Source organism: Quercus suber, unplaced genomic scaffold (genome assembly GCF_002906115.3).
Source record: "Quercus suber isolate HL8 unplaced genomic scaffold, Cork oak 2.0 scaffold_672, whole genome shotgun sequence".
Lineage (NCBI taxonomy): Eukaryota > Viridiplantae > Streptophyta > Magnoliopsida > Fagales > Fagaceae > Quercus > Quercus suber.
Window position 1 is genome coordinate 72,839 of NW_027070113.1, and position 65,076 is coordinate 137,914.

Consider the following 65,076-nt stretch of genomic DNA (forward strand, 5'->3'; position numbering starts at 1 on the left):
AATTTTTTGAGTGGAAGTTGTAGTTTTAGAATACAACTAAAATTTATAGTCAAACTTTGTTGGATTAAGAATGGATGAGCATGTACTGATTTATGAACTTCCCAATATTTGTCTCGTATTACACTTCTGTCTATCATAATATGTATAAAATTAATTATTAAAAGTCAAGAAAGCCAATCATCATCATTCTAGTCTACCCAAAATATGAATTAGAAAGAAGAATATTACTAATGCAAAGGCAGGCTCACCTAACTCAATAGACCAATAAGCCTTAAACTAATTTGCTTTCAATGTCAAACATTATTCTAGTTACCCTACCTAGACAAAAAGGCCTCCATGCGGTCCTGTATCTCAAACATTGTCAATGTCAATGTTTACATATATCACAAAAATTAGCCGAAGTTGTAGTAAGAGGCTTCAACACGTATTAAAAATGAAAATTTGTTCCCTTAAAGGAGAGCAAATGGGGAACATACTTGGTGAAAATTCTACAACTTTTGAAACCTATATAGAACAAAAGTTAGGGAACCTTTGATAAGTTGATTTCTTTTATGTGGTTTTGATGTGGCTGTTAGATTGCAAAATGAAAACTGGTGTCTGGGCTTCTGTTGAGATTTAGAATAATGTTAGGAACACACTTAACCCAAATTCACAATGTGCTTAAGTGCTACTTTGTGATAGGTATACTTAAATTATGTTTTCAGTATGTGTCCATGGAGGTCCGTATGTTAGTGGGTGTGTCTGTAGGCGGATGTAAGAGAACAAAAGGTGACGCGAGATCCATAGGGAGGCAAGGACTGAAAAATTTATTCATTTTGTCTGTACTTTATCAGTGTGCATAGTGCACGTGCAATGTGTTGGCATCTGGAAGTTCAAATTAGCTGGAGACCAATTCATATTGCAATCATGGCTTTCAAAGCATTCCAATTTTCAGTTTCTCGCCCTTGTACGTATGAACATGAAATGTCTTCTTTTTGGAGTGTACGATAAACATTGCTGCCCTTTTAAAGTGTCTAATTTGAAACTAAACTTAAAAAACAAAAACATGCATTTTAATAAAAGCATTATAAGACACAACTAATTATGGTGCTACACTAAGCCGCCTGCTGTTTCAGCACAAAACATTTTTCAGAACCGGTTTTTCTCATTTTCTCGTGTTTAGAGTGATTGAAAAAAACCGAAACCATTTTACATTGACCAAGAAAACCACTCTCTTCGACTACATTTGTCTCTATGTAAAATATTTTTCAGAAAACGAAAACTTTGAAATCCCATACAACAAAATCTTAAATTTCTTTAACAAAATGCAACTTGTCCCCGTGAAATCTATCTAAACTAATAAACCATATAAAAGTTTGTGGGCTTTAAACTTGGCTAGGACCCTAGGTCTGAAAATTTTTGCAATATCATAGTGGAAGGGGATGTAAAAGTTGGTCTATTTCTGTTGTTATTAGTAATACTTCTGATTTAAGTTTGTATTTTGTTAGTTGTGAGTTTTGCTGGGTTAGGATTTAGGAGTTCTTTTGGCTTAGCAGCTCATTTTGTTGTTAACCTTTCTATTGCTGTTAAACAGTGGCGACTCCAAGAATTTTTTTCAAGGTGTTCCTCAACAAACATAAATTACACAATTTAATGAAAAAGAAATTTTATATATTGACAATAATAACAATAAAAAAAAAAACACGCAAATATATAAAGTTTACAATTGCTTTCTATAAACTATAATTTGTTTTATTGTTGCTTCATTAATTATAAAATTATTAATTGTTGTTTAGCCTAACATAATTTAATTTGTTTGTTTTTTTTATAATGTATTGGTTAATTAAATTATTAATTATTGTTTATTAGTTGTTTCATTATTTTTTTTTTAATTAACTATTAGCACACACCCCATGTGCATTATCCATTATGCACTAGCACACACCCCATATGCATTATCCACTGTGCACTAGCACACACCTCATGTGCATTATCCACTGCCCGCCTCTCATGCCTTTACTTCCCACCCGACCCCATGCCTCCATCCACCCCTCCCCCCACTCAACAGACAAGCCCCAATTATAAGAGCCAATTAGATTATAAATTCACAATCACAAATCACAATAGACAATACACTCAAAGACAAACTCAGTAACTCACCAACACCAACACCAACACCAACGGATAAAGTCAAAACAGGGGCAAATATTAATGAATTTACAATAAAGGCATAAAGCGAAGTAAATAAGCAATTACAGTTCAATAAAGCTAAGCAATTTCACAAAAAAAAAAAAAAAAAGAAAAAAAAAAAAGAGAATCAACCAATCAAATAAAGTCTTTAGTCTTTTTTTTAGTTTTTTTCTTATCTTTTCTCTCTTTTCTTTTTATTCTTGTTTTCTATTTTGTGATTCCTCTCCTTCGATTCTTGCCCCTTTTCCCCTTTTTTGGGCACGACAGGAGTCTCCTTATATAGTGCCTGCCGTGACCAGATTTTACTATTTTAGCCCTTAATCACTTTTTTCTGGTCTGGGTATACTTGCCGACCATCATTGGTCTGTCTATGTGCCACTCTCCCTTTTTAGACAAAGGAGAGCTGTTTTATTTATTAGTTTGCCATGGTATCCTTTCTTGCCGTAGTGTGGGTGTTCTCTCTCTCTCTCCCTCATGCCATGAATCTAGCGGTTTCCACTCAATCTTGTTTCTTTTGGGTGGTATGTCATCCCAACAAGACGTATCCCCCCAAAAGAGCTTGGGCAGGAACCGTAGAATAGGTTTTTTCCCCTCTCCCCACCACCAAACCATGCTCTCTTACCTCTAACCTATGACCCTACCATATCCTATATTGGCTGGGTACAGGCTGGTGGTGCCTGGACCTTGCGCGTGCTTCTCTTTCATGTATGTCCAAAATTTGCCTACTGCTCATGCGTTCGCCACGGTCTGGAGGCTTGCCTGCACAGTCTGCCTCTCTTCTTTGGCCTTTTATGTGGATTGTCCTACGATTTCCCGCTCCCTTTAGGGGCTGGGTTTTATTTGATACTGGGCTATATATTTCTTTCAGCCTATTCCTTGATTGCCATCATGTCCTGCCATATTACTCTGTCATTCCTACTGTAATGACTTGATCCTGTTGGGCCTCTTTAGGCCTGCCGTTTATTCTTTCCTCAGTGGCTTAGCATGGCCATGGGTTTTCTTACTTATGAGCTCCTGTGTCCTTTTTGTTTTCTCTTGAGCGTCATCGGCCCATTTGCTTTTCTTGGACTTCCTCGGCCCTTTTCCTAATTCTGTGTTCTCATGGGCTTTTACTAACTTCATTGGACTTCCTTGGCCCAATTACTTCATACTCATCTTTGGGTTTTGTGGGCCTACCATCAATCCTCCACTCTCTTTTCTTGCATTGCTTTGGGCCTGCCGCGATCCATTCTCACTTTTCTACATCATACACTGTTTATGAGTTTGCTATTTGCTATTTCCCTCTTTTCGAGCTCCTTTGAGTCCATTTGCTTTCTCAAGACCCATTTATTTATTTTATGGGCTTGTAATCTATTATTCCGGCCGCTTGGGTTTAATGGTTCTTTTTTCTATCTATTTGTCAACTTCTTTTCGGTCTGTGTTGCTGGGCTCCCTTTTCCTTTTTGGCTTCCAAAATGACCATCAACACTACCATCTGTTGGGTTTGCCATATATTGTTTTTTTCTTCTTTAGATTGGGTTTGCTTTCCCATCTGTTGTTTAGGGTTGATGTTGGGTTTTGGGCAGTGGGCTTGCTCTGTTATAATTTTTTTTTTTTTTCAAATTTCAGTTCAAGATTTTTTTTGGGCTTTTTTTTTTTTGCTTGAAAGTAGAACAGATAAATTATTATTTTTTTTATTTGAGGATGTTTTTGATTTTGCTTAAGGGTGTTCCTATTTTTTTTAAGGGTAAACAAATAAAAAAAATTAAATTATTATATATAAATATTTTTTTTCCAGTTCAGGGTGTCCCTAGGAACACCCTAGACTTGACATGGCACCGCCACTGCTGTTAAAGCTAGTTTCTTTTGTAATAATTGTAATCTGTCTCTTACGGTTTTGGAAGCTTGCAGGTGCGATTGTTGTATTGCTTTTTAGTTATTAATGAAATTGCAGTTTATCTAATATATATATATATATATATATATATATATATATATATATATATATATATATATATATATAAAATAAAGGAGGTATCGGACATTAATTGAGATAATTTTTTTTTCGCTATTCTTCTAAGCTCTTACTTTCTTCAATACCACCTTAATGCCCTTTAAGAACTGGTTCACATAATCACAAGGCTGCGACTCCGCGTTACAAAGCTCAGCATGTTGCCATTAGTGTTGTTAACTTACATGAATTTATTTCTTATTTATTTTTCTTTTATAACTTACATAGTTTCATTTTCTTTTACTTATTAATTAATGCTTTTTCATTAGACTTACTTTTTTCCTCAGTATTTACAATTCTCTCATTTAATTATAAGTAATATTTCAATCACAAATTATTTTATAACATTTTTACAAAATGTTAATGTGGCCGGCCTTTTATTGGTTTCATCTAAATCCACCGTTAATATCATATTTTTATTTACCAATAATCACTCACCAAATCAGCAGTTTGTAAAATTTTTTGTAAAATAGTTTGTATCTTTAACATTATTCTATAATTATTTTCTTCCCAGCCCTTTGTCTTTTCGAATTAATTGATAATAAATGACCATTTAGTTTTTTTTCCTCTTTTTTTTTTTTTTTTTATATAACCTTTCAATTTATTTTGAAAGTCATATTTTTTTAAGTCCAGAGCCTTGCAGTTGTGGATACATAGTCTATTTTTTTCCACGTGAGATAAATGATAGAGTTCTATACTCCTATCTAATCCTTGGTAATTTTCCTTTTACGGGCCTCAATTTGCATGAGCATTCTGTGCATCTGGACACACATTTGTCGACCATGATGTTTTAGTGCTCTCTCTCTCTCATATCATTTGAGACAACCTTTTAAAAAGATAACCTTTCTTGAGGTTTTTTATGAGACTTCATTGCACTAATGAGCAGACATATCATTATTAACCTTGTCTTTTAGTTGGGGGCTTGGAGAAACTGAACAATAACTTTATTCCAAAGGGACAAAATGACTGATTGCCTTTGGCTAAAAGAAAAACCTATGCATAGTGAATGATCTAAGTCTTAACTCAAGGTCAGGAGCTTTGATATGCACTGTTATGCACCAGGAGTGTGAAGTATCTTAAGTATCTTCAACAGAAAAGGTCAGATATGTACTCAGATGGAGTCCTTTTGTAGTGTTCTAATTAAAGACATACAAGCATATATGTCATGCTCTAACCAAACTTTGATCACTGAAACTTTAATCAATTGGTCCCTGCAATATTTATCCTGAATGTTGGGGACTTTAATTTATTAATTTGGCTACCTAGGATTGCTCTATAAAAAGAGATTGCAGTTGCAATATTCAAATGCTTGAGTGTGTCGCTAATTAGCTTTGGGGTGGAGTGACACAACTCACTGTCTGACATTAAAATATTTAATAGACTTACTCATTTACCAAAAATATAGACTAACACTAAAATTCCACCATCAATCTAGTAACATTACCTTAAACTGTACATACTAATTATACATAAATCGGTGCAATATTTAACTTTAATCCAATCCTTTTTTGTCACCAAGCTAAATTGATAGTTGCAGTTGTATGATGTGTATGATCCAACAACTTGCTAATTAAGGCAATGCTGGGTTTTGTGCCTCTCCAGATTTCATTCTCTTTCAAGCTTCAAGTTTTCAACCAGTGAAATAGTTATGGCACCCCTCTGATTTTAAACCTTTTGTTTCTTGCCCTAGAATTGTACAAATAGAATTCAAATCCACCATAACTTTGTGTCTACCGCCTCTCCAATTTAGGATTATTTTCAACCCATATAAAAATTATCTTTTTATTTTAGAAAAATATATAAATTATCTAACTCAACTATACATTTCATGAAATTTTTTATAAAGAATACCATATTCCATAAATAAATAAAAAATCTTTTCAATAGATTTTCGTAATGAATGAGTCTTAAATCTTAATTAGTTATTTGAAAAATATATTAATGATGGTACCATTCTTCCAACATCTCTCATCCAATGGATGAGAGTCGGTGCTCTTCCTCGGTTTTGCAGATAGGCAACTTAGATGAGGTATTGGAAGAGTGAATGGACAAGGGCAAGTGGACAAAGACCTTTAAATGAAAAGACACCATCTCCAAAATTAAAGTACATGATTTTCCCTCCACCGGCCCATTATCACGAATTAATATGGGTACAAATCCTGAGATTCTCATTTTTTATAAATGTCACTATACCAATTATTGCACGACTCCGAAAAGTGGAGAAAATAAAAGATGAGAAACCACTCTTACATAAATCACAGTTCACACCCAGTCCAATGTATAGGAGAAAAACTCTAAAAACTCTAATATTTTCAGCAGTTTTGAATTTTGTGAATTCTAACTGTAGTATCAAACAAGTTTAGTTTAACACCACACCGGTGCTCTTTGATTAAGTGATTTCCATTTGTAGGCCTTCCATTTCTCCACTTTGAACAAGTGGTCCATTAAGATCCTTTGCATCATCAATAAACATCAACCAAATCGTTGTATTACAATAATGAAAATTGCTTTAAGAAGCAAAAAAGAAAAAAAGAGAGTATATGAATAACTTTTAATAAATACTAGTTTGGGTTGCACATGCAAGACACGTGTTATCCCTTTAGTGAGAAAATTAAGATAGATTTCTTTTTGGGGAAGAAGTATGAAGTCATATACTTAAATTTAAAACAATTATTTACTATAACAATTTCTTAGAACTTATTTACTAAATGTAATATCTACTCACTAAAAAATGCCACCAAGAATGATAACGAATGTCATAATCTTTTCACAATATTTAATTTTTTTGCAATGAATGATGATATAGGCTACAATTTGAAGCTCTTCATCAAGTTAAAAACTTGCAACCATCTACAATTAAGTTTTTGTTATTTATACTTCCTTCTTTATCATTTTTTTTATGAGCTTAACTACGATGTTTAGCTTACTTATTTTTAATGAACACCCTTTTATGTAGGAAAAGAAATTAAAAACGAACAAGATAACAAAAGACATATGTCATCAAAGTTATTATTATATAAAATTATAAGTATAGAAGATTTAAACCTAATAAGTTAGTTTTCTCTAAGTAACAAATAGAATACCATATATCACCATTCTAACTTTCCAAGCATAACTACCACTCTACCACATTAAATTCAAAATACAAGAAGAAATTTTTTGGGACATTAAAATTTAGTGTGAGTATTTTAGACATTACACAATGGAATATTTTAGAAATTATAAGATTTTGTTAAGATTTAACTAAGAGAGTAACAATAGGGGTATATGCTCATTTACAAAATAAAAAGGAGGAAATTGTTCAACTTTAGTTTTTTTGGGGGGGGGGGGGAATGAAACTACCAAAAACATAGAGGAAGTGCTTCTTCGTCAATTTTGTGTGTGTGTGTGTGTGTGTGTAAAACAATGTGTCTTATTTTTATTTTTTAATTATAACTTGACACTATATGTTGTAAAAAAAAGGCAACCTAAAATAGCTGTGCATAAAATAATGAATTTTAGCTCAACAAATTGACTAAACAAAAAAAGAAATCTAGGAACACAACAAAATGTCACGATATTTTTACAATACCTTTATTTTTAACTATGGTGAGTCCTAGTATGATATTTTATTATTTTGTTTTAGAGTAATGCTACGTTCAAAATATTTTTAGAATAAATCCTATGTGTTAAATTGTTATTGGCTTTAAACTGGGCTAACCATTTTAAACCGTGCATTTAAAACAAAAACAAAACAAAACAAACAAACAGACAAAAAGCCAATTGAAGAAAATTATGACTAAAACAGTGAAATTTGGCTACTAAACCAAAAAAGAAGCCTAGGAATAAAAAAAAAATGTCACAATATTTTCATAATACTTTTTATTTCTAGTTGTGGTAGGTCCCGGTTTGATATTTTATTATTTTATTTTTGACGTTCACAATATTTTTACAACAAATCTTAAGTTACAAATTATTATTGATTTTAAAATTGTGCACTAAANACCAATCAAATAAAGTCTTTAGTCTTAAAGAGAGAGAGAGACTCTCATTAGACTCATTTCGCTTTCAGACTTTCAGTCTTCAGATAAAAGAGAGAGAGAGACAGAGAGAAGTAGAGAGAAAACCCATTAGAGAAAAGAGAGAGTCAGAGAGAAAAAAAGATGAAATACCTTGAGGTTGAGGAGTAAGAAGGCCTGAGGTTGAGGAGCGACGTCGTTGGCTGGGCAGCATGTCGAGCCGATTGGCGAGGTTCGCAAGGAAGGAATCTCTGATCTGATCTATGCTATTCCAATTTCCGATTTGACTGGCGAGGTGATGGTTGATCTCCGATTCGACTAATGATGACCGATGAGCTTTGTTGCTCGATTTTGAGGCGGAGGTGCCGTCCATGTGTCATTGATGATTGATGAGGTTTTTTTCTTTAGGTTAGGTTTTTTCGTTTCTGATTTTAGTTTTTGCTTTACTTGATGAACCGATGGAAGGGCATATTGGTTTATTTATTTATTTATATTTTTTTAAGAATTTATGGGTTTGCTAGTTGCTACCTGTAGGGGCCTTTTTTGTTATGTTGGGCTGGGCTACCTCCTGCGATGATAGGCCCAAGTATTCTGAGTAAGGAGTTGAGACCGGTCCAATTGCAACTCAATTTGGGCCGGCTTGTGCACAAACTATGCATCGTCTACCAGGAGTGTGCTTATGGTAGGCAGAGCTGTTTCAGATGAGTCATGGCAGGTAGATATAATAATAACAACAAAATAGAACACTCTGGCCATTTAATAGAAAATAACCAAATAATCCTTATTCACGAAACATAATCACAATAATAACAATGACTTTTACAAAGAAAGTAAAGGGAACAAACGGTAATATGGGTTAATCAAAAGAGAAAGAAATCAAATCAAGTCTGGTCCATAGGAGCAAAACCAAAGAGGGAAGAACGCCTCCTCTCGACGCAGTTAATCTCCCAGGGAAATTTTGCCATGGAAATTAATGGCTTTGAGGGAAACGGACCTGAATGGTTGGTGCCCAAAGGAATCATTTTACTTTTTGACAAAGAGCAGGATTTCGAGAGGAAGAGAGGGAAAATCGACCTACTGGTACATGCCTGCTGGTCTAACTCTCTCTCTTTTTTCCCTTTCTTCTTTCTTTGTTTTTTTAGTTTTTTTCTTATCTTTTCTCTCTTTTCTTTTTATTCTTGTTTTCTATTTTGTGATTCCTCTCTTCGATTCTTGCCCCTTTTCCCCTTTTGCACTAAAAAAAAAAAACGCAACATAAGAAAATTGTGCACTAAACCTTGAATTTTGGCTCATCTAATTTGACTAAACTAAAAAAGAAGTCTAAGAATATAACAAAATATTATAACATTTTCACAATGCCTTTATTTTTAGGAACCGATATGATATTTTATTATTTTATTTTATAGAAATGCTACATCCATCACATTTTCACAATAAATTCTAAATGACAAGTTGTTTATAGTTTTAAACCGGGTCTACTACTGATATTACTTTTTTATCCATTAAAAATACCTTACCAAGTAAAATTTGTTGTGAATTAATTGTGATTTTATTTTGATTTATAAGGAACTGAGATCTTGGCGATTATGAAAATATTATAACAACAAGGAGATGTTATAACATTTTTGCAATACATTTATTTTTGGCTGTGTTTGGTCTCAATATTTTATTTTAACCTATAAAATATTTACACCTCAATAATTATGAAAATATTGTAAGAATTTATTGTGTCAGTACTATGTATGCATGCATAAATATTTAAAAGTAAAAACAAAAAAGCACAAACAAAATCAGGCATACTGTGGGAAAAAAAAAAAGAGCTCAAGCAAAACGGTGAGTTTTGCCTCACCAAATTGAATAAACCAAAGTTAAGGCAGATTGAGCTATTGTCTCTTTTTATATAGTTAGTAAATTACAGAGGATTAGGAAATTGAGGAAAAAAGAAAATGTTTGAAATCATGTTTGTATTGTAACTATCGAAAAAAGAAAAAGAAAGGAAAATGTGGAGCGGACACATAAAATGATTTTCACCATATTATAGGTCAAAACCTCTTTAGTCTTATCAATTCTTCACATGTTAAGTAAGACTTGTCAATCATGTTTGCAAAATCTACCTTTGTAATGGAGTAGGTAATCTAAAAGTATCTCCTAAACTCATTACATGGATTGGGCACATAAAATGATTTTCACCTTATTATAGGTCAAATTTTGAAGCTGAATAGATTGTGAGAGTTGTCTATTACAGTGATGTGTTGGCTAGAAAGGAAAAGCCAACTAGAGTTGCAATATAGTTAAAGTAAAAATACTCTTAATACTAATCATTTTAAATGTGATACACCCAATTATCAAAAAAAAAGAAAAAAAAGAAAAAAGAAAAAAAAAGTGATACACCTAAAATTAGTCACTACTTCACATTGGAATTAGGTGAGGACAATGTTGATAATGAGAAGAATAAATGGCTATTGATTATTGAGTTACACATCATAAATAGTGGGTCAGCTAAGCTATTTAGAGAGTACAATTCAATATGACATCCAACCTTAAAATGTAATACTGTATCATTTAGCGCATCATATATGACGGAGTAAGTCAAACACATAACCCAATCAATTGAGACTTATAGATAAAAAAAGAGATATAATACCTAAAGAATCTCGTCTATATTCAACTTACTTCAAAGAAGGATGCTACTTGATTGTTAAGCGAAAATCTTGATCTACAAGAATTATTGATTCGGGCAAGCAAATTAAATAAGGATTTTTAACAGAATACCTAACGAGAGGTCTCATTCAAGCTTGCTTGAAGAGAGTTCTACATCACACAAAAGAGGTACCTTCATATTTACTAAAATAATTCTCTAAAACTCTGTGCAATAAGACAAGAATTTTAAGTTTAGCATTTTTTTTTATAATTAAATATCAATAAATAAATATCATTTGAAAATAGAATCTAGTCTTCTTTTTTTTTTTTTTTTTTTGCATGATTGTGATTAATTTTATTATTTTTCTTTCTATTGTACTACTTAATTATCTTCTAAGGATTGGGTCTGTAAAACTTGCGGAGAGAATAATTTGCAAGGGAGAAAGATGGGTTGTGTAAACGTGGGTCTGTAGCTATGATTGGGCCCAAATGGACACCTGTGGGCCAGTAAATACAGTATGGCTAAGCCCACTTATGGCCCAACAACCAATTAGGCCTCAAATATGAAGCTACAATTTTTCACAACCATGAACATGTTATTTCCAACAATTTGCATCTTTTTGTTGATACACAGTCTCATTTGAAAAACTTCAATACACATGCTCACATTTCATCCAAACTCCAAGCCATGGCAAGAATATGTTCCAACCAATTTACACTCACATACCACCTCTTCTACATTATTCAAAACCTCTCTCTCTCTCATCCAATAAAATGATTAATTGCCTTAATTTGGTTTAAAGAAAAACCTATGCATAGTGAATAATCTAACTCAAGGTCAGGAGCTTTGATATGCACTGTTATGCACCATGAGTGTGAAGTATGTTCAACAGCCAAAGTCAGATAGGTACTCAGGATGAGTACGCTTGTAGCGTTCTAATTAACGGCACGTAATATGTTAAATGTCATAAAAGACTTGAGCATGTCTTTCTCATCATTAATTAGTTTTGAAGTGGAATAACATTGCTCACCGTTGGACACTAAAATATTTAAGAGCATTCGCAGCAGTGGTTGTAAAATTTTAGCTATTTAGCTACACAAAAAGTCACTTTATTTATTTTACCTACACACATGCTGCAGCAGTGAATCTATTTTAACTTTCAACACAATAAAATAATATACACGTCACAATAAAATAATATAAACACTACAATAAAATAATATATCCTACTACCAAAAAACAACCACACACCAACCACAACCACTGTCAGCCACATCCACACCCACAACCACCACCACCACCACTACCACCACCAGCAGTTCACAGCAGACACCAAAAAAAAAAAAACCCAAATCTCCAATTTTTTTCTTCAACCTAGACCAAACAAAATAAAAAATCACGAGAAACCCACCCGATCGGCGAGCAAGCACTGCGATCGGCGTCAACAATCACGGTTGATCGGCGGCAACACCCACACCCACCACCACGAAACCCACCCGAGCCACCTACTGATGCCGACGAACCCAGCCACCCACCAATGCCGATCTACCCACACAACCACAACCACCACCACACCACAGCCCATAGCCCACAGCAGAGGAAAAAAAAAAAAAAACCAAGTAAGGCGCGAATGGGTTGGCGGGGTGGATCGAGGCCGAGGTCTGCGGCGTGGATCGACGATGAGGTCTGCGGTGTGGATCGGCAATGAGGTCTGCGGCGTGGATCGGCGGCATGGAGGTGGGCTGGTAGCGGTGAGATGAAGTTGAGAGAGAGCTGAGAGAGGCGAGAGTTGACAGAGAGAGAGAGAATGGGGCAATATTTTAATGCGGCCTGAATAAAAAATTAATTTTTTTTTTTTAGCTCCAAGCTACAGTGCACATCTATTTATAGATGTACACTGTAGCGAATCAGCTAAAAATTTTAGCTTTTGCTCTACTGCTGGAGCATCATTTTAACAAAAGTGTAAGTAAAATATAGCATTATAGCTTTTTACCTACACTGCTACAAATGCTCTAATGGGCTTACTCATTTACCAAAAAAACATAAACTAACACTATATTTTTTACCGTCAAACCCACCATCAATTTTGTAAAGTTACCTTAGACTGTGCATACTAATATATAAATCTGTGCAATATCTAACTTTAATCCCAATCCTTCTTTGTCACCAAGTTAAATTGATAGTTTCAGTTGTATGATGTCTACTGATTCAACAACTTTCTAAGGTAGTGCTGGGCTTTGTGCCTCTAGATTTCATTCTCTTTCCAGTTTGAAGCTTTCAACCAGTTAAATAGTGATGGCACACCTCAAATTTTATACTTTTTGTTTGTTGCCCCAGAATTGTACAAATAGAAATCAAATCCACTGTAACTTTGTGTCTACCGCCTCTCCAATTTAGGATTATTTTCAACCCATACAAAAATTATCTAACTCAAGTCTACATTCCATGAAATTTTTTTATAAACAATACCATATTCCAAAAAATTAAGTGTATCTTTTCAATAGATTTTTGTAATGAATGAATCTAAAATCTTAATTAGTTATGGGTACAAGTCTTGAGATTCTCATTTTTTATAAATGTCACGGTACCAATTATGCTTATGCTAGAACTCCGTAAAAATGGAAAAAATCATAGAAGAAATGATCATAAACCTCTTATATAAACCCCATATCACACCCAATCCAATGTATGGATGAAAAACTCTAGAAAGTCCATTATTTTTAGTATTTTTCAATTTTGTAAGTTCTAATTTTAGTTTTAGAGAAGTTTAGGCTAGTACTACACTGGTGCTTTTCGATTGAGTGATTTCATTTCTCTACTTTGGACAAGTGGCCCAATAAGATCAGGGACGAAGCCAGGAGTTCCATTGAGGGGGGCTGAAGTATGAACAAATATATTTTTTTTCTTGAAAATCCAAACAAAAGAATCAAAATTTTAAGCTATTAAGTTAAAAAATAATGATTTCAACCCAATTATAACAATCATTAACCATAAATTTATAATTTGAAATGGTTTGGGCAAAGGCTAAAGCACCACTTCCTTATAAATAAAAAATTTCATTATGATATTAACTAATTGTGTTTGTGTGCATCAACCATTGAGCAATGTGTGGTGTGTCATATCTTGAGCGGGTGTGGCATTTTTAATCTTACAATCTAAGCATACCACTGGCTATGATTGGGCCCAAATGGACACCTGTGGGCCAGTCAATACAGTATGCATAAGCCCAACAACCAATTAGGCCGCAAACATGATGCTACAATTTCTCACAACCATTAACATGTTATCTCCAACAATTTGCATCTTTTTGTTAACACACGCACAGTCTTATTTGAAAAACTTCATTACACATGCTCGTCTTTCATCCAAACTCCAAGCCATGGCACCAATATGTTCCAACCAATTTACACTCACATACCACCTCTTCTACATTATACAAAACCAGAATCCTTCCATTCCATATTGCAAACACTTTAAATGAAGGCAAGCAACCTAAACAATCCTCAGCAGGCAAAATCAAACGCCTTGTTCTGACCCAAGAAGGTAGAACAAAACTAAACACCTACCCGGACCGAGAATTCTATGCTTATCCAAGGTTTGTGACCCATGTTGATGATGGATTTATATCTACATTGACCAATATCTATAAAGAAAGGTTGAGACCAAGTTGGGAAATTCTTGACCTCATGAGTTCATGGATTAGTCATCTACCTAAGGAAGTGACATACAAAAAAGTGGTGGGACATGGACTAAATGCACAGGAGCTTGCAAAGAACTCTCAGCTGGACTATTTTTTTGTGAAGGATCTCAATCAGGATCAAAAGCTTGAATTGGAAAGTTGTAGCTTTGATGCAGTGCTATGCACTGTGAGTGTACAGTATCTTCAACAGCCAGAGAAGGTAAGATCATTAGAACAAAGAAGTCTTTTTGTAGTGTCTTAATTATAGGCATACAAGCATGCCATGCACTGAAAAAACTTTGATCACTCTGAAACTTTAATCAAATTGCTCTCTCCTGAAATGGGGACATCGTTTAGAAGAGAAAGATTTTCACTTTTTACAGTTGAGCTCTTGGTAAGCTAACACCAAAAATTCTGTGGTCATACACTTGTAAAACTACCTTAAACTGTACATACTAATATATGTTTTAGTGTAATGAAGTTGGATGATTGATTATTCCTTCAATGTCACTAAATTATATTGAAACTTTTAGTTCTATGATGTGGACATTGATCTTACAGCTTGCTAGGTTGAACTGGGCTTTGTGCCTCTTGAATTCTGGTGGAGTTTGTTCTTCAACCAATTAATAGTAATGTTAGAGCCCCGATTTTAATTTTTTGGTTTGTTTCTGTAGCATTGCCTAGATCTTCCAAGGCTAGCATATAAGCTTCAGTAGTTTCACTCAGCAAGGAAATGCTGACCGCACTGGCTGCACAAATCACAATACTAATTTTCTGTAAGAAAAAAAAAAAATCACCATACTAATTTACTAAGAAGATTTCCTTCAGGTAAACTCCAGAACTGGAGGGATTTCTTTTCTCCAGTTTCTCAGTTTCTAAATCCTAATCTACAGCTTATCTGTGCACTCCCAATCCCCTTCCCCAAATGAAAATTATTTTCCATCTTTGGAGCCTCACCAAATTACTTCTCCCTTGCTTTTGAACAACATTTTTTTTATTATACATCTCTTTCCAGTCCCCAAAAATGTTGGTCTTCTAATTAAAACAACAAATGCCAGTTTCTGGTTGTTAATCTTTCAACATGGAATAGTAATCATACTTGTAACTTGTGGCAGAAGCTGAGTTCATGGCTTACATGTTTGTTGCCTTTGAAGCCTCTTCCAACTCAAGGAGGAAATTTCTCACTTTAGTTGTTGAGTTTTTGTCTTTGACTATCAAAGGGTGAAATAAGTCTGGCTTCAAACATTAATGTCATTCACTGAAATGTATCATTCTTTTATTGTCTTGTCTCCTTTGTTTTGGATTACAGTATAGGTTGGTTGTCTTTCATGTATTCGTTATGAAGCTTTACCGTCAAGTGTAGTTATAAGTAGCAATGGCAGAAGTGCAAAGAGTGGTATGGTGGTGTGTAAAGTGTTAAGTATCAATAAAACTTATTTTTCAAAAAGAACTCCTTTGTGTATTCTGCTTGAGTGTAGTGGGACTAATTACAAAAGATGCTCTCTTCCTTAGTGTAAAATTTATTTATTCTGACAAGATTTGAGCAGAAAAAAACTCAACATAATGTACTGCAATGTTCTAGTTAATGTAACAGTTCTTTCATAATCACCCTCCCCCCACCCCCCAAAACCAAAGAACATGCAACCAGTGTTACAATCGTACAAAAATTCTCTTGTCTGACATGATCTTCTAACAAAAGGTTTTGGTCTATACACTCATCCGCATGCTTGCAAACATCAACCCTGAAAAGCAATCACATATTGAAAATTACAACTGAAACCAAAGAGAGACATGGTTAATAGATTAAACTGGTGAAAGGGTATTCAGCAGCCAACTCAGAACTAAAATTGAAGAAGAAGAAAACTATTGACTAACATCATTGCAAATTGCAGGTATTTGCAGAGGTGTTTCGGGTGCTAAGGCCAGGAGGGGCATTCATTGTGAGCTTTAGCAATCGATTGTTCTACGAGAAAGCCATAAGTGCATGGAGAGATGGGACTGGATATGGCAGGGTCCAACTAGTAGTGCAGTACTTCCAATGTGTGGAAGGATTCACTCAACCAGAAATTATTCGAAAGTTACCAGCTACTGGTGGTGCTCAAGAGGACAAATCACCATTCAGTTGGATCAGGAAGCTCCTGGGATTGTTGTCTGGATCTGACCCTTTCTATGCAGTGATAGCTTATAAGAACTTCAGACCAACATATGAATGAACATGTGCTTAGCTTTTTTATATAGAACATCTGCATTGGTGCATATACTATATGTTTGTGCCTTTAGCCATGTATACGTGTGTCACTCACTCTCCAAAATTTTTGAATTATTTATTTCTTTTGAGTCTAATTAATATACTGACATGCCTTTTGGAATTAAAAAAAAGTAATGGCTTTTGCTCTAGCGATATAGCTATCTTAAAATTAAATCTAAAAGTAGTTTAATATATACAAGTGCATCAAATTATTTTTTAGTAATTTTCAACTCCTGAATTGGTCATGATGCATCTGAGCATTTTGAAATGCACACAAATATGATGTGTTTTGATAAATTTGATTGTAGACCTCCCTAAAATCACTAAATCAGCCCCTCCCTTTTCTTTTTGGGGGTTCAGTCGGATCTCTGCAATGTGCTACTAAAAAAATTAAAAACAAAAATGGATGAACGAACAATTATAATGTTTAGGAGCATTAAAGGGTTTTGTTATTGTTTTTTTATTATGTTTTTTATAGTGAAAAATCCATGTGCTAGAAACAAAGTTGTGTCAGTAAGCATATATAAATTTTGAGGGGAAAAAAAATCCCAAAAGGCATAAGGAAAATCTTCTTTTCTCTAATGAGGAACTTGTAAAGGCGAAAACCAGGGCCCAGAGGGAAGCTAGTCGCCACAATAAACGTTTTAGTAACGTTTCATTTCCGTATTGTTACAAAAGATATTGGTACTTGGTAGAAGCTACAGTTTTTTTTTTTTTTTTTTTTTTTTTTTTTTGAGTTTATAACATGGAGCATATTATCTTAGAAGTTTATATATTTAAGGCTAAATTATAAATTACACACTTTTAACTTTATTCAAAATTCTACATAGCTATTCTCTCAAAAAAAAAAAAAATAAATAAATAAAATCTTCATAGCTATGATCTTTTTTTTTTTTTTTTTGAGGAACCACCCTCACAGAAGGAGGGGGGAGGATATCATTGACAAATTTCAGAAACATACACACCTTCCACCGCTGGAGGAACATCCTCCATCCAGGATTGGAAGTGGATAAAGTTACATGCCAATCTAGCTATGATCTATTCCTTTATGTCTTGTAGTAATTTTTTACTTTTTGCCATTAGGCGTTCCAAAAATAATGCATTTTAAAAAAAAAAAAAATTCAAAGATACCAAAATTATTTTGTTTTTGAACACTACGGCAAACCCTCTAATAGAATGGATAGAAGAACTAAATTGAAAATGAATTATAGGATTGAAATAAATAAATCAAAAATTACAGGATTGAATTGAAATTTCATACAATTTTTTAAAAGAATTTTGGCAAAGTTAAAATATGCAATTTATAAAAAAGAGACAAAGTTCTCTCTCTCTCTCTCTCTAAAAAAAAATCATATATGTCTTGGTGTTGAAATACAGAAAAAAAAAAGAAAAGAAAAAAAAACAGAAAAAATGCTTAGAAGTAGAAATAATAGGAAGCAAAATATAGAAGATTGTCTGTCTAACTTGATATATTTAATTTACTTTTATGAAATAAGACAAAAAAAAGAGAGTACAAAATAATAACAAAATTATATAATAAGTAAAAAAAAAAAAAAATATATATATATATATATATTTTAAAGGAGTAAAAATATCTAAACCCCAAACTCCTAAATGATGTGTTTTGACAAATTATCTACATCTGCAAATCCTAGGCCAAATTTTGGACCATCCTATTTGTAAAGCTTTTAATGTGACTCAAACAGCCTCTTCCCTCTTCTTCCCCACAACCCCTTATCCTCTCTCTCGCTCTCTCTGTCTCTCTTCTGCAGCCACTCTTCTCTTCTCTTTAAGCCATTATCAATGGCAGAAAGTTGTTTAATTTCCACACCAACACTCTTCACCACTAAAAACCAATCCCCATCTCTCTCACTTCCCTCAAAACCCACCAAGCTCACACATCTCTCATTCTTATCCTCACCATCTTTCCCTTCATGGGTCTCCCTCAAAAACAAGTCTTTGCCTTTCCAACTAGTCCCACTTGTGGCTCAGACCTCAGACTGGGCTCAACAAGAAGAAGGGGAAGAGAACCAAGTTGAAAAGGGTTTGAGTTGGGAGGGCCAAGGGTTGGAGGAGACAGTGGCTAGTGCTGCTTCTGATGAAAGTGAGGCTGAAGGTGAAGAAGAAGACGAAAAAGAAGAGAGTTCTGGAGATGGGGTTTTGGGTGGGGGTGAAGAATTTTATCCAGAGCCACCTGAAGAAGCCAAACTCTTTGTGGGTAATTTGTCTTATGATGTTGATAGTGAGAAACTAGCTGAGGTCTTCAATCAAGCTGGGGTTGTTGAAATTGCTGAGGTAAAGTTTTCATTTCTCTCTCTCTCTCTCTTTATTTGTTTGTTAGAGCAATAATGGAAGTTGGCAAATTTTCTGACATTGAATTATGTTATTTTTCTGGTTTTGTTATAGGTAATTTACAATAGGGAGACAGACCAGAGTAGAGGTTTTGGGTTTGTAACTATGAGTACTGTTGAAGAAGCTGAGAAGGCTGTGGATATCTTCCATCGTTATGTAAGTTGCCCTTTTCTTTAGTTTTGAATTATCTATTTATTGTCTGAACTATGTTATATGATTACAAAATTAATAGCCGAGTTAGAATATAGCAAATATAAGCACGTTCAATTCTGTAGTTCATTGTGTAATTGGAGCTTGCTTGGATGTGCTTCCTTTTATGTACCTTTATGCCACAATTTCATTTTCGCCCCTTTGGATTTTGTAGTCTTGATGGAATTTACCGAATCTTGGTCCCAAAATTTTGGGGTAATCATTGAGAATAATTGTTTAACTTTAAATGGCTAATGCACCAGAATTTAGTTCTGATCGTCGTGAGAGGGTGTGAGTTCAAATCCCACTTCTGACAACTGTTCCTATTTTTATTTATTAAAAAAAAGGTGTTTAAATAGCTTATAAGAAGTTCACGTGCTCTTGTGCACTTGTTTTGGAGAATGAGACAGAATCAAGGGCAATGTTCATACTGTGTGGGGAATGGTCCAACCGCAATCTAATGGCACACTATCATGCAATGCTTAATGTTAAACAGTGCCTCCCACTTATATGGTCCAAGTGAGCGTGGTCTTACTACCTTCTGGTTTGCTTCTATTAAAAGACATTTCTGTAAGCGCCTTCTTATTAGCTGCATAGAAACCAATAGGTGAGTGAAAATATGTCAACTTTCTCAAAATGGGAGGCTTATATTCTGAATTTGATAGTTCAATCAATCATTGGTTAGTGAGTAGCGTGCGGTTCTATAAAAGCTTTACATTATATCCATGCTTATTGAGTATCAAGTGTTTGTGACTGTAATATCCAAGTAGCTGACGCCTGCATACATTTCTAAACAGGATTTAAATGGGAGGCTTTTAACTGTAAACAAGGCTGCTCCTAGGGGGTCACGTTTAGAACGACCTAGAATGAATGATTCTTCATTCAGAATCTATGTTGGTAACCTGCCATGGCAAGTGGATGATGCTCGTCTGGAGCAGGTTTTTAGTGAACATGGGAAGGTGGTTAATGCCAGGGTAGTTTATGACCGGGAAACAGGCCGTTCACGTGGATTTGGCTTTGTTACAATGGCTAGTGAGACAGAATTGAATGATGCGATTGCTGCTCTTGATGGACAGGTTACTTCTATACCCTGTTACATTTAGAAATTTGAATTATGTTTTTTAATTTCAGATCATGCAAGGGGCCATAATGCTTTAATATGCTTATTTCAGATTTTATGTTGGTTATGTTAAAGCCAACATTTGGGCAATCCATCTAATGCTATTATCATCTGCAACTGCATTTGTATTCACTATCTGAACATCTTGTAGTCATTGATATTTTTTGTTAACCTGGGTTGAATTTTATTTGAGAAATTTGATCATGGTAATTAAGCAGTCCTAATGGACATTATTTCCATATATAAAGGAAGAAGATCTTGATAATATGTCTAAATGACTTGTTTTGGTAAAAGATGGATATTATTTATGTAAATTCAGGGGCATGGTACACGTTATAGTACTTGTCCTTTTGGGGTAAAAAAAAGTATTTGAATCCTTTTGCAATTAAAACCGTATGTTCCCACATAAATCCTTTTTCTTTTTAATATTCTTGATTACTAGGCTTGTGTTTATTAATAATAATTATTATTAGTACTATTTTGCTAAAGAACAGGATTTCACATCTCTGTAGTGGCAAAATGTGCTTCTTGCTAAAGATTCTTTTGTTGACAAACAACCTGATTTTATTTTTTATTGCTGGTGGCAGAGTTTGGAGGGCAGAGCAATGAGAGTAAACGTTGCTGAAGAACGACCAAGGCGTGGCGCATTTTCTTTTTAAGAGAATTGTTGTTCAAGATTTTACTTTAACTCTTCAAGCCTGGTATAGTACTCTTGGAAGATGGAATTTGATCATCATTTTAGTTTTTTTCTTTGTCGAGGATGGTGAGAGGAAAGTTCTGTATTAGGATATTAAATTTTCTCTATTCTTATTTCTTTTCTTTTTGCTTTTTGGTATGTTGATGAATTGATATCCATAATCTATTGTCATTACATTTTATCAATCTGAGTACAATTGTCACATTCTCCTCATTTTGTCAACTCTTACTTAAGAAAGTCATCCTATGCCAAATCTCATGGGAACTGTGATAATGCTCTTTCTTCTCACTGCTCTTGCAAGTTGCAGTCAGCTCTCTGCTGTCAACGTCTTACATACTATGGCCATTTAAACCATCACCCATCTCTCCTTTGATTAATATTGATGGTCTTTATACCACTCCTCTCTCTTCTCTCGCTTCTCTTTTCAGGTTAAAAACTGTAATTCTAAGTTTCTAACTGAATATTTTCTTTCAAAAGGTTTGCAATGAGAGGTCTCATGTTTTGGCTTCTGAAGCACATAACATATATATATCTATGTACCTTGGAGCATTTTCGTTATTATTATTAGTTGAACAATGGTCTCAGTTGGTCTATTTTACTGCTAAATAATATTTTCAGCTCCGCACAAGTTTCTCTAAGCTTGTGCCGTTTCAATTGCTGTTTAATTTGTCAATTCTGGATTGCATTTGAAAACAATGTATATTTCAAGGTTTCAAATGGGCTTTGTAGTAGTCCACCATAAATTATTTTGCATGCAGAAACTTTTTATTTGGAATGGTAAAAGCCAACTTAGGGCGTAAATGTCAAATCGCAGGTTGTCTTTCCGCTGTCAGGCCTGTGAACTGTGAACTGAATCCCTTTCTTTCCGAACACTTTCACCAAAGGGGCACAATGAGAATGAAGTGCTGTTTCAGTTTCTTTCCAAAAAGTTTCACCAGAAACCACGTGTCAACAACTTGGCTAAGACTTAAGCCTGTGAATTTTTCAGACTCAGGGGGTGTTTGGTAGAGTAGTTTGAAAATTGTTGTTTATAGTTTTTTGAAATACGTGTGGGTAAAAAAGTGTGTTGAAATGCGTGAAATGCTGTTTAAAAACTAAAAAATGTTGTTTGAAATGGCAAACCAAACGTGGCCTCAATTATTCTCAACTTCTTTACTATACTTTTTTATTTCTTTAATGTGAAATTCACACTCATCTATATGTACCTAACATGAGGAAATTATATCATGTAAAAAGTAATGTGTGAATATTAGGAATACATTTAAGGAGGGATCCCTTGTTTATTTTGAAATATATATACACACACAATTTACCCTCTATAAGTTTGGTGAGTTGTCATTTTAGTTCGGGAATTTTAAATTTGTTATTTTTTGTCTGTTAATTCTCTCCATTGTCGTTTAAAAAACATGAATAACTCTCTTAAAATGCTGTTTTAAATCATTTTTAATGGATGGAAGGACAAAAGTGACATAACTGTTAAAGTTAATAGAATGAAATGACAAAAAAATTAATTTTAGCAAACTAAAATGACAATTCACTAATCTTATAAGATGTAATTTGTATTTTCTCCCCCCACTCCTCTCACCCCTTTTCTTTTCAACTGTTTTTTTTTTTTTTTTACTAACCTAGTTGTGTTAAATTAGAAGAAAAATCATAGTTACCAGAAGAGCAATAGTACAAATGTGAAATACGAACAAGGCCGTCGATGTTCTGATATTGATGAGTGTTAGGAATATTTGGATAATTTGTTACACTAGATGGTCAAATTGGTTTTCACAATAGTCTTTTCATAGTGAGGGTCATCATATCCAATAAGGGGATTGGGCATTGTAGGGTCGGTTTTTGTTGTAGCCCAAAAGATATGGGTTCCTCCAGGCCCAACGAACCCAGAACAATAAATTTGTAGAGAGTGGGTTGAAGGTTTAGGTGCTCACCGGTGTGCATGAGGCATAAACTCCTTTTCTTTTATTGAAAGATACTAAGAACAATTTACAACGGGGGGATGCTCCTCGGACCATGGCCGAGGAGGTTTTTACTCCTCCCCCCAAACTCCTTCCCCCCCCTCCCCCAAACTCATTTTGCTCTCCTTTCTTATATATCCCTATCTTCCTCCTCATGTTGATCATCTATTGGACTCCTTTCTGACCGTCTGTCCCGTCAGAGGTCATATCCGTGCTCAGGTGGCTTACCCTTATCGATGTTTCCCTGTCAAGGAGTTACATCCCCATTAATGCGGCCAAAAGGGTTAGGTGAGCGTATTCAATGCTGAGGTGACAGTTCGCCCAAGGCTTGCCCCTTCTCCGTACTTCTGTTGCCAATGCGTGGCACTGGGCCCTCTTCTCTTCGGATATTCCAGGAATCCTTTGGTAGGGTGGTCCTCGTGTTTTTTCGAGGTCTCGGACGCCCGAGGATAGGGTCATCCTCGGACCCATCATGCATCCTCGGCGTGGGCCATTTGGGCTTGGCTTGGAGTGGGCCAAGGCTACCCGATTTTTTGGCCCCACAATAGCCCCTCAAAATCTTGCTGCACGCATTCTCGGGCGGGGAGAAGGATTTTGACATCCTCGGCCTTACCCCTCCTCGGTCAGTACTGGGGTCCATTCATCTGCTTAAGGCATGTCGCTGACGTTTCGGAGCACGTAACGTGCCCATCATTAAATTCAAGCGGCTCTGTGCTCCCCACGTCTAATGAGGCGTTATCCATTCAACGGTGGAGGTTCGTCTCGCATTTATGGGCGGAAAAACCCGCATGGTTTCTCGATTTGGGGTATAAATACCCGTACGAACTGCTTCTTCCTGTTTCCCATTTGTAATCAAGAATTCTTGTGCGCCCCTCCTAAGTTCAGCCATACTCTTGCACCTCCAGCACAAAAAGCCTGTCCGAGGAGCTCCTCCTCTTTTCAGTAAGTCGCTCTATTCCTCTCTGAGCTCTCTCTCTCTACTCTTTCTTCTACTTCGCCTGTTCTTTCTTAGTTCTTTTAGGTGTCAACCGGGATGGGTAGGTTTAAGAAATACGTCGATACTGAGGAGGCGATGGAGAAATTCATCACCGACTACCGAATTCCCAGTAATGTAGGTCTGAGATATTGTGAGGACGGGGATTGGCGCATACACAGACAGGAGGCCAAGGTGGTAATTTCCATTGACGCCTTCCTTGAAGGGGGGATGACGATCCCCATGGGGCCGGTGATGAGGGATTACCTCACGCACTTCCGGTTGGCCCCCACCCAATGTGGGATAAACGTCTTTAGGATTCTGGGCTGTGTGGACGCCCTGAACGAGAAGATGGGGTTGAGGTTGACCCACCACGACGTCAACTGGTGTTACAACCTCCAGTTTCTTAAGGGCAAGTCGTATTACCTGAAGACGAGAGACGACAGGGTGTGGCTCATTCAGTGCCTCCCCGAGTCTAGCAAGGGGTTCAACGAGGATTTCCTCATCGTGTCAGGGGAGTGGCACGATGGCCTTCACTGCCCAACAACAGAGGGAATACCAGGTGGGGCAGTGGGAAACATGAGGGGTTTCAAGTTCTCGTCTTTTTTCTTCCCCTCTTTTTTTTACTAACGCGGTAGTGCTTTTCGTTTGCAGACCCGCACGCTTTTGAGCGTCACTTCCATCTGGTCAACCGGGAAGATTTGCAGAAGGCGCTGAGGGCGTTGGTGTATATAAACGAGGACGACAATCAGGTTAGGGCCGCCCACATAATTTTGGGGTATAAACCTACTCAGAAATCGTTCTCGGTTCCGAAGCACGTCATCCGAGTCGGCGATCCTCGACTTCAGAGGATTACTGTGACCGAGGACGGATTTTCGTTCCCCGAGGAGCCTTCCGACCAGGAAGCTGTCATGCTAGCCGTCCCCTCCTCTTCCCAACCGCTCGCCGAGGCCGCCGAGGAAGATCCAGAGAGGGAAGGGGACGCGTTTGACGTTTTCGCTCAGCTTGATCAATCCGAGGACCCTCCTGGGGACTTGGGTGATCCCAATTTGACCGAAACAGACCTCCTTGCTTCAGAAGCCCCTCCTCGGCCGAGAATGGGTTACAAGAAGAAGCCCACCACCAACTTGCTGGACCTGATTGAGGGCCAGCCGGGGGAGTCCCAACAGAAACTTCCCACTCAACCTCTGAAGACTAGGTCGACTTTCGCTTAGTAGAAGCTCCCTCCTCCTCCTTCTCAGACGCGCTCACCCTCTGGGTCCGTGTCTGCCGGCCTCAAGAAGAAAAAGGATAAGGGTAAAAGGCCTGTGGAGGATAAGACGGTGTCCTCGCAGGAGGACACTACTCTACGGCCGTCTAAGCAGCTCAAAATAGGTGACAAGAGCCAGGAGAGGCAGGTAGTCGACACCACCTCTTCCGAGGCTCAGGCCTGGCTCCCAGCCCCGATGCTCCGTGGGGAGCCCTTGAGGGATAATGCCTCCCTCAGGGACTTCAATGAGGGCGAAGGTGCGCGCGTGGCCGACGCGCTGGAGAGGAGCCTGCTGCTCCCGGCGGACATGGCAGAGCTTAACTCTTTGACGAGCGAGCAGGTCTTCCACAACCTCAAGCGATATGTGGGGATGGTAAGGGCTATAACTTTGACTCTTCGCCTACTCTTTTTCTTTTATTGGGCTTATAGCGTATTGGTTATTCTGGCAGGCTGTCCAAGCTATCTTTAGGTTGGAGGGGGCGGCAAACGACCAGAGGAAGGCTCTCAACAAGGAGCGTGATTGGCATTTTGAGGCTACCCGGGCTTTGAAGAATTCCGAGGCTGACCTCGCCAAGGCCCGAGAGGATTTGAAGGCGGTGACCAGGGAGCGGGACAGTGCCCTGTCTGGTCTTGAGGGAGCCCAGAACCAGGCCAAAGAGTAGACAAGGAGCCTGGGCAAGGCGGGGGAGCAATTGCAGATCGCGAGGGATCTGATCGCAGATCTGCAGGCTAAGATGACAAAGGTCGAGGGGGCCCAGAGGGGGCAGAATGGGCTAGAGACTAGGCCTGGCGGGCTAAGGACGAGGCGAACTATGGCAGGGAGATGGCCCTGACTGCCAAGGAGGATGCTGAGGCCGCAGCCTACGTCGATGGGGTGGCTTCGGTAGAGGCCCTCTACAAGGTTCAAGTCCCGGGGGTATGCAGGTGATACTGCTTCCAGGTCTGGGTTGAGGCCCTCAAACAGGCTGGGGTGGAAGCTTCGTCCGACCTGTGGAAGGCGGAGAACGTGTACTTCCCCCCTGCTATCCGCGAGGTAGCCCCTGATGACCCTAAGGTTGGGGAGATTGCTGAAGCGGTGGGGGCTGCTGAACTGGGGGAGCATTCGAGCGAGGAGGTGCCCCAAGAGATAGTGGAGATCCTGTCCGATGATCAAACCCCCGCCACCGAGGAAACAGCTGCTCTCGCCGCACCCTTGCAGGCCGTCCCCCCAAGCCAGGGCTCGAAGGGGTCAGGGGTTGCCCTTGCCCAGCCTGAGCAAAAAGAGTAGACTCCCCGGCGTCTCGGCTCGTCCCACTTTCATGTTGTTTTATTTTATTTTGTTGTGCTTCTCCTCTATTGTACTGTGGCTCTTGCCATGCAATTTTTACGGACTCATTATTGTAATGCGAATTTAATTTTCCTTTCTATTTATTTCAACTGCTTATTTGTGGGAACGTTGCCTGCTTTTCCTCTTTTCCTTTGGTCTGCACGATTTTAGCTTGAATTGTATGTCGGCCAATTGCGCCAGTAACGATGATAGGGAGGGAGAACGTATGTACGGGCAGCCCTCTGACGTCTCAAGGGCTAGGTGGGGCTTGATCCTTTCCTAACTTGGTATATTTTGTAGTTAGTCTCCCTGTAGGCCTGAGTCCGAGGACCATGCAATGCCTTGATTCTGTCTGACGCTTCCATTTCTCAATAAGTATCTAGTTTCCCCATAGGTTTGAGTCCGAGGACCATGCAATACCTTGGTTCTGTCTAGTACCCAGGTATAGCCGAGCGGTTAGTTTCCCCATAGGCTTGAGTTCGAGGACCATGCAATGCCTTGGTTCTGTCTAACGTTTCCATTCTTCTGTAAGTATCTAGTTTTCCCATAGGTTTGAGTTTGAGGACCATGCAATACCTTGGTTCTGTCTAGTACCCAGGTATAGCTGAGCGGTTAGTTTCCCTATAGGCTTGAGTCCGAGGACCATGCAATGCCTTAGTTCTGTCTAACGCTTCCATTCCTCTGTAAGTATCTAGTTTCCCCAAAGGTTTGAGTCCGAGGACCGTGCAATACCTTGGTTCTGTCTAGTACCCAGGTATAGCTGAGCGGTTAGTTTCCCCATAAGCTTGAGTCCGAGGACCATGCAATGCCTTGGTTCTGTCTAACGCTTTCATTCCTCTGTAAGTATCTAGTTTCCCTATAGGTTTGAGTCCGAGGACCATGCAATACCTTGGTTCTGTCTAGTACCCAAGTATAGCTAAGCGGTTAGTTTCCCCATAGGCTTGAGTCCGAGGACCATGCAATGCCTTGGTTCTGTCTAACGCTTCCATTTCTTTGTAAGTATCTATTTTTCCCATAGGTTTGAGTCCGAGGACCATGCAATACCTTGGTTTTGTCTAGTACCCAGGTATAGCTGAGCGGTTAGTTTCCCTATAGGCTTGAGTCCGAGGACCATGCAATGCCTTGGTTCTGTCTAACGCCTCAATTCCTCTGTAAGTATCTAGTTTCCCCATAGGTTTGAGTCCGCGGACCATGCAATACCTTGGTTCTGTCTAGTACCCAGGTATAGCTGAGCGGTTAGTTTCCCCATAGGCTTGAGTCCGAAGACCATGTAATGCCTTGGTTCTGTCTAACGCTTCCATTCCTCTGTAGGTATCTAGTTTCCCCATAGGTTTGAGTCCGAGGACCATGCAATACCTTGGTTCTGTCTAGTACCCAGGTATAGTTGAGCGGTTAGTTTCCCTATAGGCTTGAGTCCGAAGATCATGCAATGCCTTGGTTCTGTCTAACGCTTCCATTCCTCTGTAAGTATCTAGTTTCCGCATAGGTTTGAGTCCAAGGACCATGCAATACCTTGGTTCTGTCTAGTACCTAGGTATAGCTGAACGGTTAGTTTCCCCATAGGCTTGAGTCCGAAGACCATACAATGCCTTGGTTCTGTCTAACGCTTCTATTCCTCTGTAAGTATCTAGTTTCCCCATAGGTTTGAGTCCGAGGACCGTGTAATACCTTGGTTCTGTCTAGTACCAAGGTATAACTGAGTGGTTAGTTTCCCCATAGGCTTGAGTCCGAAGGCCATGCAATGCCTTGGTTCTGTCTAACGCTTCCATTCCTCTGTAAATATCTAGTTTCCCCATAGGTTTGAGTCCAAGGACCATGCAATACCTTGGTTCTGTTTAGTACCCAGGTATAGCTGAGCGGTTAGTTTCCCCATAGGCTTGAGTTCGAAGACCATGCAATGCCTTGGTTTTGTCTAACGCTTCCATTCCTCTGTAAGTATCTAGTTTCCCCATAGGTTTGAGTCCGAGGACCATGCAATACCTTGGTTCTGTCTAGTACCCAGGTATAACTGAGTGGTTAGTTTCCCCATAGGCTTGAGTCCAAAGGCTATGCAATGCCTTGGTTCTGTCTAACGCTTCCATTCCTCTGTAAGTATCTAGTTTCCCCATAGGTTTGAGTCCGAGGACCATGGAATACCTTAGTTCTGTTTAGTACCCAGGTATAGCTGAGCGGTTAGTTTCCCCATAGGCTTGAGTTCGAAGGCTATGCAATGCCTTGGTTCTGTCTAACGCTTCCATTCCTCTGTAAGTATCTAGTTTCCCCATAGGTTTGAGTCCGAGGACCATGCAATACCTTGGTTCTGTCTAGTACCCAGGTATAGCTGAGCGGTTAGTTTCCCCATAGGTTGAGTCCGAAGACCATGCAATGCCTCGGTTCTGTCTAACGCTTCCATTTCTCTGTATGAGGGGGTTTGTCCTCGGACCGCTTTATTGGAGACGATTCCTCCTTGGGTCAGACTATGATCTTACACGTGGCGTTGACCTCGCCTCCAGCTCGAGTCCCCGCCTTTTTCATTTACGAGGCGTCCCTTGGCCGTTCGCGTTCCGCGCTTGACGCTTCGGTGTGCGAGACGCGCCTTCATTAATGTCCTCGTGAATTAACACAAATCCAGCGGTCTACGGTCCCCTTGGAATTTGGTAGCTTCGTGATTAGCACTGCTGATAATTCTCCTTTCGAATTCTGTGTGGATTAATTCTCACCAACCTTCATCCTCTATATAAGACTTTCCGGGGTGATGGTTTCTCCATACTCCATGAACTTCCCAACACAAACAGAAACACGCCCTTTCAGCTCCCCAAGCCCCTTTAATAACCCCGCCAGAATTGTGACCGGAGTTGGCAGATATGGGGCAGCTTTGGGCGGGTGTAAGGACATCCGTGCCGAGAGCCGTTGTAACCGCAGCCCCCACTGGGCTTCCGGCGCGACAGAGTCTAGGCGTAACACTGACAGTACCGTGCACGGTGGCTAGGAGGGATGTCGCTGAAGTACCTAATGTCTCTCTCTGGAGCGCACCTCCGACGGAGGAGACGCGCGAACTCATGTCATGGCTGGTGCCCGAGTGTTGCCGTCTCCAACGGCCAACGCTCGTGAGGATTGGAGAGAATCAAGGGAACATTACGGGGGATGGTGTCCTGGTGCCCCTGTATCTGCTCCTCGCTTTGTTCAAGCTCCGCCGCACCGAGAAAGGTGTTGTTGGTGGCCTTGAAGCAAGTCAGCCTCCTTCCCTCATCCCATTGTCAAGCTCTCCCATTCTCTTAGTGCCAATAAAAGCACAGGTTGACACTTCCCTCTAGCTAGTTTTAGGATGGGTCCGCCTGGGCCTCTGTTTGTAGGATTAGCTTGTAGGAGTAGTTTTGAAACACGCCTGCCTGAGCCTCTGTTTGTACATTGTAACTTTTTGTTTAATAAAGTAATGTGAAATCTTATTCTGTTTCTGTTGAATCTTCTGTTTCGAACTTTTGTCTTTCTGCAACGTTTGTTTTTTTTTTTTTTTTGCATCACCACCAATCTTCCGTAGAATGATTACTTAGCTTGATTGCCTGTTGCGCCAGTTAGCGCACTAATCCTTCCCACAGACGGCGCCAATTGTAGGGTCGGTTTTTGTTGTAGCCCAAAAGATATGGGTTCCCCCAGGCCCAACGAACCCAGAACAATAAATTTGTAGAGAGTGGGTTGAAGGTTTAGGCGCTCACCGACGTGCATGAGGCATAAACTCCTTTTCTTTTATTGAAAGATACTAAGAACAATTTACAACGGGGGGATGCTCCTCGGACCATGGCCGAGGAGGTTTTTACTCCCCCCCAAACTCCTTCCCCCCCCTCCCCCAAACTCATTTTTCTCTCCTTTCTTATATATCCCTCTCTTCCTCCTCATGTTGATCATCTATTGGCCTCCCTTCTGACCGTCTGTCCCGTCAGAGGTCATATCCGTGCTCAGGTGGCTCACCCTGATCGATGTTGCCCTGTCAAGGGGTTACATCCCCATTAATGCGGCCAGAAGGGTTAGGTGAGCGTATTTAATGCCGAGGTGACAGTTTACCCAGGGCTTGCCCTTTCTCCGTACTTCTGTTGCCAACGCGTGGCACTGGGCCCTCTCCTCCTCGGATATTCCAGGGGTCCTTTGGTAGGGTGGTTCTCTTGTTTTTTCGAGGTCTCGGACGCCTGAGGATAGGGTCATCCTCGGACCCATCATGCATCCTCGGCGTGGGCCATTTGGGCTTGGCTTGGAGTGGGCCAAGGCTACCCGATTTTCTGGCCCCACAGGCACCAACATATGAAATTGGTTAGAGCATTCCAATTTGAGTCAGGGAAAAAAGAAAAAGAAAAAGAAGATAAATTCCCTTTGCCAAATAAGAGTGCGAGATAATTATAATAGCTATGAAGGCTTTTTTCACTCTCTCTTGCCTTCTCAGGCTTACACTGACTCTATTTATAGACAATACAACATACATTATGCATTACAGAAAAGGTAGGGGCCTAATTTATGGATTTACAAGTGGCAACAAAGGTAGAGGGCTTGGCTGGAGATGTGTCTTCTGCCGGATAGAGATTCTGATATCTAAAGTATAAAGGCTCTAGTTACCAAATGCTGGAGCCGAGCAACATGTGTTAAACTAAGTAAGGACCTGTTTGCATGAGTAGATTGCCGTAGATATGCTTCTGACAAAGGAGTAGATATTGGATTGTTGAGGATAAGGGGTTACGTCTGAAGATGTTTCTAGGACCTTTATTATTATTATTATTATTATTATTATTTTAAGTGTGAAAGATGTCTAGTCCCATCTATCTCTTCCTTGGAACCATTCTTTATCAACATCATCATCTGGATCATGATTATGATAGTGAGGGTCATCATATCCAATAAGGGGATTGGACATTTCCTAATGATCTTCACGTAACCATTGTTGTCTACAAACATTTGGATCAGTTGGTATTATTTCAGGGAAGATTCCTTTATTAAGAGATTTTGCCATTGTGAGAGCATGGAAACAAGATACCCAAGAAACATCCAAATGTGTATGGAGAGTCATCTGAATTAGTAACCCAATGCATCTCCGTAGGGTGGATAATTTCGTCTGCCCAAATATCATTTTTGGAATTAAGTTTGGCTACTAAACACGTTGAAGTGATTTTATGACCAAATCTTGGGTGTTTTGTTTTTGGATATTTTATCCATTCACCATCATGAGTATCATTTTTTAAAATTTCAAATCAGAATTTGTGAAAATATTTATTTCCATGAGGGAAAATATATCTGTAAAACTCTGGTTCAAAATGAAGACATAGGTTATACTGATTGAGTAAATATCACATGTAGAGGTAATGTGCAACAGTCCAGTTGGTTATCCAAAAGGTAAAAGTGGTTTTCTATGGTTGGTCTATATCAGGGAAATGGAGGAAAATTCTGTGAATAGGAAGATGAAGCAAAAGTCCTTTTGAAAACTATCTAAGGCTAGGTTTGAACAAGAATTGTTAACCATTACTTCTACCTTTAGAGATTTGTTATGGGATTAATGGAGGTTTTTGGTTTTGCCACAGTAAGTGTATCCTCTATATTAGTCACATCAGAACTCTATGCCTGGGAAGGCAAACAGTAACATACGAGGCATGATGAAATGCGCTAAAGATGGTTAAGACATTTCTGATGAATCTAATCACCACATCACAGTGTTTCTAAATAAAAAATAATAGGATGCAAAGGAAGCCCCAGAAACCAAAAAGAGAAACTTTAACAAAAAACCAATGCCGTTAGTTTGGTTACTCATTTACAGCATCGTGTACTCATATGATGGTTCAAATGGCACTTCTGAAATATATGGCAAAGGGCCCTGAATTAAGAATTGTAACAAAGCTCTACATAAAGGAGCCATGTGCTTAAGGAAGCACAAAAATCCAATTTCAAGCTATACAGTGCAGAGAATTCCTAAAGTACGATCCGAAGTTCACTCAATCTTGGTGGATTTCGGAAGTACGTCAAAAGAATGCTTTCCTGCCCTTAGTGCTCAAATAACCATATTAACTGGTTAGATTTGTATGCAATTGTGTACAGGCATATTAACAAACTTCACAAAAGACCTCGCAAAAGTGATCCTGCTGAGCCACAATGACAGTTAAAACCTTTACAGCTTCTTCAAGGCAGTGGGAATAATCTGATTCTCAATTGATTTAGCAACAGATTTTGGCCCTGACTGGGTAGACGTAGGCCATTCATCTCATAAAGGTATGACACTACTTTCTGATATTGAGCTATAATGAAAGCATTCTAGCTCTTTTTTTTTTTTTGCTAAGTCATTCTAGCTTTTTCAACTGCTCCAATATAGTAGTACAATCTCCAAAGTGTTATATTATTCTGCAAAACAACAACATTTTATGAAGAATTAAAAATTCTAAATATATTTCATTAAACATTTTCATGATTTACCTCTTTTTCAAGATCGACAAAAATTTCATCACATGATTGTGGTTCTGCCAGCTTGCCATGTTGGATGATTTCCACTACACGGTTAAGATTTTTTGGTGGTAGCTTCTGGATCAATTTACGAAGCTGTTGCTTCTCGGTAAGAGTCATATCCCTGAAATTGAAGTTGAAATTTGAGGCATGTATTACATAGTGATGTGAAAACATCTGAATTGCATTTCATGGTCCTTTCACAAATTCTTTTTCTAAGGTTTTGCATTGGAGAGGCTGGGGAGGATGCACGTTCTGTATTTTCTTCCTTGCTCATGCACAATAAACAAACAATAGAGAATATGGGAGTTTATCCCCAGGGAAAAGAGAGAGAGAGAGAGAGAGAGAGAGAGAGAGAGAGAGCAGACATGGCCTAAGCTGCAAAAACTGTCTGCAACCACAAAAAACAGTAAAAGACTACCACAAAGCTCCAATGCTATGATGTAAAATCGATTTTTTATTTTTACTTTTATTTTTTTAAGTAAGCCAATTGTCCTACACATGGACATGTGACTGAACTAATAGAAGTTCGAAACAAATAAGCTTACATAAGAACATATTTTGTAACAACTGACAACATTATTAAGAGTAAGAAAAATATCTACATTATCCTATATCCCATCCATCACATTGTGAATGGGAGAAATGTTCACTTTGAATAATATTTATAAGTGCTTCACTTACAATTTTTAGTCCTAAGCCCACTCTCGTTTAGTCTACCACAAAATAAACGTTAGAGAATCTAGTGAAAACCTTTCAAGACATGTCTGCCAGAGTCGATCAAATGTAACCCAATACCTGCCTCAATTCATTGGAAGCCCCATGGCTGATAAATTGCAATGAACTCAAAGCTTCCCATAAAGGAGACATGAGACCTTAATAATAAAAGAACATCAAGTACCATAAAAACCTAGTGTTGAAATGGAGGTACAGGTATCAAAAGGTATTGCTAAAATGCTAGAGCAGAGCACATTGAAGAGCCTAAACAGAATAGTAAAATATTTGAATAATTTGTAGTAGATTTAATTCAGCCTGATAAAGATTCAGATATGTTGCTTATCGTTGATGATGAGAAAGTTCAACTAGAGAGCAACAAAACAGTGGGTGCACATGATGTGAAAATTGAGCTTGATGTGTGTGCAACTTGTCAGCCCTCTATAGCGCATGAAGTTAAAAAGCTTGATGAAGAAGAAAATATTGATACAATGGTGAATTCTATGGATCAACAAAAGGTTGTCTCATTTGCAACTTTGATTCCAAGACTTTGTAATTCCAAATAACTTTAATGATTTAAAACCCAAGGCTTCTTTATTCTCAATGCTCCCAAAGGTGATTTTGGAATTAAAGCAAGAATCCAATGCTACAATTCTTATTCTTCAACCAAAATCAAAGCAAGCATCCAATGGTACAATTCTTATTCTTCAATACTTCAAAACTTTGAGTTCAAGTTTTCTCCAGCCAACGGAGAATGATGTAGGAGATACAAAGAGAATTTTGTGTGTGTGTGTGTGTGTGTGTGTGTGTGGATAAAACAAAGAGATATCTATTTTAATTTATATTTTATTTAATATTGGAGGAAATTGAATTTTATTTTAGGTATTAGCACTTCGTTAGGTTTATTAGTATTTGTATTCAATGTCCCAGTGTCAAGGCTATTTTTGTGTTTGGACTTGAATAATTGGGATTTCCCAGGTCATTTCAAATTTGGTTTCCTAAGTCATAGAATTAGGGTTTAGTAGTCTATATAAGCATAATATTGTACTCTTATGGAGACTGATTATTTTGACAATGAATAAAATTTCTCTTGAAATTCTTCCAATGATTAATGTGCTGTCTCCGAGCTGTTCTCTTTTGCTTGGTGCTGACTTCTATGAACCCTATCCTTTATTTATTTATTTTTCTTAATTTTAGTGTTGCATCATTTTTTTCTGTCCTGCATCAGAGGTGACCTAAAGTCTCCCCGTCAAACTTACGCATACAACACCAATTCATAATAATGATACCCCTTTCCTCAAATATTTACATATACAACACCAATTTATAATAATGATACCCCTTTCCTCAAATTATTCATTGTTAAAATTTTACACTTCACTTAAAGAGACAAAAAGTTCTCCAAGGGAAATGCTAGTCCCCCCATTTCTCAAAGGCTTATAATAACTACTTACGTTAGAACTATGAGCTTTCAAGAAAATCCAAATCATCCTATATGGCTATATCCCCCTTAGTAGCATACAAATACTCCAAGAAAGGATCCATGGATATTGGATACTAACTCCCAATCTTGGACTACTTGAGTGAAAGAAACATTCCAGTGAATACTCCTTGACACATCCAAATAGTCAGCCACCTTTGGATCTTTATTCCTTGCAATCAAGAAAACCTTCTCAGTACTGGATCTTGAAACTCTCATCGCTCCACTAACAGTCATTACCAAAAAAAAGATCTCAGTGCTTGTCCCCACCTCGTATCTTATAAAATATAAACTCACACCATATGACCCCTCTGCATTTTCCATGCAACAACCACTCCGAAAGGTCCCATATTTGGTTTCTATCACTCTTCCCTGAAGGGAATCCCTCTCCACCCTGAAGCGCCACAACCATTTCCTTAGCAGGGCTTGTTTGAAATCCAGTAACTTTATAATCTATCAACTGTTGTTTTTAGGGGCAAATGAAGCTTCAATATTACTTGTCAAAAAGAAGGAAAGTGTACATATATTACTAAGCATTGAAGCACGCACATGGCCGTCTAAATTTGTTCTACTGAACTCAATGTCTTTCTAGATACATAACGGGATTAGAGGGTGTTACTACTTTTGTTACAAAACCATCCACATCCCAGAACAGTACATTGTTCTCTCTAGTCTAATTCTCAACTCTCAAAAGCACGTTATAACCCTTTAGGCCATACATTTCAAAAAGGGTATTTAACTTGCAGTAAAATGCCACTGCAGTTGAGAAAAACACAAAAAGAGAGGAAGTGGTAATTAACCCAAATTTATTTCCATATTTAATTAAATGGAGCACAACATACCTGCATGTGGACATTATAGCACCAAGAAGTTCTTCAAGCTGCTGCTCCATGTGGCCTAACTGAAAAACAAACATTAACCTAAACTCAGCAATTTCTGAACATAATTCTAAAACATGCTCACAACATATTCTGACATAAAGTCAACACCACACCCTCAGTATGAAAGTGTTGGTTACATAACAGTAGATGCTATTTAAAGAATATGCCATATTTTGTAATACCGAGTAGAATTTCAGAAAATTACTTTTGCAGAGAGTTCATCAGAAAATTTATTCACTGAATCCTCAACCTCCAAGGTATCATTCTCTAGAAAGAACTGCAAGTCATCCATCTGGAGAAAGGCATAAACTATGAAACATGACCAAGAGCACATTGTAAAGTACACAAACTAATATATTACACGCACACATACAAGCATGCTTGCATATTAAGTTCCCTTTTGCCAATCCTACCGACTACCAACCCTCATTTTTTTTTTTTTTTTTTTTGGCTTTATAAGATTTGAACCTAAGACTACCACATCCCCACCCTACCCTTACCACTTGAGAAAATATTTTTACACTTTTTCTTATTCTTCTTTCTTCACATAAAGTAAACTCTTGTTCATTGTTTAATTCATTTTCTAAAGGAAAAGATATTTACTTAAGCAATGAAGTTAAAGAATAGTGGAAAAACATTGATCTTAAAATTTTACAAGATCTAACCATACTTGTACAAAGGGGAAATAAAAATATTCTTATCAGTTTACAGATAATTTTGAGCTAAACAAGTATAAGATCAAGTTGAACTAAAAGTGTGTACATGGAAAATGCATGTATATCTGTTTGTTTTTTTTTTTTTTTTTCTTTGGGGGGGGTAGGGGAGGGGAGGAATCATGCATTTCCTGTCCACTTCTCGCCTCATCCAGATGCACTCTATCATTTTTAACAACATATAACATCCCAAATCCAGTAAGCTACTCCAACTCTGGGCATCAAAAATGTTGTCACCTCTCTGTGGTCTTCCTCAGAACCTCTGTTTGATGCCAAATGAAACTCCTTTCCCAGTTTAAAAATAATGGTAAAGCAGTACAAGACTCAAAATGGATCAGTAAAAATTAGTTAGAAAATGAAAGAATGCAGAACACTAGTCAGTAGTCACCTTAGGCCCCTCCAGAGCAGCACTCTTCTTAGGGGCTTCTGTAGTCTGGAAATGAGCAAAACAGAATAAGCAATCAATGTAACTAATTTATAGTGAAGAAACAATAATAATTAGAATAGAGTAAAATGAAAAAGAAAATCTTCCTAGCATAAGAAGTCAGTGAAGGCAACAAAAACAAGATATCATAGATAAGTTTGTGATGAGGCACCATATCTCCCTACAAATCTTTTTATCTTAACTAATCTGGCTATCCAGCCTCTTTGATACTCTTGAAAGACAGTGAAATCTGGATCCCATGGACTTCTTTGATAAATGCCTCTCCTGTTCAACTTCAACAACAATTCATGGCAATGGGACTATCACATTTTTTGACCTTGGAAAAACCTATCTCCCACAACATCCTTCAAGCCAAATCCATCTTCCTACCATGGTAGTTGATAACATAAACAAATGGCTCAGGTAATTATTATTTTGACCCAGAGTAGAGCAAAAGAATCTAGGTACACACTGTTTCTTGATAAAATCATACCAAACCTCTATTAACTTTTCAATAGTCTCCAGAAAAAAATTATAAAGAAAATCAATAGTCCTAAGTTGGAATCATCTGGGTTTGCAGACTCTAACTCATCAAGGATGTCTCCATGAACTATTGTACCATTTCAAAAGCATGTACACATGATTGTTTTCATGATGCATTTTCCAACTGTATTAAAATGTAAAAATGGTAGAAACAATACCAAAAAGAAAAGTATGCAACTAGAACTGTGATTCACAGGAATAGCATGCTCAGGGAGATAGGATGACAGGATGAACTAAGAGGAAGAAGAAAAAACCTTGAGTTTCTTAGGTGGAACCTGCCCTACATCACTGTCATATGTGGCACCTGTATGACTCAATGGACGCTTTCTCCTTCTTACTTCAGATTGTAACCGACAGACAGCTAGAACAGGATCCAGCATCTGCATTTTCGTTGCATAGTTATTGGAATATATATTACATTGAGTTAGGTCTCATCAATCTTTTTTTTGATAAGTAATAATGCCTCATTGAAAAAAAAAATGAAATAATACAAAGAACCAAAGCCCACAGGCAGTGCACTAAGGAACCAGCAAAGTGTCAAAACTATAAAGCATGGAAAGTACAACTATCAAGAAACTTAGTCAAAGGACTAAAAGTAAAGCTGCCCAAAGCATTTTTCCACTTGAACAAAGTCTAGAACAAAGAAAGCTTCAAGTCATGAATCGATCTCTCACTCCATTCAAAAGTACGAGCATTCCACTCCTGCCAAATACCCTAGATAAGGCAATGAGGGATCATGCTCCAAATCACAACAGTTCTGTGCCCACTAAACTTGCCCGCCCAGCTAGCTAGAAACTCCACAACACCACACTGCATAACCCAATGAACCCCAAATAGTGAAAACACCATATTCCACATCTCTCTAGCTTTAGGACAGTGAGGTCTCATCAATCTTACTAAAACGTCACCCAACATAGGCTAGCCCAACTAAATTGTAACAACTTAAGGACCCAAGTAACATATAACTTCATTACTGTTGCTCAAAGACAACACTGTACAAAATTGAAATTACTCAGAATCATTTAATGCAAGTAGATGGTCCTTTTCCATCATCCATTTACGAGCAAAAAGAGGGTGTAGGAATCCTGAAATACCTCATCAACTTCTGGTGAAAGAATAGATATACCCTGCCGCAGCAATGCCTTCAATCCTTCTTTTTGAAATCTGAAAGTCCAGCTCCTATGCTATTAGTTAATAAAGAACCAGAGAATTTGTTCCTATACTCAATTGTATTGTTCCCCACGACCTCCCCACGTTTTCTTCCAGATAAGCTAGTTGTTTGGGAAGCAGAAGGCAGAATATCATCATCTTGAGACAACAGTTCTACTACTTCACGTGTATAGTAACCAAAGTAATCTGGTCCTATATGAGTTAATTCTGATCTGGTGACTGTGTTCCTTGAAGCTTCTGACATAACAAGGAAAGCAACTGCTGCAAATGACAACTAGAGATTATGGAAAATTAAATGATAATGAAACATCCTCACTCTTAAAGTGAAAAAGAAAATGCATGCTGTGACGTAACAATTTTAAAACAAAAAATTGCAACCCCTTACAATTTATGTCAAAATAAACTCTTAGCAAATCCTTTTCTCTTCCAATAACAAACACATGTGCATGTTGTACACCCTTTTGCAGTACTGATTCATATGTTGTGATGATGCAGCGTCAAGTACCTGATATCTGAGTCAAACATTTACCACCAGTCTTTAGTGTCCCTATTACTGCTTACAAGCATTATTAATCATACAGACAAAGTAAAATGTTCAAAAGAGGAAGCAAAATGTCTGACACCAACATAGTCATAACTAAAAGTCACCAGAAATATATATTGAAGTGTCGAGAAGAAGGTGACTGAAATAGTCAATAAAGTTATCAGGTACATAATGGAAGCAAATAAGTTTAACACACAGGAAGGCCAAAAAGGTAGCATTCAAGCTCCCTCAAAAGTCTAAATATTATAATTTAAAAAACAAAACATCTATAAGAAAAATGAAAATATTAGCATTTAAGCTACCTAAAATAATTATAATTAAAAAAAAAAATCTATAGGAAAAAGGGAGGGAAAAAAAACCATCTGCATCCAAAGATCTGTCTCTACTCTCAACCATCTACAATCAACTAGAAATAACATGCTGTTCTTTTGCCCATTCCCGTCACCAATTATCATATCTCCAAGTGCTTGATAGTCATAACTCAAACACAAAATATTCAACCAGCTAAAATTTACTTATTTTTTTATAAGTAACAATAAACTTTATTGAAAATGGACTACTTCATGCAAAAAGGCACAAAGTAGCCAAATAATTACATAACAGACAAAGAACAACATGCTTATGTACAAGAAGAAATAGACTCTATAAACATTGGAATGGAATCACTAGATGTGAATCCCCATGTTCAAGCCCAATCAAACAATGGGCCTCTGATCCCCTGATCTATCTCATCCACAAACATAAGACTGATATGCTCCATTCAAATAATCCACATCAAACACAACAAAATCAAATTCCAAATATTTGATTAATGCTTTCCCCAACCAGTTGCTCCACCCAAATAAAAGGCCAATTACTCTCACTGGTAACACCCAAGAGACCCTGAACGGTTTAAGAACAAAGATCCATAGTGAATCAAAAGATGATTCACTGTCTCCCCGCTACACCAGCACATACATAACCAATCTGCTATAGTATATAACCTCTTCTCCTTAGGTTGTTAGAGTGAGAATCTTCCCCCATGCCACCGTCCAAACAAAAAAGGAAACCCTCCTAGGGGCCTTCACACCTCAATTACCTTTCCAAGGGAAAGTAACAAGAAAACACCCCCAAAGCATTATAATAGGAGCGAATGTCAAAGGGCCCATTTTTCTTCATCCTCCACCTAGTCACTACCCTCAGTGTAAGGAGTATGAGAGTCCAAATGATGAAATAAAGTCGTCACATCTGCAGTTTCCAATGATCTCGATGGAACATCACATCCCAACTCCACCTCTCCCCCACCATCTGCCTCACCAACAAAGCCTCAATTGAAGCTTTCCGCTTAAAAGAATTCTCATACAAGACCAGGAAAGCCACTTTGAGAGGTTGGTCACTGCACCAACAGTCATGCCAAAACCGAACTTGACTGCCTACACCAATCTCAAACAGAATATTCTGACTAAACCCCCCACCCATCCTAATACTCCTCCAAAGACCACAACCATGAGAACCCCTACCCAACTTCAAACTCCATTGCCCCAGCTAAAATTTAGCTATCATCAATTTCTTTATCTTAAATAAATTACAAAGAAGGCGACAAAGAGAGGTGAGTCTGATATCTAAACATATAATCTACTAAATTAATTAGTTGTTAGAGATGCCGCACAAATCTCTCCAGCCATTATCAAAAGTTAGTGGTATAACCATCAAACAATAGTCCCAGATATTTTAGTCAGGGCATCATTCTGTCTCAAAGATTTTCAAATACCAAGCTGGAAATCACAATTCTGTTAAATCTAGATATGGTGTTTTGTGCATTAGAGCTCGAGTTCTTCTCCCACTGAGCTACAACCAAAATTTTAACTTGCCCACATTCAAATTGTTAGATCAATTGTTAACTTAGAATGAAAAGCAGTAGGCTAGATATTTGACGATTAACTTGAAATTGTAAATAACAGTATCTAATACATTAAAAAATTGAAAAATTCTCAGAGAACCATTTTATTCCAATCTGACCAATGCATAGTTATAGGAACTTTTTAGGGCGTTTGATAGCCTTCTTTGAATATAAAATTATAAAAAATGATCTTAAATACCCTACAACTTTGCGGAGAGGTTAAATTAATGTAATAAAATAAGATAAGATAATATAAGTAAATTTAGGCCTAAAAGTAAGGCTCAACGAACAAAAATTATGGATTACATGCTCATTCACCTTATTTTGAGGCATACATTTTCTTGAGAAATTCCAAAGAAACTTAATCCATGCCACTTGTTGTCAATGTAAGTCTCAAAATTCATCATGTAATCTTTAATAATGAACCATCCAAGTTCATCTTAGAGTTGTACTTCAGTTTTTCTTCAACAAGAACAAGTCCACCAAAAACATAGAATCCAACAATTTGAGAAAAACACAAAGATCAATAGACATTATAAAGAAAATCCAAGTTTTGTGAGAGTTGAGAGTTAACACCTCAGTGACTTGATACAAATGTTGTGACATCACCTTAACCCAAAAGCTTAAGCCAGTCACCAGTTTTATGTTAACCATTTTCTCTTATCATAACTACCCAACATACAACTCGACTAAATCAACCACAACTTACAATTTAATATTCCAACAAGAGAATGCAAGTGAATAGAAGAAGAATAAGATTAAATACCAAAAGATTCAAGAATTGATAGTAAGATTACTTTTAATAATATTCCAGCAGTTTATTTTAAGTTCTAAGGGTGTGATTGCCTTCTTCTGTTGCTTAGGAAAACGTAGGTGTGATTGCCTAGTGTTTATCTTTATTTATTTCAAGTTCAATTCAGTGTTTTAACACCATAGAGCCATCAAATCTTATTCAAGAACCCTTCAAGATATCAATAAGAAATCTAATTTAGTGCTGAACTCTTAAATATCCTACATCAAAATTGGTATCAGAGCCCATTCAATCTTCAATCCTCTGTCAAGAGGCTCAGTTTGAAAATTTAGGTTTTCTTAATTAACACGAAAACATAATGTCCAAAAAAAAAAAGAAAAAAGAAAAAAAAGAAAATGGGTTTCATTGGTACTTATATATATATATATATATTTTAGATTTCTTTTTCAATGTGCAAGTTTAGTACCCAACTAAACCTTAAAAAACAACAACTTGAGTAATAAGGACCAATATATAGGCTACATAAAACTTGATTGACAAGTAAATAATATTCCAAAAAAAAAAGATTCTAATTACCGACATACCCTAAAAACATTCACACACAATGAACTAATACCATATAACCATATTCTAGAAATTTCAGAAAGCTATAATAAAAAATAAAAAAAATCTGGGTCATACATGGAAGACAAAATTGCCCCAGAAAAAGATAAAGCATTAGAAACGGAAAAAAAAAATGCTTCGGAAACTTAGTTGCCATGTTTTTTCGGGACAGCCAAACAGAACTTAAGCTAAGAAAATCCCAGGAAATTTGAGCAAAAACATATCAGATAGAGAGAGAGAGAGCTTACGTGATTGACAAATGTAAGGAGAGAAATGGGCAACGGAGAATGGTACGAGGTTGAGAGTTGAGAGAGAGAGAGAGAGAGAGAGAGTGAAGAATCTAATAAAATTGCTAATTGGAAAGTGTTTTTGTGTCTGTGACTGTTGTGTACGTGAGAAAAGTTAGGAATTTAAATTCCAAACATAACAAGTGTATATATATATATATATATATCGAATAAGGGAAATGGGACTCAAACTCAATGATGACTGAGTACACATCATTATTCCTGTGCTCAGCACTTTTTAAAAGAATGTTGTCAAAAAAAGAAAAAAAAAGTAGTTTTTTTTGCACTTTATAAAAGAATTTTGTCAAAAAGAGAAAAAAAAAAGTTATTTATTTATTTATTTATTTTAAGAGCTGTACTGATGTTCTAACCTTTTATCGAAAAAAATGAATGGGACGTATAAGTGTGTGCACAAGATGGGAGGACTGTACACGTTGGAGAAAATAATTAAACATTGAAAAAGGCGGATAATATATTATATATACATATATATATACATACATTAAAAATTTAAGGAGTTATATGGATTATGGAATGAAAAAAAAAAAAAATAAAGAAAAAGAAAGTTACACAAATTTTGATTAAAATAAAAAAGATACCGATCCTAAAATCTTGTAAAAATAATCTTCTTTTTTTTTTTTTTTAATAAAGTTTGTGATAAATATAAAAAGGACAAAATTTAACTACAAAATTGGTTATAGTCTAAGCCTACAACCTTACTTAATAAAATAAAAATTACTACATATTTTAAAAATCTAACCGTTCAATTGCATGTTCTTTACGCTGTTAATACACATGTCAAATTTTGTGTCAATCGGAGATTATTTACTATATGATCTATAAGCTTATATTTTATGCATAGTTTTAAACTACAAAAATTTGCAATTTAAATAATTTATTAATGACATAGCTATTGATCTTTAATTTTTTAAAAATTTTGCAAGCATTGAGGATATAAGAAGAAGATATAATCCAAATGTGGATTTGTTAAAATTCACCTTTAATAAAAAGATATTAAGTAAATTGTAGCCTTAGGTTACAACAAATTTTGTAGCTAAATTTTGTCCAATATAAAATAAAATAAATTTTTTTTTGCCACACCCTGATGAAAGAGTTAAACATGTCACAACTATTACACACTATAAAGTTTTTACTGTAAGACGTAACAAAGTATTAATTATTCTCAAAGAAATATCGTATTGAATGAAATCCAAAACTAGCCTAACCACACTGCACTCTTGGTGTGGTGGTCATTTCATAAGTATAAATGCTAGTAGGGTGTGGGGGGTAAGAGTCGGGGTTTAAGTTTCCAGGAGGGATCTTCACACATATATACACTTAGATTAGGTTAGAGTATAAATTCTATCTTGTAAAAAAAAAAAAAATAGCCTCAATAATTCAATTGCTAAAACAATCTCCAAAATATTAATGAAAACAAAAACCCAAAGTCTACGTGCTCAAAAATACTATTAAAAAAAAAAAAAAAACTAAATCCTATAACCCTAATCCTCATTCCAAAAGGTGAAAATCCCAGGAAAAGGGATGAGCTTATCAACTTAGTATATAACCAAATTCTTAACCAGTTAGATCAAGCACAACCTAAAAATATAAGCGATTTTTTTTCCAACTAGAATAAAATCTCATAGGCTTTGAAATTTCATGGAAAGGAAAAAAACTAAAACATAAACTAATGGAATGTATTGGAATTATGTGTATTTGTTGGCACATTTTAATATTAATTTATAATAATAAAAATATCTTATAATTATGCTATTTATTTGGATTAAAGTAGGTTGTCAAATGAAAATGCGTAGAAGTTTCAATTTGTTGATAAAGAGTTATTAGTGATTTGCATTTTAACTCCCAATCCTTACTTTTAGGAACACACACGTTTTCATTCTAAAATGTACACATTGACCAAACCCATGTGTACATTTTCTTGGGGAAGAATGAAAGATATGAGAGTTAAGGTTTGGAGGGCATAAAAGAGCATTTCAGCAACCTATATTGGAGAATCTCATCGACTTGCAATCCGCAAAAAGTAAATATTGCAAAATTTGAGTTACATGGAGCGAAAAAACTTACATACTTCTAGAACAGTGCTCGGAGGTGGGTCCTATACATGAGACCCACCATATGACCCACTCCCTTTGCGAAATCTTGGTCTATTGTTTTAGGAGTATCAAAGAATTACCCTATATGGAGAATCACATAGGCTTATCGTATAAAAAGATTTTTTCTCATTTATCTTAGTTTCATACGAAAATTTCCAAATGAGTTTGGAGAATTTATAGAACTCATAAGCCCGAGGACAGTGCATCACTGCGTTGTACGATAACCCCATGCAAAAAATTCCCTTTGTACATCTCTCCGCAACTGACACTCTCAAAATTCCCAATAAGTGTCAAGTTGAATCACCATGAATGCTAGCGGACATGATCTCATAAATATAACAGATCCAAAAGTCACCGTTCCCTTTATAGTAACAAACCAAATTGAGCTATGATTTAAATATTTAACGTTTACCCAAAAAAAAAAAAAGTATTTAACCAGATTGCCTTAATGGTGCAAAACCATATAGGCTCGTTCATTTAAAAAATAAAAAATAAAAAAACCATATAGGCTCAATCTCATAAAAAAAAAACCTCTACCCAAGGGCCAAGACTCCAATTATGCTATGACATACTACCCAAAACGTGGGTTGTTGTGAAACCCACACGCTATTGTTTAGTTACTTCTTGCTAAATATCACAAGTTGACATATAAAAGACCAGGGAAGTTAAATTACATTTCGTTATTTTCTAGTTACAGCCTAAGAAAAAGAAAATTACATGGAAAAGATCACTAATCAGTGACGGCTCCAGAAATTTTGTTTAGCAGGTTCATTAACATTTTTTAATAAAAAGAGATCTTAAATATGTTGAGTTATCGACAAAAAATAATAATTATTATAATATGTGAAGTTTTATAATTTTATTCTACAAGTTTTTAAATTTTGAATGTTACATGATAGTTCATTACGATTATCTATTGCCAATGTGGATAGTTATGAGCCTATGACCATTTTATTTTGTTAAGTTTATCAAATTTTTTTTTTTATACAATTGTTATTATCTATTTGACTTTGTTTTTATAAAAATATTTTAGACTAAATTACTAATCTCAACTCATTGGTTCTGTATTAATTATTAACGCACACAACCACACTCATTCACACATAAAATTATACACTACGTGCTTACTTTACCAATCAAATGCTTGAACAATCACTAACTTTACAATTTTTTTCTTGAATTTTACTTACTTTATAACAAAAGTTATTATAATAAGATAACAATACTACATGTAAAAAAACCCTCTCTATTATAAAGTTATATTATATTTATATTGTACACACAAACAACCACATACATCATAATTTACACAAATAACATTATAACAAAAAGTAATGTACACAATCAATATTAGACACACTCACACATATATAATATAAATTTATAAAAAAGAATTACACTTACAATTCACAAACACGTACTCTTTACACTTAAAGTCGAAAATATTTGTAATAAGGATGTGCAAGATTTAAGTCAGGGTGTGCAAAAAAATATTTTTAAGAATAAATTAAAGTATTAAACTAACAATTTTTTTTTTTTTTTACATATATAAAATTAATTTTTTTTTGAAGTCAGGGGGTTCATTTGAACCCCCTGATTAAGCTATAGCGCCGCCCCTGTCACTAATCTGAGGTTTTTAGATCTGGACCGTTCATTGAATCATAAAAGAGAAAGGTTTAAGGTTTTTGAGGTCGAACCGGAGTCGAACTGTAATGACGTCATAATTAATTTAATAATTAATTAATATATATAAAAAAATTAAATTAATAAAAAAATAGAAAAATTAACTAAAATAATCTAATTCATTTAGAGATCTATCTTTCAAATATTTTTTATATCATAACTTTCAAGACAAATAAGAAATGTCAAAGCCTTAGCAAACATAAATATGAATTACTCAATCAATCCATAAAAGTACAAAGTAAAAATGTATAAACAAGCCTCCAAGTTACAATACATAACTACACATTGTTTCTTACAAAAATACATAAAACTTATTTCTAAAAAACAATAATGAAACTTCAAACTCCAAGCTACACACTGTGTCTTACAAAAAGACATAGAAATTATCTCTAAATACAAAATAGAACTTCAAAGTTCAAACATAATTATTATGATCATAAATCATCAATGTCATGAAAGTTATCATGCTCATCATCATTCCCTGGAAATCCAGGAGGAAGGCCAATAGGTTGTCCAAATGTTCCCAAATCAATTCCTTCAACCTCACTGCTATCATCTATAGATTCTACACACAAGTTTGAACAAAATAAAAAGAAAAATCATTATAATGTTTACACAAGTTTGAAAAAAAAGAAAAAAGAAAAATCACTATAAGTTATCAAATTGTTTACATATAAACTAACCTTCAATATTAGAAGAAGGCCCTGCACTTGCTGGATATGCACCCTCTTCATAAATTGCATTCTCCAGCTCTTCATAATTAAGATATGGGTTTTTCTCTTCCACAGATACCCAAAAATTAGTTTTGTCGATACTTGCATAATCAATGGGGTCAAAATTAAACTTTTTGTTGTGAAGCCTGCATCATAAAATGTCATGCTCATTATTGGAATTTGAACAAAATTAGTAACTAACAATTACATTATATAAATGACTTCTTAAAAATTAATATAATGACAAGATATAGCATTTAGTTACCTATGTCTCAATCGCAAGTTATGATGAACAAACACAAGATCATTGAGCCTTTGATGCTCCAACCTATTTCTCTTCTTAGAACGTATTTAGTCAAATAAACTCCTACAACGCTCACATCCAGAAGAGGCGGAAGTTTGGCTAAGGATTCTAATTGCCGATTTTTGCAAATTTGGAGCATTAGCACCCTACAGCTTCCACCATTCATCTAATTTTCATAACACAACGTAATCTAATATTAATCAACATAAACAAACAAACTTTCAATTGAATAATCACTTCAGTTATTCTAACTATAGTGACAAAACTAACTTTCGACATGAACCAAAAAAAAAAAAAAACTAAGATTTATTTATAGTATTAAAGTAAACTAATTACTTCTCACCTGGATGAGTGGTCTTGCTTGTTGACAATGTAAGATCTCTATCAAAGCTCCCAATACGGTCTAAAAAATATTGGGTTTCCTTAATTACCTTTTTTTTGTCACCATCATATTTTGTCCCAATGTAGTCCAAAACAGCCATATTTACTGCTGATTTTCGACAAAAATTCTCCTTATCATATTGAAAAGCGGGATTTAATCAATATGCAGTAGCATGAAGATCTTTACGCAAATGTTTGTCCCAACGGTTTTTTATAATTGAGGTGTATGGCTTGTCCAAGTGCTTCTTCATTCGGAAGATCTTCTTGATTGCCAACCATGCTCTCATACACATATCCTATTGCAGGCCTTTGATCAGAATCAACCATCCGTAACAAACGAATGAGTGGCGATGAAATCTTGACAAGAACATTAATATCATCCCAAAAAGAATTATCCAAAATGATAGAAACTACTTCTTTTGCCTTTGACTCTCTTGCCAATCTATTTTCCACAAAGAACTTGCTAGTCACTAAGGCTTGCAAGTCATGCTTATGCACATGAAGGCTTTCAAATGAAAGGAAAGTAGTAGCAAATCTTGTTGCTCCTGCACGTACAATATCTGTCCAACTAGGTCTCTTCCTCAACCAAGCAATCAAAGCCACATGATTATAAATAAAAATTGTAACTTTGGTTGCACATTTTTTAGTCTCTCCACATGAGGCATGTCTCCCATATCCTACAACACAAGATTCAGGCAATGTGCTGCACAAGGAGACCAACTAATAGTTTTATACTTTTCACACAATAATTTACCAGTAGCTACATAATTGGAAGCATTATCAGTAACCATGTGAACTATGTTTTTTGACCAACCCATGTAACTACTTCATCAAACAATTTAAACAAGTTTCTGGTACTCTTCACAATATCTGAGGTATCAACTGATTTTAAAAATATCATTCCCCTAGGATAAGAAAAAAGGAAATTAATCAATGACCTATGTCTAGTATCTGTCCAACCATCAGCCATAAGTGTACATCTAACTTCTACCTAATGCCTACGTTATGACTCAACCAACAATTGAACCTCTTTCTTTTGATCCCTCAACAAAGGGACCCATACAACATGATAAGATGGACCTTTGTAACCAGGACGAGCAGCAGCTACGACATTAATCATCCTTTGGTAGTACACTGAATTCACTACATTAAAAGGAATGCAATTGTCATACAGAAACCTTACAATAGCCATATCAGCTTGCCTCACTCTTTCTTTGCTTTGGAACACACTTTTAAGACCAGGTTGAGCTCTTGGAGTAGTTCTTGGAGCAAAGTAATTATCCACTGACTTTGTACCTTTCTTTTACCTAAAACAGGTATTTTAGGCAACCTACTACTAAATACTTCTTGAACATCTTCATTTCTTGCATATCACTATTTGTGGAAGGCACACTAAACATTTCTTCTTGAAATTGTTTCTCAGCTTTTTTCTTCAACTCAAACTCCTTCACATATTCCAACATTTGGTATCTCATCCTATTAATACCCCCACCTTTATATGTTTGCCTACAATACACACATGTAAAAGTATTCCATCCCTTCTCATCCACCCCAAGGCTAAAATGTTCCCAAGCCGGATCAATCTTTTTCCTTACTCTTGAGCTAGACTCCACTACATTGGAATCAACTTCATGTGATGGAGTAGACCCGGTCTCTGTTTTCATTTTAATCTAAAAGACTAAACAACCAATCAAACACGCATAGAACCATCACTTTTTGAAATACAGATAGTAAAAGAATCACAAGTTCATACACAGTCAAATTAACAAACTAATATACACAGAGTCATAGAGTCAAAGAATTACAAATTCACAACTTCATACAATTTCTGAAATAGTGAAATTCACCAATTTTTTACAACAGACCCATCACAAGATTCACAACTTTCATAAGTTAAAGATTGAATTACAAATTTAAACACATTTGTGCTTGCAAACAAAAATTGTAAAATATACTTATCATGAACCATTTCTCAATCGTCATGTTCATAGATTATAAACACATACTTATCAAACAAAAATTATAAAATATAAACACACATTGAAGCATAAATCCTTGCAGCAGCATATTAACAAATTATAATGCACAAGAAACACAGATTGGATTTTTTTCCTCTCTCTCTCTCTCTCTCTCTCTCTCTCTCTTCTCTCTCTCTCTCTCTCTCTCTCTCCTCTCTCTCTCTCTCTCTCTCTCTCTCTAGCAAATAGAGCACGAACTAGCTATACATGGACAATAATAGTAAAAAGAAACAATTACAGTGTACAATGTAGCCACAATCAATAATATAGCATACAAGGGAACTCAACATTAAACCCAAATTCATCAACAAACACCTAAACTGAGCTAAGAATATAATCAAATAAACGATACACAAAAACCATAATCAATTACGACAGATAACACATCATAAGAGCTTTAGATAGTTTGTAAAACTAGCAGCTATTACATTACTTCCTTAAAGAACTTACACTTCATGACCCTACAATTAATTAATTCTCTCTAAATCTCAATATCTATATACAAAAAGTTCCCATAATGCTGTCAAAGCTTCCACAGATAAATCTCAGTAAGCTTAAATACATATCCCTACAATTCCCTCTTATCTCCTTGTTATAAGGACAGAACATGGATTTAATGATTCCAACATTCTTAAAGAGTATTCGAAAATACTACTTTCCCAGCTAACCAAAAATTTCATTGGAAAACCATTACTGATGAACTCAACTACTCAAGAGCTAAACCTTATCCTACCATGACCAATTACTTTTGCAAAAGAAGATTAAGTCTTTGCATTTACTGAACAACTTAAACAACATTGCCATTAAATAAATAAAAAAAGGATACTTCTCTCTATAGTTGATCAAGCTGAATTCACAATAAAGTTCTCATAATTTCCTATAATTTCCTTTTCCTTTCTTTTTTCTGCTCTGACCAAAAATTCTTAAATCCAATCACATTAAAAAACCAAGCACAATTTAAAGTAACAAAATTGAGTGTCCAAAAAACAACCTTAAAAAACAATCAAAGTAAACACACAATCCAATCAAAATCTATAGCTTGGATCTAACACTCACCAAATAAAGTCAAACACAACCAAATCTAGTACCTCTAGAACACAACATAAAACAAAACATAAATTGAAAAAAATTGATTATTGTTTTTGTTAGAAAAATAAACTTCATTTCCTTCAAAAATTGGACAAAAAATATAAATTGACATAAAAGAAAGAATAATTAAAATGGATAAAGTACCAAACGACGGCGACGGTGACGAGGCAGAGAGTGAGTTGCGACGACAACGAGGGAGAGCTACGACGATTGAGTTGCGATGAGCGTGAGAGAGAGGCAGAGAGTGAGCTGCGATTTGGGCTAAGCTGCGATGATGACGAGGGAGAGAGGCAGAGGCGAGAGAGTGATTGAGAGAGTGAGGGTTTCGTTTTAGGGTTATTCAATCAGTATGCCCCAAACGGCGTCGTATTTAGGGGAAAAAAAAGAAGAGATAGAACGACATCGTTTTAAGCTTGAAACAAGGTAGCCCGTTTGAACCGTGTGAACCGGTCATGGTTCATAAAACCAAATGGTCGGACCGCAGACCAGACGGTTCCATGCTTTTTTCACATGGAACGGTTCTTCACCTTAAATGGACCGTAGATGTGAACGGTTCGAGGGTTCCCCGGTCGAACTGTACGGTCCGATCTGGGTTTAAAAACCTTATCTAACCTTTGATCTAAACTCAAAGTTTAAGAGTCTGTTTGTATACTACTTATTACTGAAAACTGAAAATACTATAACAAAATAATTTTTAAATGTGTGAATAGTACTGTGTGGGTTGTTGAGAAACCCACACGCTATTATTTTGTTACTTCTTGCTAAATATCACAAGTTGACATATAAAAGACCAAGGAAAATTAAATACATTTCATTATTTTCTAGTTATAGCCTAAGAAAAAGAAAATTACATGGAAAGATCACTAATCTAACCTTTGATCTAAACTCAAAGTCTAAGGGTCTGTTTGGATACCACTTATTACTGAAAACTGAAAATACTATAACAAAATAATTTTTAAATATGTGAATAGTACCGCGAGAATTAGTTTTAAAGTTTTTTTTTGAAAAAAATACTTGCGGGTCTCATGAACAGTGCACAGGACCCACAAAAAAATGCTAGACACGCAAGACGCTATCCAAACATACACTAAGTGACGGATAAGTAGGTGTTAGGTATCCATTTCACCAAATCTAAAAATAGGAGTTCTAGGAATTAATGACCAAATTATTACACCATCACTAAATCAAAAAATCCTATCATTTAATCCACTATTCTATAAAACATAATTAAAAAAAAAACATAGAAATAACTTGTGAGAGTAAATAAAAAGAACTCAAAATCCATGAAAAGGAAGATTATTACTTTGCTTCATGAATCCATACTTAACTCATTTCATGCTACACATAAACTTTCATGGATTTACCTTTTCCAAAGTTATTCGCATTTGATGATATTTCATAATGATGACAAATATCTCATGTGATTATGCTCTTCAAAAATCTTTATCTTCTCATATCCTTCATTATCTCATAGGGAAATTCTTATTTAATGCACAACTGAACCTTAAAATTTCATTCAAATTCATAGTATCATTATAGAAAAACACATTGTTCACAGCATGATTAAAAAAATAAGGAAAAAAAATTTGAGTTAGAAATACCACTTGTTGGATATTTTTATAAAAAATATTATATTTATTTTAATACTCATTTATGTGTATCAATTATCTCTTAATGTCAGATATGTTGATTGCTAAATTTTGAAATTCAAATATAATTCAAAATTTGAATAGCTTTTGTCGATGGTTTTAATTAGGAAATTTATGAACATTAACGTAATATTAATACTATAATTGCCAGCATATTTGGTTTTATTATCTTATTTGAATATGACATAATAACGTCATATATGGAAGAATTTCAACACTTAAATGTATAGTATTGCTGAATTATTTTATGTTACCATATATACACAAATGTTTACTATTTGGTTTAATAGACAGTGGTCAAATCGTTAGCAATTTTTTGTAACATATATTCAGAAAGAAAACTTTTGAAAAAGTATTGTAATAATAGGCCATNCTTCTAGCAAAGGCAATTGTTGCTCAGTTATATTGGTGGTAACACTCCCATCTTCATTCACAATAGTTCTTCCTAATATATTCACTAATGAGTTTCTATTTTCAGCTTCGGGATTATATTGTCTCCGTCGAGTTCTTCTTACAAATGTTTCATCATTGCTTCCAGAATGCAATGATTGTGTTTCATGAATAGTGGTGTGCGACAATACGTTCCAAGAAATTGAGTCTCTTTCTATTGAAACTTCTCCTTGTAAAGCATCACCACAAGATAAGGGACTGGATACACCATTACAAACATTTCTCTTTTTATTTAATAGCATTCTTTTGATTACTGAAACATCTAAAAGACTTCCATTTAATGAAGAATTTGTAAATTTGGTAGGTACATTTCTGTTTCTTTTTTACGATAGAATCAGTTTTCTTCTCGCTCTTGAAAATAAAGTGGACTCCATACTTTGGAAATATGATAAAAAAACATAGTATTTATAGAAGATCAAATCATAGCTATTATTGTATAAATTAAAGATAGCAAATAGACGTTAAAAAATGGAATATTCTTTCAAGCATGTATAAATTTAAAAATATAGTTATGTGAAATTTAATTGCTTTCAGTAATAATTTTTTATGCTGTAAATTTTTGTTGAAGATGAAATTAATAATTATTCTTAATATGTAGAAAAGAAATGCAACATAAACTTTTAAAAAAAAAAAATTTAGAGCAATTGTTAACAAACCTGGAGTTTAGATGGTTAAGTACTATGCAACTCTTTTCCTTAAAAAGTATGCAACTCTATATCCAAAAATGAGAGGAACTGCAAAATAAGTTTTTTTAAAACTTTTTAATTTTAAAATTTAAACTATCAATTAGGTTCATAAGCCATGTTCACCCAAATCCATTCATGTTTATTTTATCTGCTTAGAAACAGCCATTTGCTTTCTATCTTTAATGCATTACAGATATGACATGGCTTCAAACCGTTTGCAGGAGGAGTCACATGTTCCAAAAGAAACTCATTTATGAAGCATTGAATTAAATACCTTAGAAACAAAGTTCTACCAAGCACCTATCTAAATTTGAATGCTTGAAAGTTGAAACTAACATTGACAAACTTACTATAAAATTTTTTTTGAAAAGAACAACAATTCATCCTTCCATTATTTCTATATCAATTGAAAATCTGGCAATTGAAATCAAATTTACTGATTAAGTACATTGGCTATTTATGCAAGATGCACAAAAGGTAGTCAATGACCAGTAAGAACTTAAATGAAGATGCATAAACTATAAAGTGGCTACAAACTAATGCAAGAGTAAGTAAGACATTTTGTCAAACACATGGTGTGCACAAAATTTCAATGTCTTAGTTATTAACATTCATTATTATTAAAAAAAAAATTAAAAACAGAAATACACAACCTATTGACAAATTGAACAGTTCTTGTAATGCAATAAATAGCACAACAAACAGGTAGAACAAACAAATTGAAGAGTATTTAATATATGGAACTACATAACTAATTAAATTCTACCATGAATAATTTAAACCCAAAAACCCAACTCTTCCATGGCTTTTATATTTCTCATCAACATGTCTAACATTTTTTTTTTATATCGCCAAAGTAAACATGGTGTAATTTGGAAAATTGACTAAAGTTGTATAAATCAAAACATACAATGGAAAAACAATATTTCTATCAAATTAGTGGAAGGTTACCGTTGTGATTTTGCTGGGTTACTCTGTTTTTCTCCACAACCTTTGCTGGGTTTCCTCTCGCAAAGGGAAAAAAGAAAACAGAAAAAAAAAAATGAAAAGAAGAAAACAAAAAGTCAACAGTGTGGGTTTGAAAGAGTTAGAGCAACTAATGCAAGAGGAAGCAAGACCAACTAATGTTTGTGAAGAAAAGAATTACCAATAGCAGTAGCGTCAAGGGCACTCTATTTTTTGTTCACAACCTTTCAATGGGTTTGTTCTTGCAATGGGGAAAAAAAAACAGAAAACGAAAAAACGGAAAGAAGAAAACAAAAAGTAAACAGCGTATATAAACAATAATAAGTAGTTACCCATTGAAACTAAATAAGCACCACCAAAAAGACACAATTGTTTTCGCAGTGGGGGAAAAAAATAGAAAATGGGAAAACGGAAAGAAGAAAACAAAAAGTAAACAACATATATAAACAATAATAAGTAGTTACCCACTGAAACTAAATAAGTAAACCACCGATAAGATACATTGTTCTATGTTTTTAATGATAGACATGACATTAATTTATGTAGTCACGTGGCAGAATAAGGATTGGTCAACAAAAAGTCAAACGTTTTGGCTATTAGTTATTATATATATATATATATATATAGGCGAAAAGCACATTTTAGTCCCTACATTTTTAGGCGATTTCTATTTTAGTCCCTAAATTTTATTTTTACCACTTTTAGTCCCTATCCTGAAAAACGGTTTCTATTTTTGTCCCTACTGTTAGTGCCCTAACGGTAAAGTCCTAGGTGGCAGACGGAAACTGACGTGGCGCTAATGTAACAATAAAAATATTATTAAAAAATATTATTTGGCTTTTTTTTAATGCCACTTCAGCTAATTAATTTTTTATAAAAAGCTATGTCAGCAAATTTAAACCAAAAAAGAAAATAAATTAAAAAACAAAACTTAAATTAAAAACACAAACCCAGATCTAACACAAACTCAGATCTAACACAATCCCAGAAATAAAATAAATTAAAAACAAACATTAAAACCTAAATAAAATATATAAAACCAAAATTTCCTTTGCTTATCTCTCTCTCCCTCTCGGGTCAAACTCACAGGTAGTGTGATCTATTTACCTCTCTCTGTCCATTACAATCTGCATCTTCAGCGGTGGCACGGCGGCATCGACATCGACATCAACGACTCCTCCGTGGCCAACTCCTGCGCTGCTACTGCTCCTCCAACTCAAACCCATTCTCCGTCGCTACCCCGAATTGTTGGGTCTAAAAAAATCCCTCATTCTTCTTCCATTTTTGATTCTTTCTATCTCTTCGGAGTCATGGTGTTTGTTGTTTTGGGAAATGGGTTTGTTCAGCGGGTTTTGGTGGTGGTGGTTTTGGATCTGTTGGTCGGTGGTGGTGGCAGTGGACTCCTTCATGGCCAACTCCTCCACCGCTACTGCTCCTCCAATGCAAACCCATTCTTCGCCGCTACCCCGAACTGTTGGGTCTCAAAAAATCCCTCCTTCTTCTTCCATTTCCGATTCGTTCTCTCTCGTCGGAGTCATGGTGTTTACTGTTTTGGGAAATGGGTTTGATCAGCGGGTGGTGGTGGTGGTGGTTTTGGGATCTGTTGATCGGTGGTGGTGGTGGTGGCGGTGGTTTTGGGATCTGGGTTTGATGGTGGTAGTGGTGGTGGTGGTGGTTTTGGGATCTGGGTTTGATTATAGGTTTATGGGTTTGTTGGAGATTGGTTTGGTTACTAGGTTTATGGTTTTGATTTGTTGAAGATTTGGTTTGAGTTCTTGGGTTGCTGGGTTTGATTTGGGAGTTCTTGATTTGCTGGGTTTGAGTTCTTGATTTGCTGGAGATTTGAGTTCTTGGTATCTTCATTCTTCCTGTTAGCATTTAATTTAATTTTTTTTTTCTTGTTTTCATTTATGTCCTAGTGATTTGGGTTTGAGATCTTGGGCTGCTGGGTTTGTGATCTTGTGATGGTTATGAGTTCTTGGATGCTGGATTTGATTTGAGAAGAATTTGAAGAATAAGTTGTAAAATGAAGAACTAAGAACACTAAGAACATTAAGAAATTTTTTTTAATTAAAATTTTTAATTAAATTAAATTTAAGGTTTTTTTAATTTAATTTATTTTTTAAAATTTGCTGACATGACTTTTTATAAAAAATTAATTAGCTGATGTGGCATTAAAAAAAAAGCCAAATAATATTTTTTAATAATATATTAATTGTTACATTAGCGCCACGTCAGTTTCTGTCTGCCACCTAGGACTTTACCGTTAGGGCACTAACAGTAGGGACAAAAATAGAAACCGTTTTTCAGGATAGGGACTAAAAGCGGTAAAAATAAAATTTAGGGACTAAAATAGAAATCGTCTAAAAATGTAGGGACTAAAATGTGCTTTTCGCCATATATATATAAAGAGAGAAAAATATTGGGGGAGAGAGAGGGAAGGAAAAAATTATTTTATTTGTTTTGAAAATAGACACCATTACATGGTGAACCCTATCATCACCCAAAAAATTCAGCTTAATACCTAAAATCTCCAAGCTTGAAGCAATATATAAACAAGGCTCTATGCCTCTATGGCAATTTTTTTTCTCTCTCTTTTTGATATTTCAATAGTTAGAATAGGGGATATAAATTTTAGACTTCTTGGTAAGAAATATTAGCAGGTGCCAGTTGAGCAACAAAATATTTGGCTACATGACAATCTTTAATATACCAAGGCATGATATATATGATGGGGACTCACATAATTATTAATTATTGATTAGGATATTCTTTGAATGCAATGGTTTTCAAATCATGGATTTGGCTTTGCTTTGGTAAATATATACTGCCGGTGTACACGGGTGGTGGCATCGGGATGTGAGAGTGAGACAGAGGGAGAGGACGAAAAGCATGATGATTATGATTATGTATTTCATATTTATTTATTTATTCCCAGCATCTGTTCAGTCTTTTAGGACTCTTTTTTGTAAGTTTATCATATCTTCCACACCCTATATATGTATGCCTCTTTTACGTATAAAATGTTTGAATTTGTGCATTTTTGAGAGAGAGAGAGAGAGAGAGAGAGAGAGAGAGAGAGAGAGAGAGAGATACCTTCATAAACATTTTTGGGGGTGCAACATATTTCTTCCAATGTATTCCAAGCAATTTTGGCTGAAGTAATCAGACTAATCACAAAACATGTGCGTTGCCCGCATGAAATCTGGATCATGTGCAAAGCCATAATATTCTTCTGGGTCCATGCCTTAGGAGCAGTTTCATCATTTTCTGATTTAGAAGCTTCGTTGGTAGCTTTAACAATGTCCCAAAGATCATGAATCATCAAATAGTTTCTCAATTGAACACTCCAAACAAAATAATTGTCTCCGTCAAGAACTTCGCTAACAGCTGCACTCCTTGAGGCAGAACTTGTTTCCATCTTTAATCTGTCAAATATATGTAAATGGTGTTAGGACTTTGGTAAAAAGAATCTGTCAAATATATGCAAATGGTGTTAGGACTTTGGTAACAAGACGGGTTGGATGAGTTCGGGTATAATCCGTTTTTGATATTATACTAGTCCAATAATTTTACACACACACACGTGCACACAAAACTGTATACAACTGTCATATATAAACGTGAAAAATTAATTCTAATGGTCTAGTATATATATAATGAAACAAGAAAATTAAATCAATCATAAAATTTTATCAAAAAAAAAAAACAATCAATCATAAAAATAACTAAATATATAAAAATTTAAGAATATAAGATAACATTCAAGACAATGGAAAAATAATAGTTGTAAAGAAAAGCTATAATATGAATTCATAAAAAATACGTATTAGAATTAGTAACAATTTACTGCTTAATATTTATTTAAAAATTATTGTAAAAATATTGTAAACTTATTTAAAAATTATTGTGAAAATATTCTGGATGTGATATTACTCTTAAGTTAAACACTATAATTTTGGCCAAGAGTCTCAAATTAGATTAATTTTGTTTTAATTATCCTTCCAATTTAAAACTAATTCAAGCTCATTCTATAAAAGGAATAGAAATTATTTATCCCACTTTAAAACTTTCCATGTGTGATTTTAAATCACACACAAAGTGAAACAGTCGATTTTTATTCATATAAAACTACTTCTAATCCATATTTAAAGCAGCTTACACACTTGAAACTACTTCAAAAATTATTTAAACCACTTTACAACCCATTTGAAAATAATTCAAATTCTCTTACCAGAACTTACTAACTCATGCATAAACTTCAATGAAAATTTTCATATAAATATTTTTGTTTTTTTGAGAAACAAATATACATATACATAAGGGAGACGAAATGTAGTTCCAACACAAAATCCAAAAATGAAATTCAATGATATCGAACTTGTATGAATATTTCATATGCACGTGTGTTTAATTATGGTTAATTTTACATGCATCCCTGCATATAAAGGCGATTAAAAGCTAGTAATAGTGAGTCAGCATACGAACCTGAACTAAGCAGAACTCCTGCTCGAAGAAGACTGGTTTGATTGTGGTCAAGAAATTTTTTCTGGCCAACCAAAATATAAAATAAGGGAATGTGAGAACTGTGGTTATCAAAAACCGTGGATCTAATAACAAAGAGGCAACGGTTCAGTATTTCACACCTTTGTTTAGATTTTTTTCAATAAATTTAAGAACACAATTTCGCATACTATTAATGTAGCTGTTGTAATTAGAATACTTAGGGGGTGTTTGGATGCTTTTTTTTTTATCACTCAATTTCTGTCACTCAATTTCCATCACTCATCACTCATCACTCATAACTCTAAAATATCACACCCATTTGGCACCATCACTCAAATGCTATCACTCAATATTTTTCACACTATTTGAGGGACCCAGCTCTGTCACTTGGTATAGCTTTTTTTTCTTTTCTTTTTTCCAAGTATCCAAACTCACCGAACCCAGTGAAAAAAAGAAAACCAGAACTAAAGACCGAACCCAGTGAAAAAAAGTAAAAAGAAAAAAGAAACCCAGAACTGAAGACCGAACCCAGTGGAAAAAAAAAATCCAGAACTGAAGATTGAATCAAGTGAAGAAAGGAAAAAAAAAAAGTAGATTGGTCAAAAGTTGCGGCTGAGTGGGTCCCCATGTGTGTTTAATTACAAAAATACCATTAAATTATGAGTTATGGAAACTGAAAACAGTCAAAATGTGTTTTCAGTTTTCATAACTCATAACTCAAAAATCAGAGAATTGAGTAATGGAAACAAAGTTATGGAAACAGAGATATGATAGTGCCAAACGGACTTCTAGATATGGGTCCTACCATTTTTGAGTTATAAGTTATGGAAACAGAGAATTGAGTTACGAAAACAAGCCATCCAAATACCCTCTTAATGTTCCCTTAAATAATGGTGTGTCTATGTAATGTTCCTCCAATAAAATTTTGGCACGTACGCTTACAAATTACAAGCTGGGGAAAAGATTGTTAAAGATTTTCTATCTTTAGACTTTAGTTGGCCATATTGTCACCAAATATCTTGATTCTTTACTTGTGTGACTAGGTTTGGATCAGTCTTTAACTCTCTGTCTCACTACAAAAAAACTGGCCTATTGCGGCGGGCCAAAAACCGCCGCAAAAGCCCAAAAACCGCCGCTAAAGGTCCATTTGGCCTATAGCGGCGGGGGCTATTGCGGCGGTTCTACCTGCCAGCCTTGCGGTGCCGCAATAGCTCTATTGCGGCGGTAACAAAAACCGCCGCAATAGCTCTACCATTTAGCGGCGCTTTTTATCTATTGCGGTGGGCGAAAAACCGCCACCATAAGAGGCTGCCATTTGGGTCAAGTGGCCTTTTAGCGGCGGGATAGGTCCGCCGCTATAGGTCGTCACCTATAGCGGCGGTCAATAAGCGCCGCTATAGGGCTTCATGGACAAGATACCCTATGTAGCTTTTAGCGGCGGTTTTGCCCGCCGCTATATGTTTGAAGCTTTAGCGGCGGATGATAAACGCCACTATAGGTCTTCAATTATTTCATAATTTTAGTCTTTCAGCGGCAGTTTTTGCCCGCCGCTATATGTTTTTTTTTTTTTTTTTTTTCTCTCATGAGTTCTAAAACCATATTTCTATTACCTGTAATAATTTAGCTCCACTACAACATTATCACAAATGTAACTAGATAACACCACAAATGTCTCCAAACTAACATTATATTAATATAGAAATATATTATCAAATAAATAACATTAAGCCAATACTATAATCAAAGTTTCAAAGTGCTTAAAAATATCCTCCAACACCTGCAAAAAATGCAGTTGTTCAAATGTAGTTCTTTGTACACAAAGTCCTTAAACAACAATAACTTAAAAAAGCTCATAATAAGACCTTGTGGATGACTCCAGCCTATTTCAGTAATCTATAAAAGAAGCCATTAACTCATAAATTTAACTAAACCAGCAACTTTCTAATATGCAGAGAAACATAAAAGGCCATCTGATGTTCTTCTTGCACCTTTATATGTGAGATGATTCCGTTGAAAGTGAATGGGTGATTTAGGCTCAGAGCTCCTCCTAAAAGTAATTCATACCAATGATGCTCTCCAGAGATCCTCAAAAGAAATAATATACCCATATAATATTGTCTCAAACTTGCTTGCTAACAATAATATTGGCTCAACCTTAGGAAAGAAGAATGACAAGCTAACCTTCATTTGCTTAGAAAAAACATTTGAAAGGAAGCAAATGTGCCACGCAGAGACATACATACGGCCATGATACAAGAATGACCTCTCAAGTGCACAAGAATAATTGTGTTGAACAACCTGAAACAGGTACTCTGTTAATTAGGCCCACAACTGGAATACCAGAGGGAGAACATAAAGAATCATATATACTTATAGTTATATATATGCAATTTGAAACTTCAGGAGATTAAAATTACTGCTAGAGCAGAGTTTATGCAACTCACCTCTAGTAAAACAGTCAAATATTGTTTGAAGAGGCCCTGGCTTTTGATGAACGTGTTTATCTAAAGAAATCCTTCTTCGAGCATTAGCTCCAGCATAGCCATTCACATCCCTAATTGTAAATTATTAGTCATTACAACAGAAAATTTAAATTTATTAGAAATGAAATGATAATACTAACAATAACACAACAATATTTGAATTAAGGTTTCATCCTAGTAATAAAGAATGACACATATCTAAAAGGAAAATAAACTGGACTAGCACATGTGTATTTGTTCCATGAAAAGGAAAATAATGTCTACAAGAACATTAAATTGTGTCACACAAAATCCAAATTCTGAGCCCCTATCATGTGCCATCATCAAATTCATATACCTTTTTCCTATTATTATCTTGACTGTTCTATCAAAATAAGAGGGCTCCACTGCCATATGGACCCACAATGTAGACCTTTTCAGCATATTTATATATATATATATATATATTATAAGCCTAAACAGTGACTATATTTACAAAATGCTTCAGTCAAGCTAAGCCAAAGAATGTGAACTAAGTTTGTACACCACGTGACAAAGTTACATCAACCAGACAAAAAAAGGAAATGGCAGCAGTCTGTATTAGTGTATTTTCCCAGCATAATCAAAGAATTATTCAGAAAAATATTTCACAATCATTACTCAGAGAGAGAGAAAGAGAGTCCCACTAGCATTGGTAAGCATTAGAAAACTAGCAATAAACTCTAAACCCTCTCCCTCACACACACACACACATACATTATGTTGTGACTCTTTGCTTCACACACACACATGCATTCTGTTGTGACTCTTTGCTTCACATACACACACGCATACACACTGGTTTTTGTCTACAATACTTTAATCTACACACTTTTCAAACACCGAGCACACACACACAAACACGGACCCAGCACTTACTCCCACATGTGCATTAACAGTTGCAACATGCTGATACTGAGGTGATGATCAAAATCATGTTGGAGCTTAAGAGCATTCTTGATCATTGAAGGTTCACACCTAAGCACTGCAAAAAGGTAAAGTCATCCATAATGTAATTTTTATTAAGGTTGCACTTTGGCTGCTGCAAGGTTTAGATTTAAATGGTTGAAGATTAGAACAAGTATTAACTGGACATTCAGCCATAATTATGCAATTTATAGACTTTGACATGAGTTGAATTTTGTATAAAGATTATTACCTAGTGTTGGTCTTGTAAGATCAGGGGACTTAGGATGGGTGATGTGGATACAATCAATACTCAAGCTGCTCAATTGGAAGCCTGAGTTATACTGATTATTAAGATATAAATAGGTAACAAGGTTCAAAACCCTGTACAGTTCCCCATGTAGACCACAAGACCTAATATCAATGTATTTGGTCATATTCTATCAAAAAAAAAAAAAAAGTATTTGGTCATACGTCATAGTTTCAAAAGCAATTCCCCATCCTAATACTGAAGTAAGATAGTCATAATGTCATATATATATATATATATATTTATAGACACACACACTTTGTATGACCAAGGGGCTATATATACTATTTTAACTGCTCTAAGTTTCAATTAGACATAGGCAAATGCCTAGGTGGAAGGGAACGTATATATTATGCATTATTTTGCTAGATTTATTAACTGAATTTCATGCCTCTTATCCATGCCATTGATTTGAATGAAAGTTAAACATACAAATTGATAACAACTGAATTTTCATATAGATTTCACCCAAGTGATAATAATTAAAAAACAGTAATCTATAGATTTCATGCCTCTTATCCATGCCATTGGTTCTCAACCCACGTCCTAGTAATTATTTAATTTTAAATAATTTAAAAAAAAAAAAACAAAAAAAAAGAGTCCGAAACAAAAAGAATCAAAGTCTCACCTCTAAGTTCTCTAAAGAGTCCGCTGCTCTCCTTTACGGCTTGTACCACTACCAACAGGTATTAGATTGAGAATTTGGGTAATCTAAAGAAATCTAATATTATAATGAGAAAGTAAATCATCTAATATTATAATCTTCATGATGTGATTAGCTGCTGCCACAGTTGGATTGATAGGACCACACAGACAAGCAAATCATTTAGGGCCACACACACATTTAAAAAAATATATAATGAAAAGACAACAACGTGAGCTGTACCTGAACTGTTTACCTTACCTTAGTCAAAGGTGTTTATTTTAATAAAAATTAAAATTAAAAAAAAAAACCACGGAAGTTAATATTTTTCCCATCATTTTCCTTCGTTTTCTCTGCAGCCAAACAGGTACCAAAATAATTTATTAAAAAAAAAAAAAAAAAAAAACCTCATTCATCGGTAAAGGTAAATCCCAGCGACCTCAAACTCTCCGATCTGTAAGCTCAGACAATCTAAACCAAAAAAACACAAGCAAAATCACGATCAACCAAAAATAAAAATAAAAATTAAAAAAAAAAAAAAAGCAGAGTTAGAGAGAGAAAGAGATCTAACCTGTGAGTGAGTGATGGAGAGTCCGCTGCTTTTGGGAGGCGAAGAGTCGGCTGGGTTTGGGTTTGAGAGATGAGGGAAGGGCTGTGGTGTGCTCAGATCGGCGGCTGAATGAGAAAGAGATGTGCACGGCTTTGGGACTCAAAGGCTTTGGGAATCCTAGAAAGAGATGAGTGAAGAGGGAGAGAGGGGATGGGAAATGAGGAGGGCGGCTGAATGAGAAATAGATGGGTAGGGTTTTTATGTTTAGTTTTAAATTGAACCAAAACGACGTAGTTTTGATAGTAGTAACTTTAAAAATGAAAAGGAAAAAAAAAAAGCTGTCATGGAGGTTAGAACCTGGGACGAGGACCTTGAAAAATATGCATGGCACGCGTGTTAACCACTAAGGCACCATACGTTTTAATTATTCATTATTATTATCTATATATGATATAAAACTGAAATTTTTGACTTACTTTAGAATTAGGATTAAAAAAATAATTATAATTTTTTTTTTTAATTAGACCTCACATTAGATTATTTTTTATATATAAAAAAGGACTCACTTTAGGTTTCAATACAAAGAAAAGAAAAAAGAA

The 65,076-nt window shown here is 35.7% G+C and overlaps 3 protein-coding genes and 1 long non-coding RNA gene across 12 annotated transcripts; 2 read left to right on the plus strand and 2 right to left on the minus strand.

Annotated features, from left to right (window-relative positions):
- The first annotated feature begins 14,129 nt into the window (after positions 1–14,129).
- LOC112023988 (uncharacterized) lies at positions 14,130–16,760 on the plus strand. The gene is made up of 2 exons (XM_024056632.2): positions 14,130–14,697; positions 16,370–16,760. Exons 1-2 carry the CDS (start codon positions 14,149–14,151, stop codon positions 16,688–16,690), a joined length of 870 nt encoding a protein of 289 aa, XP_023912400.1. The 5' UTR covers positions 14,130–14,148; the 3' UTR covers positions 16,691–16,760.
- A 1,590-nt stretch (positions 16,761–18,350) lies between these two features.
- Positions 18,351–21,268, plus strand: LOC112023987 (28 kDa ribonucleoprotein, chloroplastic). The gene is made up of 4 exons (XM_024056631.2): positions 18,351–19,020; positions 19,132–19,233; positions 20,064–20,342; positions 20,974–21,268. The coding sequence occupies exons 1-4, from the start codon at positions 18,529–18,531 to the stop codon at positions 21,043–21,045; spliced, it is 945 nt and encodes a 314-aa protein (XP_023912399.1). The 5' UTR covers positions 18,351–18,528; the 3' UTR covers positions 21,046–21,268.
- An 11,014-nt stretch (positions 21,269–32,282) lies between these two features.
- Positions 32,283–43,143, minus strand: LOC112024041 (uncharacterized). 7 transcript variants are annotated; one of them, XM_065766003.1, is made up of 11 exons: positions 42,970–43,143; positions 41,686–41,829; positions 39,330–39,456; positions 38,869–39,205; positions 38,029–38,154; positions 37,196–37,240; positions 37,045–37,092; positions 36,300–36,386; positions 36,056–36,114; positions 32,993–33,143; positions 32,283–32,920 (listed from the first exon to the last, which is right to left on the minus strand). In XM_065766003.1, the coding sequence occupies exons 5-11, from the start codon at positions 38,152–38,154 to the stop codon at positions 32,855–32,857; spliced, it is 582 nt and encodes a 193-aa protein (XP_065622075.1). In that variant the 5' UTR covers positions 38,869–39,205; positions 39,330–39,456; positions 41,686–41,829; positions 42,970–43,143; the 3' UTR covers positions 32,283–32,854. The 7 variants fall into 7 exon arrangements, with proteins under 7 accessions (XP_065622075.1, XP_065622074.1, XP_065622076.1 ...); XM_065766002.1 differs by lacking the exon at positions 42,970–43,143 and adding an exon at positions 41,944–42,471; XM_065766004.1 differs by lacking the exon at positions 41,686–41,829 and having other exon boundaries at positions 39,330–39,449.
- An 18,159-nt stretch (positions 43,144–61,302) lies between these two features.
- LOC112024047 (uncharacterized) lies at positions 61,303–64,729 on the minus strand. Of its 3 annotated transcripts, XR_002884091.2 has the most exons (6): positions 64,499–64,729; positions 64,335–64,398; positions 63,913–63,960; positions 62,948–63,053; positions 62,012–62,121; positions 61,303–61,865 (listed from the first exon to the last, which is right to left on the minus strand). It is a non-coding gene; the product is annotated as an uncharacterized LOC112024047 (long non-coding RNA). The 3 variants fall into 3 exon arrangements; XR_002884092.2 differs by lacking the exon at positions 63,913–63,960; XR_010625977.1 differs by lacking the exon at positions 62,948–63,053.
- Between the last annotated feature and the right edge of the window lie 347 nt (positions 64,730–65,076).

What these genes read in the sequence shown, in the direction of transcription:
- LOC112023988 (XM_024056632.2), top strand. Translation starts at nt 14,149, where the DNA reads ATGCTCGTCTTTCATCCAAACTCCAAGCCATGGCACCAATATGTTCCA. An exon ending in ATCTTCAACAGCCAGAGAAG is followed by an intron (nt 14,698 to 16,369) that starts GTAAGATCATTA and finishes TGCAAATTGCAG; the next exon opens with GTATTTGCAGAGGTGTTTCG.
- LOC112023987 (XM_024056631.2), top strand. Translation starts at nt 18,529, where the DNA reads ATGGCAGAAAGTTGTTTAATTTCCACACCAACACTCTTCACCACTAAA. An exon ending in GGGTTGTTGAAATTGCTGAG is followed by an intron (nt 19,021 to 19,131) that starts GTAAAGTTTTCA and finishes GTTTTGTTATAG; the next exon opens with GTAATTTACAATAGGGAGAC. An exon ending in TTGCTGCTCTTGATGGACAG is followed by an intron (nt 20,343 to 20,973) that starts GTTACTTCTATA and finishes TGCTGGTGGCAG; the next exon opens with AGTTTGGAGGGCAGAGCAAT.
- LOC112024041 (XM_065766004.1), bottom strand. Translation starts at nt 38,154, where the DNA reads ATGCTGGATCCTGTTCTAGCTGTCTGTCGGTTACAATCTGAAGTAAGA. An exon ending in TTCCACCTAAGAAACTCAAG is followed by an intron (nt 37,241 to 38,028) that starts GTTTTTTCTTCT and finishes GCTCATTTCCAG; the next exon opens with ACTACAGAAGCCCCTAAGAA. An exon ending in TTGTCGATCTTGAAAAAGAG is followed by an intron (nt 32,921 to 32,992) that starts GTAAATCATGAA and finishes GTTGTTTTGCAG; the next exon opens with AATAATATAACACTTTGGAG.